Raw genomic sequence first — 68,791 nt, 5'->3', positions numbered from 1 at the left:
AGCTGGGTCTTCCCTGCACAGCTATGTGCACTTGCAAATGTGAAGTCTAGATAAATATTGCCCTCTCTTCAGTAGATAATCTAGCTTGAGCATCCAACGTGTCATGCTATGCCTACCTTCTTATCCTCGAATTTTTCAAAGGTGTAGGTTGAGAGACCTATACATAGATTGGTTGCGTTTAGTCCGTATTTCTCTTCTTTTCTTTTTATGGTTACAGTCTTAGACACAATGTTGTATGTGACCATACCATTACTATTTCAGTTGAAAATAACATATTAGTTAAACTGTCTGATCACATGAATATACCATTAAATAAAAACAGTTGGTCTCTATGTCTGCTAGCGCTGTGGATAGAAAAAAACTCTTTTATGGCAACCATTTTGTACGCCATCTTGGTTACAATTCATTTAGTAAGGGTTTTCAATAAAATGTGTGGTATGGAACATTTTTATAACCTAAAAGTCGAGGTTTAAAAAAAAAAATGGCATATTCCATCCAATAGATGCTCCCAAACCGGTGAATCTCAACATAGATGGCGGCCATTTTGAAAAATAGCCGCCATCTTGGATTTTCAGGTGGCCAGCGCCCTTTTCTAAGAGAGCGTAGTCTTAGGAATGTTTGTGCCAAATTTCATGCTTGTTTCACCATCTGAACGATTTTTACAGCAATCTGCTGCACTAAATAGACAGAAAGCAAGTGTCGCATAACAAGGGGATTGGGGTGAGGGGGAGCTAGTTAGGGGGCCTTGGGGGGTCGGGGAGAGCTGCTGGAGGTGTGGGTCAGGGTGGGTCAGGGTGCTGGGTGTTGTACAGGGCGGGGCGGGGTTTTTTTTTTTTTTTTACGTTGTTGCCTATTGCGCCGGTAGGCATCTTCCCGGTGGGGCCTGATGGTCGGCCCAAGGCTTCTTCCAGGTGGGGCCTGATGGTCGGCCCAGCCCGTTCTGGCGCAGGCGAGTGTTTTATAGTGGCGCCATCTTGCATTGGCTCATGCTGCCCCCCGGAACTCGTTCTTGATTCGCTTGGACGGCTTCCTCTAGAGTCCGGGTTGATGGGTGGTCTTCAGGACAGCATGTGGGTAGTTTTAAGCCACTCGGCGGTGACTGAAAAATCCGAGTAGTAGCGTGGGGATTCGAACCCGCGTCGTCCATCACGCGGTGAATGTGAGCCCAGTACGATACCACCTACGCCACCGCCTGGGGTGCATATTCTGAATCTCTGAAATGGTATGTGGTCCCCGAGTAAAAATGTTCGGCTGTAGCTTCGAAACTAACCACGGGTTGTTCTGGAAAATACTCTCATTGTGATTCGCATTCAAAACTACCCTAAATGACTCCCAACCTAACCTAACCTAACGCAAGCTTCCCTGTTCAAGAGTACCGCCACATACCAGTAGAGAGATAGGGAGAACGCGCTCAGGTTAGGTTAGGGAGGCTCACCGGGTATCTGGCTGAGGGACAAGGCCGAGGCAGGGCGAGGTACAGCCAGACGCGTTGCACAATGTTCCCACACACTGACCTCAATATACGACGGCGAAAACGAGTGTAAACAAGCTCTTAAAATACCTGGAGACGAGTTATGTATTTCAGCGAGAGGATAAATAAAAGCTTGTACTCTTAACCCCAAAATATATTACAGCCACGAGCATTGTAGACTTTTACTCGCACTTTTCAGCAGGACTTTTAAGATTACGGTGATTAAACATTTATTTAAACGTATCTTTAATACCCATTTCGGAAGCATATTGGGAGAAGAGTTATGTTTTTCACCGAGTGAATATATAAAAGCTTGTACTCTTAACCCCAAAATATATTACCGCCACGAACAATGAAGACTTTTCCTCGCAATTTTCAGGAAGACTTTATGATTGCAGTGATTAAGCATTTATTTAAACGTATCTTTATTACTCATTTCAGAAGCATCCACGCAATATGACTTGACCGAGCACTGAGTACACACAATCATCACTGTTTGGAGATATCATGTGCTCGATTATCATTACCATTCACAGTATTAAAAAGGAAAAGACTTCCAATTATTATCATTTCCTCCTGCGATTGTGTTCCTTCCTCGCCCTCCCTTTATCAGCGAATGTTTACACCATCACCATCAGGTAGTATCATGCGTCGAGTGGCTGCTGGAAAGTATTGGAGAAGGTAAACACAACCCTGAACACTCGATATTGTGTTGACATTAGACACTCCCACGATGAGTATATATAACTATCATTGTTTAGAGCTTGCGTGTGTTAACAGTTAATTTTCATCTCCTGTTATACTAGATTTACAAAGATGCGCCCACGAGGAGTATATCTGATTATCATTGTTGAAATCTTGCATGTGTTAACAACTATTTTTCATCTTCTAGTCATTTGAATCTACTGTGTAAGATGATTAAGCGTACTAGACTTGCCAAGACACGCCCACGCTGAGTGTATCTATTCATCACTGTTTATAGATATATTAACAACTAATTTTCATCTCCTAGTAACATGCATCTATGTACTATGTCAAGTGATGCAATATACCCTACTCGCAAAGACTCGCCCACACTGACTGTATCTAATTATCTTCGCTGAGAGGCGTGTGCGTACAGCTAATTTTCATTAAGTATTTTGCAACCATGTGTAAGGCGATACAGTGCACTTGACTTTCAGAGACACGCCCACGCTGGGTATAATTTAATTTTCGTTTTTAGGATATCATTTGTTTACAAGTAATTATCCTCTCTTAGTGTTTTGCGTCTGCAGGGTGAGGTGTTGTAGTATAGCGGTTTCTCTTCTATTCTTGTTCTTGTTTTTCTTCCTTTTCTTGTTTTCTTCTACTTATTTTCTTGTTTTCTTCGTCTTCTTGTACCTATTATAATTCTTCTTGGTCTAGTTTTTTCTTGTTTTTCTTCTCCGTGTTCTTGTTCTTCCAGTTCTCGCTCTTGTCCATCTTGTTCTTTCTATTGTTCTCCTCTTATTGTTCCTTGCTAAGACGCGCCCACACTTGAGTTTATCTAATCATTGCTATATATTGTTTGCAACTAACTCTCATCTAGTATTTAGTATCTTCTGTGTCAGGGGATGTAGTATAGTCGGCTTGCAAAGACAGACACGCCTAGACTAAGCATATCTTATCATTTTTAGATATATCATGTGTTAACAAATTTTCGTCTCTTAGTATTATGCATCTACGGGATAAAGTGTGGCAGTAGAGTTAACTTGCTGAGACACGCCCTTACTTACGTATTCCTAATCATTTCTAGAGATATTATTTGTTAACAACTAATTATCATCTAGTGTTTTGCATCTGTTGGGTAAAGTGATGTAGTATAGTCGACTTTTTATTCTTTTTTTTTTTTTTTCATTCTGCTTATGGCGCAAAGACCTGCAAGGACAGACACACCCACACTGAGCATTCCTAATCATCGTTCCTGGAGGTATCATTTGCTTAAGACTAATTATCATCTCAGTATTATGCGTCTACAGGGCAAGGTGATGCAGTAGAGATGACTTCGTAACAAACGCCCTCACTAAGTACTCCTAATTACCACTCTTTATAAATACCGTGTTCCTCCTGCTAATGACCATCCTCTGGTATCTAAGAATTTCTAGGGATATCACTTGCTTGCAACTAATTTTATCATCTCTTAGAATTATGCGTCTACAGAGGAGAGTATCAAGACACCTCTCCACCCTTATTTGACCTCTCTTTAGGCCTCTCGTTCTTGTTTTCCTTTCCCGGAGCTGCGTGTGCGAGCTTTTCTGTTGCTGTATTTGTATTTTTGTCCTTGACCTGCCTCCCTTGCTGTACAAAAAGTAATATAGCATAGTTGACGCGCCCTACAGCTAATTCCTCCTGATTATCACTGTTTATAAGTACCGTGTCCTTCCTCCCTAACGATCGTCCTGTAGTATCTTCCATCCATTGAGTGCAAGACGTATTGTTGCTCCAAGCGGGCGGGGGACATGCACGAGTCGGTACATGCGGGTTGTGTTGACATGGTTCGCGCCCTTGCTGAGCACATCTAATTATCATGGTTTAGAGCAGGGGTTCTTAACCTTTCTATGATCCCAGACCCCCACTGGATTGCTCAGTATGGTCACATACCCCTTCGCTTGACTGCTGAAATCATCATCACCTAACTCTGACTGCGCCTACAGCTCAACTATCATTCATGATATTAAAGACAGTGAAGAGTTGCAAGATGTTCGTGACAGGGTTGCCAAATATTTTAGGTGGTTTGATGTTTTCCCCCAGGCCCGTAATTTTGGCAGATTTTTTTGGGGGGGCGAGAGGACATCATAGGTTCATGAGGTGGGGGGGGCGAACGAGGCGAGCATGCGCAGGTGGTGGAAAAGTTTTGAAAAATAAGCAGTTTTAGGGGGATTTTGAGGCCGATATAGAAATTATTGTGGGGTTATAGCCCCCCCTCTAGCCCCCCAAGAAATTACGGCCCTGTCCCCATATTTAGAACCACACTTAATTGGTTTCCAAATATTATAATATCTATACTAGAAAAAAAGAAATGTATTATAACTGAGTGCTAATTAATTTTAGTCGCAAAATAACACAAATTATAAATACTGAATAGCAGTGCGAGTTATAATGTATTATTCTAACCATTATTAATAAATCAAATATATATTAATATTCAAAGATTGAGTCCCATACCCCCAGCATTTGGTTCCCATACCCCCGAGGGGTATGGATACCCCCGGTTAAGAAACCCTGGTTTAGAGGAACTGTGTTTGTGGGGGGGAGGGGGGGAGGGACTGTGTTTGTGGGGGGGAGGGGAGGGGTGAATATGTGTGTATGTGGTGGGGGATATGGGGTGAATGTTTGTGTGTGGGGGAGGGGGATGGATGTGTGTGCGGTGGGGGGAATGTGTGTGTGGAAGGGGAGGAGCTAAATGTGTGTGTGTGTGTGTGTGTGTGTGTGTGTGTGTGGAGGAGGAAATCAGAAAAGAGTTTGAACAAAGAGTGAAAAGGGAAAATGAGGAAAATAATGGAGGATGGGAACAATTGAAAAAAAATATCATGAAAGCAGGGAAAGAAGTGTGTGGCGAAACAAAAGGAATTGCAAGAAAGGAAAGAGAGACATGATGGTGGAATGGAATAGTGCAGCAGGCCATCAAGGAGGCATACAAGAAATGGCAGAAGACAAAGGAAGAGGAAGATGGAGAGGTGTTTAAAGAAAAGAAGAAAAGAAGAGGAAAGAGGCAAAGAGGAAAGCAACAGATGAGGGGGTGAGGGGAGAGAAGGAGAAATTAAAAAATTGATGTTTAAAATTGCAAAACAAAGAGAGAGAGAGAGAGAGAGAGAGAGAGAGAGAGAGAGAGAGAGAGAGAGAGAGAGAGAGAGAGAGAGAGAGAGAGAGAGAGAGAGAGAGAGAGAGAGAGAGAGAGAGAGAGAGAGAGAGAGAGATGTAGTTGGGGCAAAGTTTGTAAAAGATGAAGAGGGAACATCAGGGTGGAAAAAGAAGATATTGGAAAGATGGAGTAAATATTTCAGTGAACTGTTAAATGAGGAAAATGAATATACGATAAATGAAACTGAAAAAGTAGAAGGCCCACAAGAAAACATTATGGAAGAGGAAGTAAAAGAAGCACTTAAGGAAATGAAAATGGTATAGAGCAGCAGGACCCTCAGGGCTAACAGTAGATTTAGTAAAAGCAGCAGGAAAGGAAGGAGTGGTGGAGTTGACAGGAGTGTTAAACCATGGATTAAAAAAGGGAGAAATACCAGAAGACTGGAAAGGAAGCTACACTATACCCATTTTTAAAGGGAAAGGAGATGCTTTGAAATGTGGTAACTCTAGGGGGCTAAGGTTACTGGAGCATGGCAGGAAGGTGTATGAAAAAGTCCTGGAGAAGAGGCTGAGAAGGATGATAAGAACTGATAAATGTCAGTTTGGCTTTTGTCCTGGGAGGTCAACAACTGAAGCAATATATACTATGCAAGAGCTTCAGGAAAGGTTCATGGAGAAGAGGAGGAGATTGTATCATGTTTTTGTAGATCTAGAGAAGGCATTTGACAGAGTACCATGGGGAATTATAAGATGGGCATTGAGAAGACAAAGAGTACCACAAGGATTGGTTGAATCGGTGGTGGCACTACATGAAGGTACAAAATGAAGAATGAAAACAGTGGCGGGAACATCAGATGGGTTCGAAATTGGAGTGTGGGTTCAGCAGGGCTCTGCCCTTAGCCCGCTCCTGTTTATAACAGTGATGGAGGAGGCAACAAAGGAAGCAGGAGGAGAGGCACCATGGGAGCTGCTGTATGCAGATGACTTGGTAGTAAATGCAGAGACAGCAGAAGAAGTGGAAGAAAAGTTTAATAAATGGAAGGAAGGAATGGAGGAGAGAGGTTTGAATATTAATATGGAAAAAACAAAGTATATGGTGACTGGAAAAGAAGCAAGAGAGAAGATTAAATCAGGAAAACACTCAGGTGGATGCTGTGGGAAGGGAGTAGGGATAAATTTAGTCTTATGCTGCAGGCAGTGGTGCCACCTTAGATGCTCAGGCCTCAGAAGTGTAAGAGGAGTGCAGAATTTTACATGCCCAGCTTGTGTAAGGAGACAGCAAGGACAAGAAACTGAGAGGGATGAACTAGAGGTGAATGGAGGAGAGCTGGATGAGATAGTACATTTCTTGTTATTTGGGAGATGTTCTGGACTGTGAGGCAGGAGTGGAGAGGACAGTGAGCGAGCGAGCGTGGCGGCAGCGTGGTTAAAGTGGAGGGAGGTGACTAGTCTACTTGTGAATCGTAGCATCCCTCTAAAGAGCAGAGCAGGGGTGTACCAAGCGTGTACAGTCACCCCCCGCCGTTCGCGGTCTCACCCATCGCGGTTTCGCGTATTCGCGGTCAACTAATTGTGACCCCCCCCCGCTTATACGCGGCCCCAGTTTCGCGTATACGCGGATGCATTGACGCTAAATAGGAAGGCAGAGAGGAGGGAGGGAGGCAGAGAGGAGGGGGGAAGGGAGAGAGGAGGGAGGAAGGCAGAGAGGAGGGAGGGAGGGAGGCAGAGAGGAGGGGGGAAGGGAGAGAGGAGGGAGGAAGGCAGAGAGGAGGGAGGGAGGGAGGCAGAGAGGAGGGGGGAAGGGAGAGAGGAGGGAGGAAGGCAGAGAGGAGGGAGGGAGGGAGGCAGAGAGGAGGGGGGAAGGGAGAGAGGAGGGAGGCGGGGCAATGGACGTTAGGTTGCTCCTGAGTGACGTCACGGTTAGACTGTGACGTCATGCTTTCCTATTGGCCAGCAGCTCACTCAGGGACGACTGCTATTGGTCGAGATTTTCTCATAGCAACATTATCCTAAAAAAAAAAATTCACGCGCCGCCACACTGCAGTGTTGCCAGATTGGGCTACTTATCGCAAATTGGGCTACTTTTGGGTCTTCTGTGCTACTAAATTTTGACCCCAGGGTGAGTGTTGATTACATATTGTTGTCTAACAAGGTCTTGTCTCATTTCAGTCATTAAAAAGAACGAAAAAAACATGTTTTATATGACGTGTCAGAGGTGACTTCCCCAAATGCATATTTTCCCATAGGGTTATAGTCCCGCCGTTCGCGGTTTCGCGCATCGCGCCGAAGTCCGGGAACGAAATACCCGCGAACGGCGGGGGATGACTGTATTACAGTGGTTCCCAACCTTCTTTTCAGGCGACCCCAATCATGCACCTCCAGACATGACTGCGACCCCACTAGTTTAGTTGTATATGTGTTATTATAATGGAATAACACCATGTTTGATATTTTGAGGTTTTGGCGACCCCAAGAAAATCGCTTAGCGACCCCACTTGGGGTCGCGACCCCAGAGTTGGGAAAGGGGTGTGTATTAGATCAGTGATGTTGTATGGAGCAGAAACATGGGCTCTAACTAGAAACTTGATAGAGGTATTGAGAGCAAATGATCGCAGAAGGCTGAGGTATATGGCGGGCATCAGGTGGCAAGACAGGGTGTCCAGTGCAGAGGTAGCTAACAGATGTGGAGTACAGGACCTGGAAACAGTGCTCAGAAGGGAAAGACTCCGATGGTTTGGACATGTGAAGAGAGCAGGGGAGGATACAGTGCTGGGCATTTTGGAGATATTGGAGGTAGAAGGAAGGAGACCAGTTGGTAGACCTAGGAAAACGTGGAGAAGTGTATACAGGAAGACTTGGCATTGATGGGATTGGATGAGCATAGGGCAGAAAACAGAGTGGAATGGAGGAGAGTCATAAAGTGTCCAGCCGCTCAGGAAGTGAAAACGGACGCTAAACAAAATGATGATGATGATGACTTATAAATGAATGCCCTTGCTGATTGATTACAAGTGAATTAAAATGAGTTTTTGCCCTGTGAGTAAATCCTCAATTAATGGAGCATTATTTTTGTCTCAGCACAATCATAACAACACAGAGAATGGCGAGGCCCACAGGTTGCTGCCCCACTCTTTACAAACAAAATGGTGCTGGCACCAATCATACATTCAATTCAACAGACTTTTAGCATCGATCTACACTCCTTGCCCTTCCATTAGTCCACTTAAGTGAGGAATTACTGTACAAATAAACTGTCAGGTGTTCAGTCTGCCCTTTGCCCTATTATAGATACAGAGCTGTATGTACGGCTTCACATAATTTCTCTGTGGCCTGCACTGCAGCCACCTGGCAATCACCTTCATCCGGGGAAAGTTGACTCTTCAGAGTCCAAGGCAGCTGGCTACTGGTGGGGACTTGTGGCCTGGCTCATGATGACATGATCACTGTTTAGGACAGAATCAGGCCAACAAACTTCCCTTGTGTCTAGCTGCCTGGAGGCAGTGGTGGGCACCGCTAACCGGAAAGTTAGATTCGCTGACTGGTAATGCACTAACTAAAAGTTAGCTTCGCTTACACCAAACCGCTAAACTGATAAAGAAATTAGTGGAAGCTAACGCTGACCTCTACCCGCTAACTTTTTTTATATGGATTTAGCTCCGGTTTAGTATTTTGGCTCTAAAACCCTTAAAAACAGACCTAGTGACCTGAATCTTCAAAATGTTGTAGCTTAGACATAGAGCTTTCTAGAAAGGTATAGCATGCATGGTCCTCTTGGGGTGGCACATGACGCACCAGAAGTGCAAGACATTGGGGTTCGCCATATCTCTTGATTTAAGGACAAAGTACTTCTCCAGGTGGGGCCACGGCTTCCAGATCTTCTGGGACTCCTGGCCGTCAGCTTGAGTGTCCTCCGCCTCACCCACAGCTGCTGACGGCCCCCTAACAGGGCCAGCATCCTCAGGCGGAACAAAAACGTCCTCACTCCGGTCACCTTCCATGACTTTGATATCAAACGATAAACAAGGCGACAATAATGAACGCAACTGCAGTGACAACGTTGCAGCTGAACTGAACAAAGAGCCCAAAGAGCAACAACAAAAAGAGAAGAGAAAGAAGCCTCCAGTTTTTCCTAAATCCGTATATTTTACCCAAAAATTCCAGCAAATTTACGCACATTTTACTTTTTTCCATAACTGTCACTTTTATTTATATTATTTTAAGTTTATTTCTTGTCAGGTGGAAAATATTAAATTCTTGTTATTAAATCCCAAGTTCAATGAGTTGGAAATGGAAGATGCATTACCCTAAAATACCCAAAAGTTTCCCTAATAATTGTCCAATTACCCAACTTTAAGGCATAGTTTACCAAAAAGTGGAAGCACTAGAATTGTTGCGCTACGTGGCTCAACTGGTGCTGTGTCTGCCCACAACGGACAAAACAAACCTGTATGAACTTTTTAGTGGACTTTAAGTTAGCGGAGGAGGAACTAAATGTAGCAGAAGCTAATTGGTCCACTAGCTGCTTCCAAAGTTAGTGAAAATGCTAATCAGCTAACAAAAAAGTAACAAAAAAGTTAGCTTCGCTAATTACCAGTTAGTGGAACCGTGCCCACCACTGCCTGGAGGAAATGAGAAAGAGAGAAAGATTTACAAGGAAGATAGCATCATAGATTAGGGAACAAAGGTTCAGAATATTCTAGTAACAAATAAAGATAATAAATAGAAGGTCACATCAACATGCAAATAAATGATAACAAAGAGACAACCAAAGTAACAGTGTGTCAAGCCAGGAACCACATGAGCCACAGCAAACCACGAACCAGGCAGAGAACCAGGCACACATGAAGTGAGTGGCTGGGATGGGGCACCTCAACACCAGACACAGGGGCAGAGAACCAGGAAGAGATGAAGTGAGTGGCTGGGATGGGGCACCTCAACACCAGACACAGGGGCAGAGAACCAGGAAGAGATGAAGTGAGTGGCTGGGATGGGGCACCTCAACACCAGACACAGGGGCAGAGAACCAGGAAGAGATGAAGTGAGTGGCTGGGATGGGGCACCTCAGCACCAGACACAGGGGAGGAAAGCTTCAGGGAAACACTTTTCCTGCACTGGATTACTAATGACTTACAACAACGATGATGATGATGATGATAATGAATACTCAAAAAACTTTCTAGTCTGCCATAGCAAGTTTGTACAAAGGCTTGAAAACACAGGAAGGAAAACTGGGATGCTCTGGAGACCAATCCCCCAGTCATTACTACTATCTAATATCATTATCAGCTATTGTTATTATTATTATTATCAGCCAGTACTAGTCCACTGCACAAAAAGCCTTTCGGAGCAAGCTTCAGTTCTCTCTCCCTGATGCTAGTGTTTTCCATCCTGCTCTGCTGACGGTTCTAATGTCATCGCTACACTTGGTTCCCTGTCTGCCCTGGCTTCTATGACTCCTAGTTCTCCATATCTCTCTCCGTCTGGTCTTGTGTGATCCATCCTGCCCTGGCTAAGGTTCTTATTTCATCCCTCCACCTTGGCTGCTGTCTGCCCTGGCTTCTATGACTCCTAGTTCTCCATATCTCCCTCCGTCTGGTCTTGTGTGATCCATCCTGCCCTGGCTAAGGTAATAATTTCACGTCCATCTCATTATATATCACTCAGGGTTCTACTTCAGCACATGGTTTCCCACCTCTGTCTGTCCATCAGTGTAGCTCACCTCACTCCAGGCAAGATTCTATTTCACCTCTCCAGCCAATTTTTGTGTGGCCTGACCATTCAATTCCTACACTTGCTGGGTCGCCATTCTATTGAGAGCACAGATGAAGCACTGCCGCCATCAGCCTCACCTAACAGCCTCACCACACCCCAAGTAGCTCTTCACTTGCCTTCACTTGCTGGGCCACTGGTTATACTAATGCAAGGTCTGCCATTACGAAGAGAGCGTTTTAGCTAGTTTGTCCACATCATTCCAACTAATATGCAATACTAACAGGAAAAAACTAAGTAAGGAAAATGAAACCCAGCAAAAGTCTCCATTTGCTCCCTTCCCTGCATGACCCTTGCATACCTCCTCCTCCCATCTCAACACACAACAAAAAGCACACCCCCATATCAAATACATCCCTTAATGTGTAACAGCTGATACCTTGGTCTGGGCAGGAATATCACAGAAGTGAAGTTGTCTGGGTGGCCGAGGCGTTCGCTGAGCCACTGCAACGCTGTGTCCTCCATGCCCTGCGTCACCAAGCCATCGCCTGCACATCACAGCAACCGTCAGGGTCCGTCCACACGGTCAAACACTGTCTGTCGGAAAGACACTGTGTTACCATATCATAAGGCGAAGCAGGATGACGTCATAGGCGTTGAAATGAGGGAAGTTGATATGGCAACAAACAGTGGTACCAGTTGAAGTTGTGTACCATAGTTTCTACTCCGTTCACCAGGCAAAGACCGGCAGACAATGTTCAAAGTTGATGTCCGCTGGCAACCCACGGGTATCTAAGTCAGTGTTAGTATGGGCTCGAGAGACAGGTGACAGACGTACGGCCAGCCATGTTGACAGGGCAGGTGAGATCTAATCAACTGACAGCCTCAGTTCATCCGGTTAACAAGTAACTTTGTTCATCCTGTGCCTGGCAGTATCGTACACTTCCAAGCCTCTGTCCCACCAGGCAGTGTCCGATACTACGAACATGGGCAGTGTCTGGTACACCTCTTGGTGCTCGCTTCTGACGTCATCAGCGAGCCTTTCCGCTTTCCATTGTTAACTGGTAGCAGCGTTTGTCCGACGGACATTGTTCGACCGTGTGGACGCACCCTTACAAGGCGTTCTGCACTGGTACCACTATGAGCCAGACATGGCCACCAACACACTGAGGTCCCTGCCATGATACTTAGGTCCTTATTTTTAACGTCTCGGCCTCCCATTATGACTGTTAACCAAGGCCACAGAGGAGATGAACCGGGTGTTCATGTGGCTGTTTTTCCCGTCCAAGGTGCAGAAGTTGTGTAACACTGTCTCCAGGATCACAGAACACTCCATGAAAATTTCAGCAACTGCTACAAGAGGCTTTTCAAATGGAAACTGAGTCACTGATATGTTTAAAAATAGGGACTTTATTCCCTCAGCCACCCCCCCTTCCTGGTGTGACTGATCCCTGCCTCAGGTTATTTCTGTTGTGTTGATGAAGGTGACCCAGTGCATCAATACTACAGCAAGTGTTAGAAATTGGAGCTGATGCTGATGTTGGCCTGGAGGGTGAGGGAGGCTGTGGGGCTTATTGGGCATGTCAGCCGTGATGGTAGGGGCTGAGGCTACTTGTAGTGTAGACTGTTTCTCCTGCTGACATTGGTGAGTTGAAGGCAAGAAGCAACACACACCTCTTGTTAGCTCATCAGGCATTGTTCTGTCCCTGCCCTCCCCTTACTTTACTGTCTCCTAGTGTTCATACTCCATGGAGGGGACTCAGGGTCTACAGTGGGGCCCTGGCTCTAGTGATATTAAGAGGCTGAAAAATGTCCAACCATTTCAAATGGTCCGTTTGGGCGGTAGATTCCTGGGTCCTCTCCTCCCCTCTGCTCTGCCACACAGCCCCAACACCTGTTTTTCCCTCTCCTATGTTACCTGTAGCTAACACATGAGAGGGAAAAACAGGTGTTGGGAGTGAGCGGCAGAGCAGAGGGGAGGAAAGGACCCAAGAAATCCGCCGTCCAAACAGACTATTTGAAATGGTTGGACCAAAGTTTGGGTGAAAATTTTGAATAAAAAATAAAAACAGACAAGAACTCATTGGAAAATGCCTTTTTGTGCTCTGTCTCATGTGCTTTAAACAACCCAACCTACATTTATAGATGAACATAACCACCAATAAGGAAAGCAACGAAAAAGCTCTGACTGTGTGTGCTCTCTATTGAATACAGATGTTGGGAGTGTGTTTGCTCACTGAAAGCCCAGACCTCTGCCACCGTGACCACTGCCACCCCCACCACCACACCCAGCGAGACACACGGCAGCCCTGCCTCGGGTTGGCCTGTCGTTGTGCAGACGGGGAGCAGTGTTTGTACATAAGGCAGACGATGTAGTTATGTGGGTGGCCAGTGACACCCTTGCAGCACCATCTACAAATGTTTCCTTTGACTGTGATTGTTGTTTTCAGTAAAGGGTCGCCTATAAGAGCTGCTGAGGGAACACTGTGATGGGGCTGCTGTGTGGAACGCTGTGTTTGGTGCGCCCAGCTGATCCAGTGTCAGTGTGTTTCACCTCCACGCCCACGGGGAGCTGTGTGACTCACCAGTGGACGGAATGCACCACTGCAGCGGTCAAGTCCTCTGGTCTAGCAGGGTGCTGCAGGGGCAATGTCACACACCAGCACTCAGTTGGCCTGAGCCGCATAGCTCCCCATGAGTGGGGCAGCTCAAGCGGGACACTGGATCACCTGAGAGCCACAAAGCTTCATTATGAGGTCACCAGGGCTTACCAGTAGGGGTCATCCTGGGTCACAATGTGCAGGATGTCCAGCTTGTTGAAGGGCAGCCCGGCTTCCTTGCAGGGAATGTGCTTGGTGTCCTCCTTGGGGTCATAGTGGAAGTAGGCGTGCACCCTCACCTTGCTCTCCCTGAGGTGCACCGAGCTGCTGGCCGGGAGCAGCCTGAAGGTCATGGTGCCCTCCGCCTGCACCTGGAAGGGGACAGGAGGTGGGTTGGTTACTTGTGGGCTCAGAAAAATAAATAATGATATTAATAATTGTAATGATAGCTTTATTTCATCCAGAGCAAGTATACAGGAAAAGCAAGGCAAAAGAGAGAATAAAATTTGACCAACAGTTTTCTCTCTCTCTCTCTCTCTCTCTCTCTCTCTCTCTCTCTCTCTCTCTCTCTCTCTCTCTCTCTCTCTCTCTCTCTCTCTCTCTCTCTCTCTCTCTCTCTCTCTCTAAATAATAAACACTTCTATTGTTACCGGCATCTTTCCTACACAGCGGAAAAACGCTGTAGTTACCCCCCTATATAAAGCTGGCGACGTGAGTAATGCCGGTAATTATCGCCCAATATCCCTATTACCTATCTTCTCTAAAGTTATAGAAAAAATAGTTGCAAACCAATTAACTAAATACCTTGAAAATAACAAACACTTGTCCGACACTCAACATGGCTTTCGCCCCCACCTCTCAACCAGCACTGCACTCACGGCCGTCACCGATAAACTATACGACAATATGGACACCAAGCAATTATCGCTGCTTACACTTTGTGACCTATCAAAAGCATTTGATAGTGTTAGCCATAAGATTCTCCTCCATAAACTCTCAAATGTTAAAGTAGACACATTTTGGTTCAAAGACTACTTATCGAACAGAACACAGACAGTACGCCTACAAAACCATCTCTCCACAAAGGCAAACCTACAATATGGCGTTCCACAAGGCTCCATTTTAGGGCCTATATTATTTACACTCTATGTAAACGATATGCATGAATACTTCGACGACTGCACACTGATACAATATGCAGACGACACACAGTTTCTCCACAGTGGGCCACTGAAGGATATAAATCTACTAGTGAAAAAAGTTGAAACCACCCTAAGCAAAGCCATGGTGTACTTTAAAAAAAATGGTCTAATGTTAAACACCCAGAAAACCCAATGTATATTTATAGGAAGCAGACAACTAATACCAAGAATACCTGATAACACAACCATTCTCTTCCAGGATAGTAAGATCGAACCCTCAAACAATGTAAAGAATTTAGGATTGTATATAAACCAATATTTAGTGTTTGATCACCATATAACCGAAATCAGTAAGAAAATCCTAGGAACACTTATGTATGCAAATAGAATAAAACAATGTTTTGATAAACCCACAAGGCAGCTTATGGTAGAATCACTAGTATTAAGTATACTAAACTATTGTAATACTATATGGGGGACAACTAACAATACGCTGCTAACTAAAGTACAGAAACTACAGAACTTCGCTGCCAAAATCGTAGAAGGGAAGGCCCAGAAATATGATCATGTAACTCCGATAATTAAGGAACTCAATTGGCTCAATGTTTCACAACAAATAACTTTTGACACAGCAGTGAATATATATAAACATCTACGCGGTCACTACCCTGAATATCTAATGCCTCTCCCCTCTGTAAACAGCATCACCAACAGCACAACACGCCAGCAGGGTAATCTGTATGTACCAAGAACACACACAGACACAGGAGCCAGACAACTTTCTGTACACGGGCCTACACTTTGGAACTCCCTGCCAACACATATAAGCACTGCCCACACCTTGCATAAATTCAAATATATTCTGAAAGAGTTCTTACTTAATCGAAACCGAAACAACTGATGAATAACTAATTATTTCATTGCAATAACCTATGTACTTTTTATGTATTTGGATGTAAGAATAACCACTTCTAGCGGAAATAAACTTATTATTATTATTATTATTATTATTACTCTCTCTCTCTCTCTTCATCCTTCCTTCCCTCCCTCCCCCCTTCCCTTCCCTTCCCTTCCCTCTCCCTCCCTCCCTCACCAGTATCTTGTGGACATCCGCCGGTGTCTTGCCCTCCACATTGAAGGTGTTGACCCCCTGCACCTCGTCGGCAGCATGGATGAGGCCGGAAATACAGACGAAGGGAGGCTGTTCCAGAGTTTACCAGCGAAAGGGATGAAAGAATGAAGATGCTGGTTGACTCTTGCATTAGGGATCTGGATAGTATAGGACTGAGCAAGAGTTGAGAGAGGAGGAGGTATGCAGGTGAAGGAGACAAGTAAGACACACACCCAGCCACTACATCTACACACAAATTCCACAAAACCAGTCTTTCTACTCCCCACAATAGGCTCTGCTCCCTTTCCCTCCTGTGCCCTGTGGCAAGCACTGGGCAAACAGCAACAAGGGTCAGGGAACTCAACACAGACTGAGGCACAGAAATACAGTGTCTTACATAATGATTCTTAAACTGGGTGCCCATGACTTCCATCTCGACCAAAGAAAAAATAAATAAAAAGAAGGAAATGCCAATCTTTTCAAGTGCACTGCCTCAGATGACTGTTGTGAGGTGCTGGCTGTCTCTTTAAAACACTGAATCATCCTGTACTCGCCTAGAATATTTATTACATCAGAATACTGAGAAGCTAACCTAACCTAACCTAACAAAGCCCCAAACAGTTACTATAGGTCTTGCCTCAGAAAATTCATACATGCTTCCTTACTAATGAGACTCTCTACAACAAAGTGAGGTCATCCTTAACGTGTCAGGCTCCCACCATGACTGTTTCCCAAGGCCACAGAAAAGACTAACCGGGTGTTCATTGGTGTTTTCCCCGCTCAAGATGCAAAAGCCATGTAAAGCCATCACCAGGATCACAAACCACTCCATCAAAGTCCCAGCAGCAACTTCTATGACAAGAGACTTTTGAAACAGGGTAAGTGAAGGGCAAATACATTTAAGATACAGACAGATAAGATACAGACAGAGAGACAAGATTCCTACCATTGGCTCATTGCTCTTCACCCACTGCACAATCTTGACTGTCTCCTCATCCTCATTAACCTCGGCGGGTGTTTCGGGCAGTGCATTGTGAAGTCCTTGGCGGCAATGCTGGCGTGTGCCTGGAGAACTCCCTGCTGGATGAAGGAATGAAGATGCTGCTGCTCAACTCTTGCATAAGGGATCAGGATAGTATAGGGATGAGCAGGAGTAAAAATACAGACAAAGGGAGGCTATTGCTGTTTCAGAGTTTACCAGTGGAAGGGATAAAAGAATGAAGATGCTGGTAAACTCTTGTATAAGGAATTTGGACAGTACAGGGATGAAATAATGAAGATGCTGTTTGACTCTTGCATAAGGGATTTGGATAGAATAGGGATGAAAGAATGAAGATGGTGGTTAACCCTTGCATAAGGGATCTGGATAGCATAGGAATGAGCAAGAGTAGAGTCATGGCAGTGAGGGGGACTTCAGGATGGCAAATATCAAGCTTGATGTACAAACAAACCTAAAATTAAGACACAGAACTGAGGAGAAAATATACGGTTCCCCCCCAAGCCACGACCAACCTGGAGGTGTGGCGACTACAGGATGGCAATAGCTTGCTGGCGTCCGGTGAGGGTGTGGTGCGGTTGTGTGTCTCCCTCATGATAGGAATTCCGATCTCCTCCACACTGGACATCAGAGCCTGGCATGTCTTGCACATGCGGTTGATCTGAGAGGAGGAGGAAGAGGAGGAAGAAGGTTTAGTGTTGACTTCGGCAAAACCTAGTGACCTTATTTGTTATTGGGGGAGCTTTGGGGGTCTTGGCAAACCTGGCGTGTTCTCATTTTTTATTGATTTTTAAGGTTAGGGGCAAGACAGAGCTAGTTTGTTGATTGTGACTTTGAAAACATTGTTCTAGACCCATCATCATCATCATCATTTCATGGACGCCTGCTCCTAGGAGCTCCCACCAGGGGATGGCCACAGCAGAAGAGCTTCCAACTTTCTCTATCCAGACACTCCCTCCTTGCCTGCTCAAAGTTTCCCAAAGATCTTTCCCCCCTCTCCCTAACGTACTCTTGCACCCTATCCCTCCATTTCACTGGAGGTCGTCCTCTAGCATTCCCTCCCTCTATCTCACTCACATACACCCTTCTGGTCATCTTACTCTCCTCCATTCGCTCCATGTGGCCAAACCACTTTAAAGTCTGTTGCTTCACTTCTTCCACCACTCCACACTTCTTCCCTTCACCCCTGTGACACATTCCAAAACGCTCGTACACACTTTCATTACTCATTCCATCCATTCTACTCACACCACAAGCACTCCTCAAATAACTCATTTCCACTGCCTGCACTCTAGACCTCTGAGTTTCATTCCAGGCCCACGTTTCACTTGCATATGTGAGGGTTGGTACTATTATTGTATTTCTCAATTCCTTCTATACCTTCATGCTCACACTTCTGCCATTCATGATTCATCCCAAAGACCCTACCACCCTTCTTCCTTGCAATGCCCTTTCTCTTGTCTCTCCCTCCATACCACCATGCTTACACATAACTGATCCAAGGTACTTAAACTCATTGACCTCCTCCATTTCTTCACCATTCAAAATTATTTTGCATTCTTTTTCACATTCAATTCCCACTCTATATGGGCATACAAAATCTACAACCTCACTTCTACTTCACTCACAAACCATCACTTTACTTTTGTTGACATTTACTTTCAGCTTTCTCCTGTTACACTGACGGAACACCTTCCTCTGCAGGGACAGGGGCAGGCTGCTGTTACAGTGACCCAGGCAGTGTTTGCTGTGTACAAACACACACCCCTTAGAGAAGTTTAGTAGTACATATTTATGTTTGCACTATTAAACAATTACACAGGTGTCATTTCTGTCTTTTATTTACACATCATTACTCCAGGAGCATCAAGTGGGAAAGGTGAGCTATACTTTAAGACATAGAAGGAAGAAATTGGTACTGGCAAAAAATAATAATGAGGAATGCAACCTTTGAAAGAGTAGACACACACAGCAACCAGTGTGCTCCCTTGGTGGAGGTTGACGGCTAGCTATGAACACACCGGTCTGGGTTATAATGACGACCCACCCAGCTGTTCATCCTTCCTTTTGGGTTGGCCTATAAAAGGGAGCCTGGGCAAGGCAGCTGTGGTGACCCAGATACTGTAGTGGCCATGTCCTGGGGCTGAAGGGTCCTTGCCCGCTGCTGGCTCAAGGGCCAGAGGGATGGAGATGAGCACCACAGCCAGGCACACTTGTAACATGTGCCCCAAACTTTACCTAATTACTGCAAACCAGGCCTACAAAATGAATAAGAAATCAGGAGAGAAATGGAGTGGAACAATTTTGGTAAACATTGTATTATTATGACTATAAACCTGCCCCTCTCCCTGAGGAGAAGGGTGCAGTCTGTGCATATTCCCAGCCCTAAAATGTGCTTCATAAACTCTGCACCTCACACAAGATCCAGAGAGAAGGTAAGAAATGTGCCAAGCTGAATGGAGAAGAATGCCAGGCACAACATGGGGAGACAGGCCTTGAGTGTCCTGGACCAGGGAACAGACAAAGGTTAAAGGTGTCCTGGTGCCTATGAAAGGTGAGGCTTGGACTTGTGCACTTCATCTCATGCACCTCACAGCAGCTGAGGAACCAAAGCACCCAGCCAGCGTGTAAGTCAGGGCAGACAGAGAAGCAGGACGTGAAATTAGAAGCTTTGTGGGGCAGGATGAAGTGTATTAACATCAGACACAGAGACAAATGGACTTTGTTTTCATTAAAGGAAGCAACTCCAGGGGGAAAAAAACACTAATCTCTGCTCCAATAAAATAAAGTATAGAGGAGCTGCCAAAAAGAGTTGTGAAAGACCTTCATCCTATAGCAGAGAAATAATGGGCTGTATAACTCAACATTTTGGCACCCAAGCACACATACTTGGCAAGGCTTTCATAGGCATTTTGGGCATTTCCAAGGACAGTTTTATGACCCTGGTGGTAGTTTGACCCTTCTTCTGTACCATGAACCTAAAAGAGCACTCATGAGAACCCAATTTATCTCCTGTTTGGCCTTTGAAAACAGTTGATGTGATGGACGAAAGCGTTTGATATACCGACCAATATACGACAATGACGATGACGTGTGTACTGATGCAAAATTGAGTATATATAAGAGTGAGGAGACCTTAGTGAAGCCACAGTGAAGCCTGCCATTCCAGAGTCCCATCCAGAGGTGTTTGTGGTCCCTGGCCTGCAGGCTGGTGGTGGTGACCTGCCCGCGGTGCTTCAGGCCGCCGGCTTCCTTCAGGGAGGACGTGAAGAGTGACTCAACAACCTCTGCAATAAGAACAGTCTCACCATTACCGGCATTTGTTGGGCTCGGATAACTTGAACAACTTTGTGGAGTGTGGACAGCCTCAGGATGTTTGTACATGTTTGTGCTGACTTTTGTAGTGACATGAAGAGGGGCTCAACAGCCTGTCTTAAGGATAAATAACTACAGCATTACTTGTTTGGCAGACTCAGAAGAGCTGGACAAAATCAAGGCATCCTGACAGTCAAAACATATATTTACACCTCCCTCCCTTCCCTATCACCCCCTTGTTCATCGCCGACACTTTTTATCATTCTTTTCACCCTTTCGTTTAAAGCCCTTCCCTCCACCTTCCCTGGCACACTGAGTCACCTTATTCCCCGTGACTGCCACAACCATCCCTTCTTCCTTCCCGTTTGTTCAGTGGCACAATGACGGCCCTCCTCCAGTGTTCCGGCACCTCACCCTGCTCACAAGCTTGGCCATGTGAGGCGTTGGTGTAAAAGTTGTGACAAACCAATCAAAGCGGTAGTACTGTTTTTGGCGGCATCTGGCACCTGAATTCTTGCTGCATTGTGTGGTGAAGCAAGTTTCAGAAAAAGCAGCCTTAAACCAGGTGATTCATAGGCCTAAAGTTGTGTGACTTCTCCGTTGAAGTCCCCAATTTATCTCGACTTCTTTCAGAAAGCTTTTTGTTCTCTAAATAGTTTGTTGATGTCACTCTACCAAAATAGTCATATACTCTGTCTACTTTCCCTACTGTTCCTTAACTGTCTATTTTGTATCGTCTGTCCAGCATGCATTCCCTCCCTTCCTCTTCCACACACCTTGTGTCCCACTACGTCCCAGGCTGCCCTTGACACTGAACTCTTCTCAACCCGTCTGCTGTAATTGCCTTCACTGTTGTCCTGGTAACATACAGTACCAGGTCTTTCTCTGCCTCTGTGGTGGATAGTGGAGCATTTCCCATGTGGTATTGGTGTGCTGGATATCCCTTCACTGTTGTCCTGGTAACATACAGTACCAGGTCTTTCTCTGCCTCTGTGGTGGATAGTGGAGCATTTCCCATGTGGTATTGGTGTGCTGGATATCCCTTCACTGTTATCCTGGTAACATACAGTACCAGGTCTTTCTCTGCCTCTGTGGTGGATAGTGGAGCATTTCCCATGTGGTATTGGTGTACTGGATATCCCTTCACTGTTATCCTGGTAACATACAGTACCAGGTCTTTCTCTGCCTCTGTGGTGGATAGTGGAGCATTTCCCATGTGGTATTGGTGTGCTGGATATCCCTTCACTGTTGTCCTGGTAACATACAGTCCCAGGTCTTTCTCTGCCTCTGTGGTGGATAGTGGAGCATTTCCCATGTGGTATTGGTGTGCTGGATATCCCTTCACTGTTATCCTGGTAACATACAGTCCCAGGTCTGTCTCTGCCTCTGTGGTGGATAGTGGAGCATTTCCCATGTGGTATTGGTGTACTAGATATCCCTTCACTGTTGTCCTGGTAACATACAGTCCCAGGTCTTTCTCTGCCTCTGTGGTGGATAGTGGAGCATTTCCCATGTGGTATTGGTGTGCTGGATTTCCCCTCCCAAGGTGCAGGACTTTACATTTTTCTTCACTGCATTGTAGCCGCCACTTTTTGCTCCCGTCCTGTAGCTTGGTGAGGTGTTCTGGCAGGAAATCTGCAGCCAAGGGGTTAAGACTCTCACATCCTCACTCACTCCAGCACTGTGTTTCACTCCTACTCTTGCTCTGCCAAATACTTCCCTCACCTTCCTTCTGTACCTCTGCTTGTACCAGTCTCTCACTTGACACTTCCTTCCTCACATTAGATCTCTTCCTATTCCCTTAAATTCCCACTCGTCTCTCATCCTTACATTTCCTAATACCAGACTGTTGTGCCTGTCTTCCAATCACTGCTTCACAATTCCCACGTTCAGTTTCCCAGATATTTTGTGTGTACTTTATTTTGCCCTGGCAGGAGAGGCAAGATTTCAACCAATATCAGACACAGCTTCTATCTTACACCCCTGTTGGTCGGAGAATTAGTCCAAGAAATCACAGTGACACTGCATACTAAATCACGGTGAATGGTCTGAGAGGTGGGATGAGTCTTGGCTGTGTGAAGTGTTGCAGTGAGGAGGGGAAGACTGAGGTGGTCTGGACAGGAGAGAATGGGTGAGGGTGAGCGACACAGTAGATTATGGGTGGTGTTGGTGGAGGCAGACCAAAGAAGACACAGGATGATACAGTACAGAAAGACCTACAGATCCTGGGTACACTGAGGTGCTTTGGCTGTATGGATGGAGAGGAGGAGTGAAGGGTGAGGGAGGCAGCAGGTGATGGGTAGTGTTGGTGGAGGCAGACCAAAGAAGACACAGGATGATACAGTGCAGAAAGACCTACAGATCCTGGGTACACTGAGGTGCTTTGGCTGTATGGATGGAGAGGAGTGAAGGGTGTCAGGGTGAGGGTGAGGGAGGCAGCAGGTGATGGGTAGTGTTGGTGGAGGAAGATCACAGAAGACACAGGATGATACAGTACAGAAAGACCTACATACCCTTGGTACACTGAGGTGCTTTGGCTGTATGGATGGAGAGGAGTGAAGGGTGTCAGGGTGAGGGTGAGGGAGGCAGCAGGTGATGGGTAGTGTTGGTGGAGGAAGATCACAGAAGACACAGGATGATACAGTACAGAAAGACCTACATACCCTTGGTTACTGAGGTGCTTTGGCTGTATGGATGGAGAGGAGGAGTGAAGGGTGAGGGAGGCAGCAGGTGATGGGTAGTGTTGGTGGAGGCAGACCAAAGAAGACACAGGATGATACAGTACAGAAAGACCTACATATCCTTGGTTACTGAGGTGCTTTGGCTGTATGGATGGAGAGGAGTGAAGGGTGAGGGAGGCAGCAGGTGATGGGTAGTGTTGGTGGAGGAAGATCACAGAAGACACAGGATGATACAGTACAGAAAGACCTACATACCCTTGGTACACTGAGGTGCTTTGGCTGTATGGATGGAGAGGAGTGAAGGGTGTCAGGGTGAGGGTGAGGGAGGCAGCAGGTGATGGGTAGTGTTGGTGGAGGAAGATCACAGAAGACACAGGATGATACAGTACAGAAAGACCTACATACCCTTGGTACACTGAGGTGCTTTGGCTGTATGGATGGAGAGGAGTGAAGGGTGTCAGGGTGAGGGTGAGGGAGGCAGCAGGTGATGGGTAGTGTTGGTGGAGGAAGATCACAGAAGACACAGGATGATACAGTACAGAAAGACCTACATACCCTTGGTTACTGAGGTGCTTTGGCTGTATGGATGGAGAGGAGTGAAGGGTGTCAGGGTGAGGGTGAGAGAGGCCGTACAGTTTATCCTCATCTTACGCAGAGGGGGCTTCGTGGTGCAGTGGTTAGCACACTCGGCTCACAACTGAGAGCCCGGGTTCGATTCCCGGGCAGAGTGGAAACATTTGGGCAGCTTTTCCGATACCCTACGCCCCTGTCCACCCAACAGTGAATGGGTACCAGGTATTAATCTGGGGTTGTGTCCCGTCTCCTGGGATCTGTTCCCTTCTCCTATAATTCCTTCCCCCTCCTGTCTCTCTTCGGCATATGACCACAGATGTTGCGCCGACTAAACAAAACTTTTCATCTTACGCAGTTTATTGTAACAGGAAATTCGTCTAACCCGGGCATGATTCCACGGTAGGGAACTCTAACTCAACCACAGAAAAATTACTGTAATGCTTGATGTCTCTCGCTCTCAGCCACTAACTAATCAGCACCCGCTCCTCCTTGCCTCAGGCCGCCCCCTCCCCACCCTGCCGCCCCTCCCTGCTACTCCCAGGCCCATTTTGTGGCACACACAGCATAGAGGCTGCTGCTGCTGCCCGAACCCTGCCGGAGGTGGTGGTGTGACGCTGGAGGAGGGAGGGAGCTTGTGAGGGGATGACATTTCTGTTAACACCATTATGAAACAAGACAGGGAGGAAGAGGAAAGAAAACAAGAGGAGGAGGAGGAGGAGGAGGAGGAGGAGGAGGGGGAGGTGGAGGCCAAGACTATGCTTCCTGCATCCCATTCTGAGTCATGTGGAGTGCCAGAAGGTGTTGATCACAGCCAACAACGCTTCCCAATGAGGTGGTGAGGCAGCTGGAAGAAGCAGTCTCAGTCTACACTTGCATGGACACAGACCAAGGAAACCAAGGCAGACAGGCACCTGCCACTTTGCACATTAACCCCTTGACTGGGGATTTCCTACCAGAAGACCTCACCAAGATACAGAAATGGAGCAAAAAGTGGCTGCTACAATTCAATGAAGAAAAATGTAAAGTCCTGCACCTTGGGAGGGGATATCCAGCATACCAATACCACATGGGAAACACTCCACTATCCACCACAGAGCCAGAGAAAGACCTGGGTGTGTTACCAGGCTAACAGTGAAGGTAAAATCCGTGACAATCGCAGTGGACAGGTTAAGAGAAACATCCTGCAGCGGCAAGAAGAGGAGGCAATGCAGAACACTAGTAAGTTAATGAGATGTGTTGTGAGTTCCCTCAACTTGGAAGGTTTTTAGCCAGTCTCCCTCCCCTCAGGCTTGGTGTGTGCACACTTCTCTCTTGAGGTCAATAAAGTGTTGTTTTTCTCAAATTCCACTGTGCTCACATTATATTTTTCTAACTTAGTGAACGGCAGCAGGGTGTATTTTCTAATTTCTATGTGGCTACGTAAGGGCACTCACGAGTGAAGGGGAGAAAAAGAGGGGATTTAGGGAAGGGGCCAAAGAAAAAGTTTCCTCTAGTCCCTGCAACACAAACTTTCTCTAACAAGTTGGAGGCACAGATACAAAAACCTACATTAGACGAGGATACACTGCAGTTGAGGTGGAGGGTAACTAAGGCAGACATGATGACACAGTGCAGAATGGCCTACAGACCCTGGGCCTGACCAGAGGGCCTGCTGAAGCCTGAACAGTGCCTGCAGGCAGAGTGAGGCTGGCTGGACACACTCAGAGACTTGGAAAGGACTCTACTTTCTCTGAGAATGATGATGATGGTGATTTTTTTACGGCAGTGGAAGCCACAAAAATGAGACAGAAGACTATCAAGCACTGCTCCAGCTGAAGGAAGTCAGTACAGGAGGACAAAAAGAGAGGGTCAGTTTCAATTGGAGAGGCATCTTGATACTCTTGATGCTGACGATGATGGTTATGATGATGATGACGATGATGGTGATGATGATGATGATGTAGATGATGGTGAAGATGATGATGATGATGATGACGATGATGATGATGACAATGATCTGTCTACCTAGGAAAAAGCAAGCTGTCGGGCTGCACATATACCCACCTTGAGGGGCAGTGATGAGATGCTGTTCTGGGAAGTGTGAGAAGTGTGCCGGGAGGTTCCAGGGCAGCAAGGCGACCCTGCAAGGGAGGTCAAGCAGCATGCCCCCCAGGTAATGCCTGCAACAACACACAGGGTCACTGCCTCACACTCACATCAAATATCAGTACATTCAGTTCTGTACAAGAGGAGGGAGAAGGTCTGCTTGCAGGATATGAACCAATGAATGACTTGGTGGAATCAGGTGACACAGACCTATTACTGGAAAGGGTAGGTGAAGATGACACAGACCTATTACTGGAAAGGGTAGGTGAAGATGACACAGACCTATTACTGGAAAGGGTAGGTGAAGATGACACAGACCTATTACTGGAAAGGGTAGGTGAAGATGACACAGACCTATTACTGGAAAGGGTAGGTGAAGATGACACAGACCTGTTACTGGAAAGGGTAGGTGAAGATGACACAGACCTATTACTGGAAAGGGTAGGTGAAGATGACACAGACCTATTACTGGAAAGGGTAGGTGAAGATGACACAGACCTGTTACTGGAAAGGGTAGGTGAAGATGACACAGACCTATTACTGGAAAGGGTAGGTGAAGATGACACAGACCTATTACTGGAAAGGGTAGGTGAAGATGACACAGACCCATTACTGGAAAGGGTAGGTGAAGATGACACAGACCTATTACTGGAAAGGGTAGGTGAAGATGACACAGACCCATTACTGGAAAGGGTAGGTGAAGATGACACAGACCCATTACTGGAAAGGGTAGGTGAAGATGACACAGACCTATTACTGGAAAGGGTAGGTGAAGATGACACAGACCTATTACTGGAAAGGGTAGGTGAAGATGACACAGACCTATTACTGGAAAGGGTAGGTGAAGGCACAGACCTATTACTGGAAAGGGTAGGTGAAGATGACACAGACCTATTACTGGAAAGGGTAGGTGAAGATGACACAGACCTATTACTGGAAAGGGTAGGTGAAGATGACACAGACCTATTACTGGAAAGGGTAGGTGAAGATGACACAGACCCATTACTGGAAAGGGTAGGTGAAGATGACACAGACCTATTACTGGAAAGGGTAGGTGAAGGCACAGACCTATTACTGGAAAGGGTAGGTGAAGATGACACAGACCTATTACTGGAAAGGGTAGGTGAAGATGACACAGACCTATTACTGGAAAGGGTAGGTGAAGATGACACAGACCTATTACTGGAAAGGGTAGGTGAAGGCACAGACCTATTACTGGAAAGGGTAGGTGAAGGCACAGACCTATTACTGGAAAGGGTAGGTGAAGGCACAGAGTCAGGAAGTCACAGGAAGGAGGCGGCAAAGAGTGTGAGGAAGCTTAAGGAAAAACTGAACAAATACAGACATGGAGACAATAATTAAATAAGACAATAAGATACTAATTCCCTGCAAGGTACAGCCACTACAGTCTGAATGTATCTGTAAGCAATGGCACATTACCCAACACAGTTATTATTATTATTATTATTATTCACCGATGCCAGAGCCTGATAATAGGCCTTCCCCAGCCCTGAAGACTCCCCTACACCCGTACACCCTCATACCACCCCCTCCCCCAGCCAACTACCCTGTGTGTGTGTGTGTGTGTGTGTGTGTGTGTGTGTGTGTGTGTATGGCAATGTTGTCACATGTGGTGCAGGCTCCTTCATTACCTCCACAGCCCCCTACACCCGTACACCCTTGTACCACCCCCTCCCCCAGCCAACTACCCTGTGTGTGTGTATGGCAATGTTGTCACATGTGGTGCAGGCTCCTTCATTACCTCCACAGCCTGCTGCACCTTCCCTGGATGTGGCAACATTAAGGTAATGCTTCCCTACAAACCTAAGGCCAGGCCCTGCCCTCCCTCACAGCTCTGCTCTGCTGGCTGGGACAGACACACGCTGATAGGCCTGGAAAACCTTGCTGAGTCACCCTAAGATGGGCCAGGACACCTCCCATCCACCATCCACCCATGCAATGGCAGGAAACAATGCGGGAAATAAATTGGTAAAGTTTACCCCCACACACAACGCCCCATTGGCCGGCACAAGTATGAGCACACTTTCCCCACACAACACTGTGCGGCTTAATCTACAGACTCCCCTCAACATTTTTCATCTATTCTTTCCTTTTGGCTAATGTGCAGACCACTGATGTAGCCAGACACACTCAGCACGTAGATCTGATGCGCTTTGTCCATTTTTTTCCTTGGAAAGTACATTTCCTAATTTCTAAGGTAGCGTGTGTCCCGCCACATAAGATGCACCGGAGTATAAGACACACCTATAATTTAGCAAGATATATTAAGAAAAGTAAAGTCTGTGTGTGTCTGGAGGTGGTGATGTGACGCTGGAGGAGGGGATGGAGCTTGTGAGGTCACAGATGACATTTCTATCAACACCATTTTGCAACAAGACAGGGAGGAAGAGGAAAGAAAACAACAGGAGGAGGAGGGCAAGACCCACAGCATGCTTAGTTATTTCATAGTTCAAAGAGTTAAGAATAACATCTAATTTAAGTGAACATTTTTTAAATAAACTTTGTACCATTCCTATATGTAGATTTCTACCCACCCGCAAAGTTTGTCCGGGATTCTGGACATCGCTACTACAGGCACGTGAGGCTAAAAACGCTTCTATTTGAGGGTAAGAATACTTAGTGTTGCAGAAAAATATTGGCAGTAGTTGAGGAAGTCTTTCTCTCACCCACAAATCCCTTCCTCGCGTGACCCTTGCCTGCAGGGAGGGACGCTGCCTCCTGAACGTGGTAAGCTGTTCGACCTACTAATACACTTGTCACAGGCTACGGTGCTACCACACCACCAAGGCTCCATCAACGCCAAGGCACCTCGTTTCCTTTCTGTTACTTGCTTGCAGTAAACTTTAGACGATGGAGAAAATTAGTGCAAAGTAATGACGGGGAGGTGGGAGGGGACACTGATTCCATTACTCGCCCTGCTGCTCTCTTGTGTCAACACACACACACACACACACACACACACACATAACCCAAGATCGGTAGAGTAATTGAGTCGGATCAGGACGCTAGTATTCTCCAAGGTGAACTCAACAGATTATATGACTGAGCGGATAAATGGCAGATGGAGTTCAATGTAGGGAAGTGCAGTATTCTGAGTGTAGGTAGGAACAACCCCTCACACAACTATTGCTTAAATGACACTCTCATAAGTAGGTCTGGGTGCGAGAGGGATTTAGGGGTCTTAGTGAGCTCTGATCTCCGTCCAAGGGCACAATGCATTCAAGCTAGAAATCGAGCTAATAGGGTACTGGGATTTATTTCAAGGAGCGTAAGCAACAGAAGCCCCGAAGTCTTCCTCAAACTATATTTAGCATTAGTTAGACCTCATCTTGACTATGCGGTTCAGTTCTGGTCACCTTACTATAGAATGGATATCAAAATGTTAGAATCGGTGCAGAGGAGGATGACTAAGATGATTCAGGGGTTGAGAAACTTGCCATACGAGGAAAGACTCAAACAGTTAAACTTGCATTCTCTAGAAAGGCGAAGGGTGCGTGGAGACATGATCGAGGTTTATAAATGGATGAAGGGCTTTAATAAGGGAGACATTCATAAGGTTTTGTTGGTAAGAGAACCGGGTAGGACACGAAGTAACGGGTTTAAACTGGATAAATTCAGATTCAACAGGGACATAGGCAAAAATTGGTTTACTAACAGGGTGGTGGATGAGTGGAATAGGCTTAGCAGTCATGTGGTGAGTGCCAATACAATTGTCACATTCAAAAATAGACTAGATAAATTCATGGACAGCGATATTAGGTGGGGTTAGATACACGGGAGCTTAGGGTCAAAGGAGCTGCCTCGTACAGGCCTACCGGCCTCTTGCAGACTCCTGCGTTCTTATGTTCTTATGTAACCCAGCCCCGTGACCCCTCCCCCAACCCCCTTTCCATATCGCACCCCTTTCTCACCCCCATCCCTAGACAACCCAACCCCATACCCTCCCAACCCCCTTCGATGCTTCTTAGCAATCCCACAAGTATTACTAATAAAGTTATATGTCTGGTCGCGGAGCAAAAGGATCCCGATGTTATCGCAATAAGTGAGACCTAGTTTTCAATCAATAAACCATCATTCATGTACGAACTTAGTAACTATGATTTGTTTCACAAACACCGAGGCAGCCGTGGTGGCGGCGTGTGTGTGTACGTAAGACAACCCATGAATGCTGTACAAGCACCAATCGCTTTTCCTCCACAGTTAGAGTGTTTATGGGTGCCTTTGAAAAGTGTTAGGAGAATAGGACAAATATTATTGAGTGTATTATACTACCCACCAGATTCCCCTGTCCATGACGGACTGACTAACCGTGTGGTGTCTAGTGTTGATTTATTCCGTTCAACGCACACTGATTGCAAGGTGGTTATTGCTGGTGATTTTAATGGTCTTGATAAGAACAGAGTGTGTGATGCTCTCCATATACAAAACCTAGTGACGCAGCCGACCCATGAAAACTCAGTGATAGACTTGATTTTAACAGACATGCACTCAGATTATTGTTCTCCCGAATATCTGCACCTATTGGTCTTAGTAGACATAAATGTGTTTTGGTAAGACCTACGGCACTACCACCTCCCCCACAACATCTCACCCTCCAATACAGACCGTTCAAGGATTCATCCGTGAGGAGCTTCGGATTCTGGATCACGGCAGTGGACTGGTCGTTCTTACAAATAATGCCAACCGTGGAACAACAAGAAAATACACTGTTCACCGTCCTGAAGCACCAGTATGAAACACATTTCCCCTTAAATCTTGGCGCAAACGAGATAATGACAAACCGTGGATGACCCCAGAAATACAACGTCTGATAAACAAAAAGCGCCGTGCGTACAACCAACGTCACACAGAGTGATATCGTGAATATAATTCTGCTTCAAAAAGGAAAATCAAACAAGCAAAGGTTGAATATTTTTGAGTCAGTGCAAAATGAAAGTGGTCTTAATAAATGTATCACAATGTTAACTGAACCTAAACGCATACCAGTGAATCTTTCGGCTTTTAACCTTGATGACCATCGACATATTGCAAATATGATTAACGAACACTTCGCTGCCATATGTACAAACTACCCACCCATCGGCCCAGGTGTAGTACCGGCCCACCAGCCATCGCTTCCTCTGCCTCGTTATTCTAAACTACACATATATAAAGACTTAAAGAAAATAAAAACAAAGAAAGACACTCCCCCGGTGAACTCCCGTTAAAACTAATAAAGGAGTTTGCGTATGAACTGTGTCAACCTTTGGAGATCATGTACAACAGCTGCTTACCATCTTGCCCTACACGATGGAAGAGCTCGACAGTGACAGGACTCCCCAAAGCTCCAAATGTTACCAGCCTTGGACAACTACGGCCTGTGTCACTCACAGACACACTCGGAAAGACGTTGGAGGGCCACGTAGCAAACCTGGTTCTTGCAGACATTCTACACAAAGTCAACCACCAGCAGTTTGGAAACTTGAAGGGGCGCTCCACCACGCTGTACATGGTGTACCTCTTGGACGCCATACTTAAAGGCTTGGAGCAAAGAGACACTGTAGCCCAACTGTGTCTCACTGACTTCAAGAAAGCATTTGATAACGTGGATCACAGTGTAGCAGTGACCCACCTACACCACCTCGGATGCAGAACTTCACTGCTGCCGTTCATAACATCCTTCCTTACTGACAGACAGCAGTGCACAAGATATTACGGCGAGACATCTGAGTGGCTGCCAACAACCTGCGGAGTGCCCCAGGGAACATGCATTGGACCAGTCATTTTCCAGCAGTTATCAACAGTCTTCTGCTTCAGTCATCGCGTAAAGCCAAGTTTGTTGATGACGTCACTGTGTACGCAGTGACCAAAGCAACCGACCTGCAAAATAACCCAGTCCAAGAACAAATCACCACAGCTCACCTTCTGTGTGAGGAGTTTAAACTAATACCAAACCCAAGCAAATGTGAGATCATCAATATCAGCTTCCTCAAGAGGGACGTGGCGTTCCCAACTGTTCATCTCTGTGACAACGAAATACTGCAGGTCAGTTCAGCTGAAGTGGTAGGGCTTGTCATCACCTCAAGTCTAAATTGGCAAGACCACGTGGACCACATGTTCACTCAGGCGTCCAGAAGACTTTTTATACTGTTCCGAGCAAGGTCCTTCGGAGCAACAGAGGACCAGCTAATTTCCCTGTACTGTCAGAGGACCCGACCCGTGCTGGAGTACGCATGTCCAGTATGGCATCCAGCCCTCACTGCCGCACAACGAACTGCTCTGGAATCCGTCCAAAAGAGAGTGTGTCGCATCATCCTTGGCCACTACTATCGCAGCTACACCGGCACGCTGGCAAGGTTTGGACTGCCCAGGCTGGATGAAAGGAGAGAGCAGCTCACCCTCGGGTTTGGGAAGAAGCTGTTGAAATCGGCGCACTCACACCTGCTTCCACAGCGAACAGCAACTCGTCGCCAGAGCAGACACAGCAGCAGGATGCCACCCGTCAGGTGCAGGACAGAGCGGTACAGAAACTCCACAATTCCTCGTGTAGTACGGAGGTTGAACAAAAATATGTAAAGCGCCCTCTCATAATCAGTGCACACATTGGTAGACCTTTTTTACATTGATAGACCTTTTTTTAAGGTTTTTACTTTTTTAATTTTTTGTTTAAAAGTTTTACTTTTTACTTTTTTATTCTTCAATATTATTTTCTTTAAACTTATTTCTCTTTGTTTCTTAACTGCATCAACAAAATCTCAGGACGCAAACGGTAATTAAAACTGATTCATTGTCATTGTAAGCCAAGACCTTTTCAGAAACATGAAATATCTCACGATTCTTTGTAATCTGCTCTTGGTGAATAAAATTATTATTATTATTATTATTATTATTATTATTATTATTATTATTATTATTACTATTACTATTATTATCATTATTATTATTACACTAGGATGTAGCTGGGCAATAAATGTAGTCTACTGTGCAATTCCAAGGAATTGTGAAGATAATTCATCAGTGATTATTGTTCAATAACACTGAGTTTAATTCAATATTGAAATGCTTATTGTTGATGAAAAAATAATACAATAAAATACTAAGGCTATTTAAACATATTTCATTTTGCCTGAGGGTCAAAATAGGTTAAGAGAATATTAACTGTATAAAAATGTCTTCACCATATATAATGACATTGGTACCCAAGGAAATGAAGACTGTGCAGCCTTATCCATTAGGCTGTTAGATAAAGAGGGACTTGTAGCTCTACCTGGAGGAGTCTCTGGCTGAAGAGCCGTCACATGAGCAAGTAGTACCTAGCCCAGCACTCTCAAACACTAACTTTACCCGCATGTTAAAATCTCTGAAATAATAATGGAAACTGGTATCAGAGTGATGCTTAGTAAATATATCTAAAAAAAGAAAGTTTTAACCATTAGAGTGAGTTGGGTGTGATTCTGGAGTTTTACCAAGATGAATGGCATATCGGAAGTAACATCAATTCTTTTTATCCAAAATCTTGTAACACGTCCAGTCCGTGAGACTGCCATTTATGAGACTGTGAAATATCCATTATGAGTCTCAAGCCCTGTGGGAGAGATCACACCCAATAATATTGGACATATGGGCGACAGCTTCCCTCATCAGCAACCATGTCTGGACCTCTGGTGACAGTGAGGTGAACGATTGTTTCAGTCCTTGTAGCATTATCTCTCACAATAATCCCCATAGACAGTACACAGGGAGGGCAGTTATTATAGCAAAACACACACACTGCATATCTGGCATCAACCTGACCAACAAGATGGTTTCCTCCCGAGAAGACTGACTTTGTTGGCACAACTCTATCTTCTCAGCAGACTTGCAGGGAATTTATAAACTTTGTTTCCCCTCTCCGGCCTGTTACTACAGCAGCAAGCCTGGTGGAAAGGCATTGCTACATTAAAAAGCAGCCGTGTCAACTCCATAAATAGGAAAAAACTATGTCTCTGATGCCTCAGTTCAAAGTTGGCGCCGTGCTCGAGGGGTTGGTTGGCTGGTTGGTTGGTTTGGGCACAGCCCGGCACAGGGTCAGCAGACCATTCGTGCCTAGTGCTCGAGGGGCCAATAAAGGCGCCCAGCAGCCTCATACACAGGGCCACCTATGTACTCTCTCTGTCAAGGAACTCTAGCCTACCTTGAGGGTTAGTGGATGAGGTCCTGTTCTGGGAAGTGTGCCGTGAGGTTCCGGGTCAGGGGAGGTCAAGCAGCACGCCCACCGGGTAATGCCTGCACAAAATACAAAGGGTCACTTCCTTACACTCACATAAAATATCAATACATTCACTTCTGTAAAAGGGGAGAGAGAAGGTCTGACTGCAGGATGTGAACCAATGAGTGACTTGCAGGAGTCAGGTGATAAAGACCTATTACTGACAAGGGAAGGGAAGGCAGAGCTAGGAGGTCACAGGAAAACATGAGGAAGGGAACATGTCGTCATGATACTAAGGACTACAGCTTTCCAAGGAGAAACATAAACACTGGGAATGACTTAAGAGAAAAGGTGATGGAGGCAAAGAGCTTGTGGAAACTTAAGAAACCAGGACAAATATGGATATGGAGACAATAAATAAACAAATACAATAAGGTACCAAGTCCCTGCAAGGTGCAGCCACTCCAATCTCAGTTTAACCATAACCCACAGCACATTACCTGACAGTTATCATTATTATTCATTTATTTTTTATTTATTATTTTTTTTTATGTGCCAGCCTATAGCAGCGGCAGGCTTTCCTGTGGGGCCTGGATGGTGGTTTGATTGGACCTCATTACTGGAGTGCCCATGAAGGTTTTGGGGCCGACTCTGATGAATGTGGTGCTCTGAGGATGACCATCTGGAAGCACTGCCACCAGTGCTGGAAACCACAGAAAAAATATAAATAAATAAATAAATAAATAACCTTAACTTACGTAGCAACCTAAAATAAAATAAATACTAACTAATCTAACCAGACCTAAATATACCTTGGTAACAAACTGCCCCTTGAATATTAGAGTATATTTCATAACAACCTAAATATTCTTGATAAAAAACTGCCCCTTGAATATTAGAGTATATTTCATAACAACCTAAATATTCTTGATAAAAAACTGCCCCTTGAATAGATTACTGTACATTCTATAAGCTCACTAAGTAAACCTTGATAAAAAAAGCCCCATAAAAGATTACTGTACATTCTATAACCTCACTAAGTCAACCTTGATAAAAAACAGGCCCAACAAAACACCTTGATAAAAAAAGCCCCATAAAAGATTACTGTACATTCTATAACCTCACTAAGTCAACCTTGATAAAAAACAGGCCCAACAAAACACCTTGATAAAAAAAAGCCCCATAAAAGATTACTGTACATTCTATAACCTCACTAAGTAAACCTTGATAAAAAAAGCCCCATAAAAGATTACTGTACATTCTATAACCTCACTAAGTAAACCTTGATAAAAAAAAGCCCCATAAAAGATTACTGTACATTCTATAACCTCACTAAGTAAACCTTGATAAAAAAAAGCCCCATAAAAGATTACTGTACATTCTATAACCTCACTAAGTAAACCTTGATAAAAACATCCAAAAAATATACATTGATAATAAAACAGTATATACAACGCCTAAATATACCTTGATAAAAAACAACCCATAAAGTATTGAGTACATTCTATAACCTCACCTAAATATACCTTGATAAAAAACAACCCATAAAGTATTGAGTACATTCTATAACCTCACCTAAATATACCTTGATAAAAAACAACCCATAAAGTATTGAGTACATTCTATAACCTCACCTAAATATACCTTGATAATAAAACAGCCCCAAAATGTTACAGTACATCAGCTAAACATACCTTGGTAACAAAAACAAGCAATAAAGCATTAGAGTACATTCTATAGGCTCAGCTAACCTGGAGCACAGCATAATTACTGCTCAGGGAACAACACACCCGGCACAGCATCACCAGCTGGGGCGCCTCGTGGGTGAACACTGCCATGGACAACACATCATCATTGCCCAGGGGGAGGCCGGCAGGTACCGCCCCCCTCCCTTGTTGTGCATTCATTCCTGCCATTGTGTCTTTATCGTTTCTTGGTACTGCCTCCACATGTATTACTAGTTGTATAATCACACTCTGTCCTGCCTGGGGGTTGGGATGGCATGTTCCTCCCTTCTCCTTTGTTGTTTCCCTGCAACAATAAACTATCAATCAATCATTACCTTATATTAATTAGTAAAACTACAGAAGTACACCCACCGGGCCGACGTCCACCTGAGACAACAACAAACAATGCAGCAACAAGCTAGCAATGTATTAATCATGAACAACTAATTAATCTAACCTGACTTAACCTAACCTAACATAACTTACCTCGATACAGTATATCCCATGCAAGATAATATTTATTTCTTTATCATTACACTAACCTAACCTAAGCTGGCTCTACCTAACCTAAACCTGGCCCATGCCTCAATACAGCATATCCCCCCAAGATAATATTTATTTCTTTATCATTAAACTAGCCTAACCTAAGCTGGCTCTACCTAACCTAAACCTTGCCCATGCCTCAATACAGCATATCCCCCCAAGATAATATTTATTTCTTTATCATTAAACTAACCTAGCCTAAGCTGGCTCTACCTAACCTAAACCTGGCCCATGCCTCAATACAGCATATCCCCCCAAGATAATATTTATTTCTCTATCATAAACAGTTAAACTAACCAAACATAGCCTGGTCTGTGCTCTGCTGCCAAAATTCAGTAAGAGGAAATATATACCTCAATATATCCCCCAGACAATATTTATTTACCGTGGACAATCAAGCAATCTAACCTGACCGAATCCTAACATAGCCTGGCCTGTGCTCTGTTGCCAAAATTCAATAAGAGGAAATAAATACCTCAATATATGCTCCCAGACAATATTTATTTATTTATCATGGACAATCAAGCAATCTAAAATGACCGAATCCAAGTAAACCTAACCTAACATAGCCTGGCCTGTGCTCTGTTGCCAAAATTCAATAAGAGGAAATAAATATCTCAATATATGCTCCCAGACAATATTTATTTTTTATTTAGGACAATCAAGCAATCTAACCTAACCGAATCCAACTACAACTAACCTAACATAGCCTGGCCTGTGCTCGACACATGCCCCCTCAGACCATATTTCACAGTATTAATATATAACGAACAAGTGACTTCCAGCAGAGAGAAGCGCGGCCGTGTGTTGAGTGTGCACGAGGCAGCTGCTTCACACTGCACAGAGGTGTCCCTTGCAGCGAGACGGCTCAACTCATGGAATATTACCACAATTTTGAATAATATTTCATTTATGGCAATTATTTTGAGAGAATTTAATACTGACACTGTTGCCTTTAGATCTCTGAGTGCAGTTCCTAGGGGGAGCAAAAACCATAGCAGTGTAGGGCAGGGACAGAAGGGGAGGGAGGCAAGGGAGCATGGGAGGCGTCTGGGATGCCTAAATGTTAGGGGACGGGGAGTAGGGAGGTTAGAGGACATGGCTAAGGAATTGAGGGAGTGGGACTTCCATGTGGTGGGGGTTGCCGAGACCCAGCTGAGGGAAAGACTAGAAGTCAGGTCAGGGGACTACAATTTTATAGCCGAGGGAAGGAGTAGAAACCCAAGGAAAGGTGGGGGAGTAGGTTTATTTATAAAACGGGACTCGGGCTTAACTTTTGAGGAACTAGATGTGGGTAACAGCGAGGCAAGCGAGGATATTCTAGCAGTGAGAATAGGGTACAGGGACAAGGGTAGGTTGGAGCACCTAATCATAGTAGTGTGCTACATGACAGTGGAAGGGACGGGTGCAAGGGTAGAGAAGGAAAGGAAGTATGAGAGGGAAGGGAGGGTAATAGCAGAAAATAGGCAGGAGCAAGTAATTGCCATGGGAGACATGAATGGACATATTGGTATTCTAGGAGAGGAGATAAACAGAAATGGGACTTTGTTATTAGAGTTTGTGGAGGAGCATGACTCAGAAATATTAAATTTAACCATAGCGGAGGGAAGGGTAGCCTGGGCAGAAAGGGGAAGGGAGTCAGCTATAGATTATATCCTTGTAAACGAGAAGGCTAGGAGGATGGTTAGGGATATGTGGATAGACGAGGAGAGGCTCATATATATAGTAAGTGACCACAATATGATGGTCTTAAATTGTTAGCCAGGGCCAGAGGGAGGAGGGGGAAACAGGAATAAAGATTGCCGCTGGAACATGAGAGGGGGTGACTGGGAGGCCTTCAGAAGAGACCTAACATGTGTAGAATGGGGAGCGGATGGTAGTGTGGATGAAACGAATGACAGGATGTGGAGGACAGTAAATGAGACAGCCAAGAGGAGGTTAGGAATACCAGAGATAGGAAGAGGTAGGAAACAGGGAAAGAGGTGGTGGAACGAAGACGTTGAAAAGGCAAGGAAAGAGAGAAAGGAGCTGAATAAGAGAACCAGGAAATTGAGGAAGGAAATAAACGGTGATGCAGGTAGAGTAGAATATGAAAACACGTGGCAGCAGTATAGCAAAGGGAGGTAAAGCGACTCATTAGGAAGGCGAGGGCAGAGACTGAGAGGGAGACAGTAGAGGAGCTCAGGGAGAAGGGAGAGAAGGGGGGAAGAGATTGGTATGCCTTCCTGAGGGGGGAGGGAAATAGGTAACAGCCCAACATAGAAAAAATAGTAGTGGGAAACAGAGTACTGAAAGGGAAGAAGAAATAAAAAAGGAAATCAGAAACTTCTGGGAGGAGATAGCGGGGGTGACTGAGCCTGCAGAGTTAGGGGAGGTGCACTTGGAATCTAGCAGGAAAATATTTGAGGATATGGGGGACTGCTTCAGTAGGGAAGAGATCAGGGAATATGTAAAGACACTCAAGGCTAGGAAAGCAACAGGGAGGGATGGGATTCCTAATGAATTCTATAAAAGGAGGGCCAGGTGTAATAGAGGGGCTGTATAGGCTGTTTAGAAAGATTTGGTTAGAGGGAAAAGTACCGGGAAAGTGGAACGAAGGTAGGGTGACTCTGCTACACAGAGGGGGCACAAGAGTAGGAAAGAGTTAAAAAACTACAGGCCCACAGCTGTCACAGACACAATAGGAAAGATTTTCAGTGGTCTACTTAGTGATAGGATGAGTAAATGCTGTGAAAGAAACAAGGTAATGGGGGAGGAACAGAATGGTTTTGGTAAGGACAGAAGGGGGAGGACAACATGTTTGTAGTTAACAAGGTATACCTTGCTTTCCTTGACATAGAAAAAGCGTATGATAGGGTAAATAGGGGTTTGTTAAGTCGACTGTTGACTAGAATAGGAGTGAGTGAGAGGGTAGTAGGGATAATAGATAGTATGTATGAGAACACACGGGCAGTATACAACCTAGGGGATATAGAGACAGGGTGGGTCAACAGTCATAGAGGGGTTAGGCAAGGGTGTGTGCTGCCCCCGCTACTGTTTGGGCTGTACACAGAGGAGCTGGCAGAGTGGTTGAGGGCATCGGGGTATGGGATAAGGGTGGGGAGTGAACGGCTAGGATGTCTCATGCATGCAGATAACAATGTGGTCATGAGTGAGGATAGTGAGGAATTACAACAAATGTTGGATGTAGTAGCACAGTATGGGAGGGACTTTGATATGAAGTTTAGTAGTGAGAAGAGTCAGGTAGTAGTAGTAAATGCTGAGGCTACGGACGAGGGAAGGACCTGGGCGCTAGGAGGGATGAACACAGGCCGTACAAGTTCATACAAGTACCTAGGGATCATAGTTGACGAGAATGGAACAGATAGGACCAAACAGAATAGAATTTCTAGGGCAAATCAGTGGGTAGGAAGGCTAGGAAGTGTAGCTAGATGTAGAGCTAACAGGTATGAGGTAGTTAGGGGGATATGGAAGGGCATGGCAGTACCAGGCCTCATGTATGGCCTGGAATGCATGAGGTGGACAGTCAAAGAGCTAGATAAGCTGGAGGTAGTACAGAACAGAGTAGGCAGGCTGGCTCTGGGTGCCAACAGGTATGCGGCGGTAGATGCAGTGCGAGGGGAAGTAGGCTGGAGCACCTTTGAGGAAAGAATAGGTAAAGCAGTTTTAGGGTACAAAGTCAGGCTAAGAAAGATGAGTGAGAATAGGTGGGCATGCAAGGTATATGAGTGGGCGGGACAGGGGACGAAGTGGAGCAAGTCTAGCATACGCTGGGACAAGAGATGTGGGCTGGAGGGCTTCACACTCTCGGAGATGACGCTAGGGGGGGAGGTGAAGGAAGTGAAGCGTACAGTGAATGACAGAGTTCAGGAGAGGGGCAAGATAGACTGGAGCCAAAGGGTGGGGGCAAAGAGTTCTCTAGAATGCTACAAGTTGAAGGCCAAACCCAAGTGTGAAGCCTTCTTCGATGGTAGCCGGGGTGTGTGTTGCTCTTCAAGGCCAGGACTAAATCCTTAGAGGTGAATAATAGGACATATGGGTGGGCAAATGGGGGAAGCAAGGTATGCCGTATGTGTGAAGGGGGGGGTTGACGAGGCAGTAGAACATATGCTACTAGAGTGTCCTAGGTATGATAGGGTTAGGCAGAGTTTGGTAGAAATAATAACACAGGAATTAGAAACAGCAGTATGGAATAGGATGCTAGAGGGGAATGTAGGAAGAGTGATAGAATTCTCGTTAGGTCTGAGTACGCTGCAGACAATGACCAGAAGAACAATAGAAGGGGCTAAGGAATTCCTAGAGAGAGCCTTTGCAGAGCGCACCGGATAGGGTGGACTCCTGTAGATGTCCCCATCTGTGCCTCTACGGGCTCTTTCAGATGGTTATATTTTATTTTTGGATTTTCAGGGTGTTGGCCCTGAGGGAGTAGGCCGTTATGAAGGCTGTAGTTGGATCCGAAAGGGACAACTACCTCCCGAACCAAGACCAAGACCAGGGCAGCAAATAATAACTTTTGGGAAATTAAAGAAAATTCAATAGTTATGTTAGAAGTTAATGAACACAGCCTGACACACTGCATTTTGGGCAGGGGGTGAAGCAAGTTAGGACAGAAACAGTCAGGGGGACTATTGAGGAGAGGGCAGCCTAATAATGTTGAGACACCGACTGCTTGTTTCTGAACAAAATACAATTCTCTTCATTGTTTTTTCTCTCCACAAATCACTAAATAAAATCATTAAATCCCACGCTGGGTATTTCCGTCAGCCGACACCGCTTGCCCAACTAGTTCAAACCAACCTAACCTAATTCAACCTTACATAACCTACCTAGCGGGGGGCGTCACCCCCTTACTATTTTCCGGAGGTCATTTGTTATTGTACTGCATTCAGGGATGACAAAAGAATCCATGTTGTATTAACTTTGCTAGAGGTGGCTGCCCTCACTTCAACATTATCCATAGTTGGGTTTGATCAGGTTAGATTTGTTAAGGTTATTAGTTTAGGATAAATATGAAATATGCTTCACCACTGTTATCACTGGCAGCGGAGTGACCAAAGGTAATCTACACAGTCCCAATAACTTCCTAAATATTAATCTGGCAGGGAATTACACACACCAGACGTCACAGGCCAGTGTTGAGAAGGCACGGCAAGGCTCAGAGTATTCACCTATTTTGAGTGACCCATAACAAAATCATAGCAAGTATTGTTAGGCCTGGCCATGGGGGCACCGGGTGTAATACTAGACAAACATCCCATCTGTAGCCCTTGCACCACCCCCGTGAAACACCCTAAAGACAGTGGTCATGTTCTTAAGCACTTCATCGTTCAAGTGCACACATTTGACAAGGCTTTCACAGGAGTTGTGGGAGTCTTCAAGGGTAGCTTCATGACCCTGGTGGTGGTGTGACCCTTCCTCTGTTCCATGAACCTACAATAACACTCATTAGAATCTGATTTATCTCCTTGTTGGCCTTTGGGAAGAGTTGAGGGGTGGAAACGTCTGACACTGCCAACCAGACTGGGCCTTGGGGGCACCGGGTGTAATACTAGACAAACACCCCCACCCATCTGTGGCCTTGTGTAAGAAGTCATTAGAATTGAGCCTCTTTTGTCTATTTGTGAGACCTTGGATTGAAGGTGAGGTTGGTATCATAAGACACTTTTGGTTCTCACATCAGCTGTTTCTAAAGGTCTAAGAGGGTGTCAGGCGTGCTCTAATGAGTGTTTCTTCAGGTTTACGGTGCAGAAGGGTCACACCACCACCAGGGTCAAGCCTGGATATGCCCACAACTCCTAGGAAAGCCTTGCCTGACAGGAGAAGGAGAAGAAAGAAGAAGGTAAAAGGTAAACAGTCCCCAAGGCAGTGCTGAGAACAAGCCTCCCTCCCTCCCTCCCTCCCCGGCCTGCCAACAATGACAGTATCACACACCCGTGGAGACTAACACGTGATAAAGACAGGATAAGCCATTGACACAGGCACGAAGGAGAGGAGGAGGAAAGGAGAAGGTAATAGCCAGTCTCCAAGGTAACGCTGAGAACCAGGCCGCCCCCTCCCTGCCTGCCCGGACAGTATCACAGAACTTGTGCCCTCTAGTAATATCCCTTGTTGGTGCCAGGTGAATAGATCTGTGGTGATATAGCTGACATACCATTGAAGATCTTCCAACATTTAATAATATCTGCCCCAATAGTCTTCTCACAGAGTAAAGATCTAAAGTTTTAAGTCGCTGATCATAAGACATAGTCTCACAACCCATGTGATAAGCTTAGTCCATCGACACTGAACTGATTCTAGAAGAGATAAGTCAGTAATATAACCTGTGTTCCATACTGGGGATGCAAATTCAAAAGTGGCTCCTTCCTACATGTGTAATGAATAGTTTAACCATAAAGGAAGGTGAGCGATACAAGGTTGACTTAAGAAAGGAATATGACAAACCAGCAGCCTTTGACCTACAGATTGGATATGGTGATGGAATCTTAATGACGGATCAGTGGTTATGCCAAGATCTACTGCAGCAAAACTGAAACTTAGGGGATTGCCTTTAACAGTATAAAATGAATACAGGCCCAAATCATAAGACTGACGGAGGTCGGTGCCAAAGCTCATGAGTTTAGTTTTGTCAGTATTAATCTTTAAGTCCCAAGATTCTGCAACTTTAATTAAAGAATCAATATCTCTTTGGACAATACTAATGCCCTCCAACACTGTATTAAGGTTTGAGGTTTATCAGAAGATAAAGTTTAAGATCATCAGCATAATTTTATGTTTGATACTAAAGTATTGGAGATGTGATTTATGTAAATAAGAAAGAGAGTAGAGACCTAACCACAGAAACCCTGTGCACCGCTAATTACTGAAATGAAGAACTGATTCTGTCGACGTAACAACTCGTTCGTCAAGCGTGCCTACAAGGATAGAAGTTCATCTTGGTGAGCTGATCCTCCACAGACTTGCCAAAGGAAAACGCAAAGGTCTGCCTTTTGGAGTTCCAATGATTTTTCCGAACCCACCAACCATGTAACTGACTGTTATTTCTGCTAAAAACAGCAACGGTGTTGGGAAGAAAAACCGACATAAGATTACGTATCCGAACATTCTCAGCTATTCGGCCTGTTCTGCATTCTGGCTTGCATTCATTGGACGATAAAGACATTGGACATGATACAAGAGGCAAGACAGTTAGTGACAGTGAATTGTCAGAAAAGTGTTCACAATCGGAGGACTGTTCTTCAGACACTGAACCTTTCCCCGTCCCCAAGCCTCTTCCCAGGCTGAACTGAATGATTTAGTGCGGGATTTAGGTCTTTCAAAGAAAGCAGCAGAGCTTTGGCATCAAGATTACAAGGCAGAAATCTTGTTGATCACTCTGTTAAAGTATCATATTTCAGAAAGCGTGACCAGCTTTTGTGACCTTCTTTTCAAAAAGACAGACAGTTTGTTTACTGCCATGACATCCCAGGGCTTCTCAAAGAACTGGGTGTACCTTTATTATAGTCCTGCTGAATGGAGACTCTTTAGACAGTTCAAAACGCAGTTTAAAGTGTGTTCTTTACATAATGGCAATGTTTATGGAGCAGTACCTGTCGGTCACTCAGTGCATTTGCGGGAAGACTATGATGATATGAGAATGGTCATGGACTTATTAAAGTATCATGAGCACAATTGATAATTTGTGTAGACTTAAAGATGGTCATATTCGTGACACCCTTGAAGCAGGCATGCCAGAATATCATTCATACAAGACCCAATTGTAAACAGAGATAAGATCATCTTTCCTCCTCTTCACATCAAATTAGGGTTTGATGAAACAATTTGTCAAGGCACTGGAAACCGAAGGTGAATAACACATCATCACAGCTTTACCAGGGTCATCATTTGAGAAGATCAAAGCAGGCGTGTTTGATGGCCCACAGATTCGAACCCTAATTCGTGATGATCAGTTTGTTGCTAAGATGACCGCTTTAGAAAGGGCAGCATGGTTATCCTTTGTGGCAGTCGTTCATAACTTCCTTGGAAACAATAAGGCGGAGAACTACAGTGAACTTGTGAACAGAATGCTCCTCGCTTTTCGTGATCTCGGGTGCAACATGAGCATCAAGCTTCATTTTTTGAACAGCCACCTTGATCAGTTCCCTGACAACCTGGGGGCTGTGAGTGACGAACAAGGAGAACGATTCCACCAAGACCTAAAGATCATGGAAGAACGCTACCAAGGGCGCTGGGATGAAAGTATGATGGCTGACTACTGCTGGAGCATTAAACGAAATTGCCCAGATGAAGTGTGCAAACGCAAAAGTTACAAACGCAAATTCCTGCCTGAATAAAATACACAAAGAAATTGATAAGCTTCCATCAGCTGTGGTGATGTTCTGAAGGATGCTAATCTAACTTTGGGATAGATGTTCTGTTAATGTTCTGTTTCTTTTGCCTTAATAAATGTACAGAAATGGCTTTCATACTGTTTTAAGATTCAAGTGAACAAAATAATTGTGGCTGATATTGCAATTTCCTATAATAACAGAGGAAGAGACAAAGAAGAATGAAAATTGAAAAGAGAAGAAGACAGACGAGGTGAGAGGAGAAGGAGGAGGTGGAGGAAGCGAGAGAGAAGAATGGAGGAGGAAGAAGAAGAGCACGCCTATTCAATGCAGTGCCTCCCAGCATAAGGAACCTGACTGCAGTAGCACCTGACACCTTCAAGTACCACCTGGACAAGTGGCTGTCAACAGTACCTGACCAGCCACCAGCGCCAGGTTATTGGTAAAGATAAACAGGTTATTGCGTGATAATAGATAGACAGACGGGCTATTTCGCAAGAATTGGTGATGTATAGACAGATATATACACAGGTTATTGCATAATAGATAATCGACAGACACATAGATTGATAAATAGGTTATTGCACAGGAATAGATAGAGAGATATAGACAGACAGATAAATACACAGGAAATAGACAATTGAGATAGATACAGACGTTATTGCACAGTGGCAGACAGACTGATAGACAGACAGGTAAATGTACAAGAATAGACGATAGAGATACAGAGGTTATTGCGCAAGGCGTAGATATGTAGATAGATACACGAATGGACAATACAGATAGATAGAGGTTATTGCACAGGGACAGATAGACAGAGAAGAATAGACAATAGAGATAGATACAGAGGTTATTGCACAGGGACAGATAGACAGAGAAGAATAGACAATAGAGATAGATACAGAGGTTATTGCACAGGGACAGATAGACAGATAACAGACAAGAATAGGTACTGTACTGATAGATAGAGAGGTTGTGTGTGCAGAGTGTGTGTAGATAGACAGATAGATAGATAGATAAATAGACAGGTCAATACACGGCTAGAGAGATACATGGATAGACTCAAGAGCCTTAGAAACACTGCTATATTATGTTTAATTAAATTTCCTCCAGTAGTAGTAGTAGTAGTAGTGACACGACTCGACTGGTAAAGGCTAGCTCTTTACGCTGGTCATGAGTTCGATCAGCGCCGACAAAGCTTCCTTGTCTAGATCATTTCTCGTGTGTTCGTTTGCGCAGTGGTCGTGAATGTTAGTAAAGAAAATTCAGGCATTTCAGTAATAAACAGTAGTAAATAGTAAATTAGCATATACCCAGATAGAGAAGTATATAATTGAACCAAAAAGACATGTAGCTAGGAGAAGGAGGAGAGATGGAGAGGAAAAAAAGAGAAATAGAAAGAAAACGAGATGAAACGGAGGAGGAGGAGAACAATAAGAAGATAGAGGGGAGATGGAGATAAAAAGAAAGATGAAACGAGGAGGATGTAGGAGGAGGAAACAATAAAGAAGAAGATAGAGGAGAGATGGAATAAAAGAAAAGATGAAACAAGGAGGAGGAGGAGGAGAATTGGGAGAGGGGCAGAATGAAGAGAATAGATAAATAAGCTAGACAGACAGATGAGATTTTCAAAGGTTATTGCATGCTAACATAATAAACCAATAGATACTGAGGAGTTATTGCAGGATAGATATATGAATGGGCGAGATATAGATAAATAGACAAACGGATAAACAGATATAGAGCAAATAGATGAATAGACAGATAGACAGACAGACAGACGGGCAAATACGTACACAAGAAATGGTCAATAGAAAAGAGGTCATTGCACAGGTGGTAGTTAGACAGATGAAGACATACAGATAGGTAAATAGATACATACTTATGGGCCTCGTATATTGGCAGAAACACTCTATGTTAATTTTCCTCACCTTGATAAAATGCTCTCCCCCTCCACTCTACCTCAGGTCTCAAGGTCAAAAGGTCAACCCCAAAACGCTAGCGATGTAATTTTGGAATGTTAAGTTTCCATTATCGCGTATTGAGGCGACAGGAGTTATCTTGAGGAATTTGGTTTATAGTACCTACAGCACCTAGGATCCATATAGGCCTCAACGAGGTGGCTGTACGCCCGATGCGGCCAGGTGCCATTCATTCTGCCTGGTTGATTGAGAGAATGTGAGTGCTGTCAAGTGTATATTTCTCCTTTTTCAGGCCATGGCGGACTCCTGGTGTGGTTTATGTTTATCTTCCTGGTACAATAGGCTTAATTATGTAATATTCCCCGCACTGTGCAGGTATATACGCCCTCGTAGAGCCTGTGAAAAGGGTTACTGTGTTGAAAAGTGTTGCCGTTTGGCCAGAGTCGACTTGCATATTTTGGGTACGAATCGTGTGTTGCGACGTGAGGGTGCCATGTGAGGATATATTTAACCCTATTTTGAGCCATAGCAGTTATTGCAGTGTTGTTCCTGCATATCAAAGTGGTTAGTTATCTTGTTCAGTCTGTTGTTAAGCACATTGAGGATAGCAAAGCCCAGTACAAGCCTGTATATGTGATGGGAGGTGTTGCCGTGGGCCCAAAGTCTTGTTGAATAATTTTCTTGGGTGCCCGCGTGAGGTGCCATAAGCCGATATATTTAATCCTGCTTTAACAATACCGATCATTGTGTTGTTGTTCTTCAGTATTGCGGTGGTCAAATATCTTCACTAGTACACTGTTAGCCACGCTTCGTGATAACAAAGCACAGTATAAGCCTGTATACATGGTAGGAGGTGTTGCCGTCTCCCAAGTTGACCATTTTTTCCTTATGTGTGTATGAGCATTTGACGCTTCAGTATGTCTTTCTATGCTAAACAAAGCCTAGGTATTACAACAGACGTGTTTTGTGCCAGTGTGGGAGCCCTTGAAGCCGTCTATCATTGAGTTAAGTGACCTAGTTTGGGGTCATTGAGGTCATTAGCTGATGGCAGTCGCTATCAGATTTAAGTATTCAGTGTCTTTCTTCTTTCTTTGCTAAATAAAGCCTAGGTATTGTAATGGACGAGTTTTGTACTAGTTTAGGAGCCCCTGAAGCTGTCTATCACTGTGTTACGTGGTGCGAGTTACGGGTCATTGGGGCCGCCAGCTGACGGTCGATCGAGTAGCTGTCATATTATTTCTCCACGTTCTGAGGCTTTACCGGCCATGCTGGTGTTGATAATGTTTGTTTTAGTGATGAGATATGTTAATCAACGTTCTGTTTCATACTGTGTGTTCTGTTTATCATACAGTTATTGCCTCTTTGAGCTTAATTTTGGAAGTATGGAAACTGTAGGGTGTTGCCATTCTTCAATACCGGATACATTTCTCCATATGTTAAGGCTGTACCGGTCCTTATTATGTTGTGTAGGGTTGTTTTAGTGCTGAGATATGTTCAGTAACCTTCTATTTATCGTGTCATTCAACCTCATAGTGTCTGAACCCTCACAGTGTCATTCAACCTCACAGTGTCTGTCAACCTCACAGTGTCTCAGCCAAACCGTGTCATTCAACCTCACAGTGTCTGTCAACCTCACAGTGTCTGTCAACCTCACAGTGTCTGTCAAACCGTGTCATTTAACCTCACAGTGTCTGTCAACCTCACAGTGTCTCAACCTCACAGTGTCTCAGCCTCTGTCAGCCTCAGTGTCTGTCAACCTCACAGTGTGTCTCAGCCAAACCAACCTCACAGTGTCTGTCAGCCTCCACAAGTGTCTCAGCCAAACCGTGTCTCAACCTTACAGTATCTGTCAACCTCGTGTCCTCACAGAGCGTCTGTCAACCTCACAGTGTCTGAACCCTCACAGTGTCATTCAACCTCACAGTGTCTCAACCTCACAGTGTCTGTCAACCTCACTGTGTCAACCTCACAGGTCTGTCAACCTTAGCGTCTGTCAACCTCGTCAACCTTGGTGTCTGTCAACCTCACAGTGTCTCAACCTCATAGTGTCTATTGTCATCAGCTAACTGTGTCAACCTCACAGGGGTCTGTCAACCTAGTGTCTGTCATCCTCACAGTGTCATTCAACCTTACAGTGTGTCAGGAGAAGGGTAGGAGGGAGGGGTGGGGTAGGGGAAGCCAGGGCGGACCATCGCTGTTTAAGACACTTGAGGGAGGGGTGTGTTGGGGTCATGTGGGGTTGTAGGGGTTGGAGGGCTTATATATGTGGTTGTGGTGGGTTGTGGAGGGTTACGTGGGGTTGTGGGGGAGTTGTGTGGTTTGAAAGTGGGTTATAATAGGTTAGGAAATTTCACAGCATGACACCCCGCTCTAGCATGAAAATTGCTCTGGTCTCGTTAGTAAAATACAACCATAACAATGTGCGTATGTGGGTTTTATTGGGGTTATGTAGGGATTTTAGGGGCTATGTGTGGTTTGCCGAGGGGCTATGAGGGGTTGGGAATGGTTACAGTGGCGACTCCTGGCAACTATAGGGTGCCATTTCTATGCCCTCATAGTCACTCTATTAGCTTATGTCAAAATTATAAGGATCCTCTGAAAAGTATAAACATGCCCCGCTATGTGCTGCCCTTTTGGCAAGCATGCGCTGTATAAAGGTATTATGTCATCGCTATGAGGTAACCACGTCTACTATTTCTAAAGGTCTAATAGGAGCTTATTCAGGTTCTGTTGACTGTTTTCTTTGGTTCAGAGTAAAGAAGAAAGGTTAATCTATCACCAGGGTTGTTAAGCTACTCTTGAAACGCCACAACGCCCACGAAAGCCTTGTCAAATGGGAGTAGTTGGGAGACGTAAGGTTCAGGTACAGGTCACTGGGTCCATGCGAGGAGAACACGGTATACATTCTATTTCAAAGAGTTAAATAACGCCCCTGGAAACAACGCTCACGAAAGCCTTGCCAAATGTGCATACGTGGGTGCCAACGGGTTCAGGAAGAGCCACAAAGACGTCGCGGGTGACCACGTCGACTATTTCTAAATGCTAAAAATGAGCCTAATCGCGTTCTCATGACTGTGTTCTCAGGTTCATGGTAAGGAAGAAAGGTTAAACTATCACCAGGGTTATCAAACTACGCCTGGAAACGCCTACAATGCCCACGAAAGCCTTGTCAAATGGGCGTACATGGCCGGCAGGTCCTTGGGTACGAACGAGAATACACAGGGACGGTGGAGGTGACCAGGTCGACTATTTCTAAAGCTCAAATAGGAGGTCAATCGGGTTTGCATGAGTGTTTTTGAACATTCAGGGTAAAGAAGAAAGGTTAAATCACCACCAGGGTCATCAAACTACCCATGGAAACGCCCACAACGCTCATGAAAAGCCTTGTCAAATGTGCTTATGTGGGGGTCGAGCTCGACATGACAGAAAGACGGCGGGCCGCGGGGCGAACATATCCACTATTTCCAAAGGCTAAAAATGAGTCTAATCGCACTCTATGGACTGTTTTCTTAGGCTCATGGTAACGAAGAAAGGTTAGTCTTCCACCAGGGTCATTAAGTTACCCCAGGACACGCCCACAACGCCCACGAATGCCTTGTCAATAGGGCGTTCTTGAGCTCCGACAGGTTAGCCAGAGGTCACGGAGTACGCTGTGAGGTGGCTGGTGACCGGTTCATCTATTTCCCTTGTGGGCGGTTTTGTGGAATTTCTGCTGCGTTTTATTCGTTTTGGGCGTGATAGAGCTGTTTCCTTAAACATAGGGAAGCTGTGTGCCTAAGAGAGCAAGTAATTGGTCTTCCCGTAGCCATAGAATAAATAGGTTGAGTAATACATGAATGGGTGACGCAACCTTGCAAGATGCCCCGCCCACCCGCCTCTCTGCAGGGCTCAGACGCCTCCGCCTCACAAAATAACTATTTTCAAAGGCCAAAAGTAGATTAAGGGTTATCATGACTGTTTCCTTAGTCTCAGGATGAAGAAGAAGGGTTAGACTACAACCAGACTCATTAACTACCCCTGGAAGCGCCCACAACGCCCACGAAAGCCTTGTCGGATATGTTTCCTCAGACGCCTCCGCCCCTCACATTAACTATTCTCAAAGGCCAGAAAAGAGGTCAATCGGGGTCTATTGAGTATTTTTTAAAGTTTACAGTAAAGTGGAAAGGTCAAACTACCACCAAGGTCATAAAACTACCCCTGGTAACGCCCACAACGCCCGCGAAAGCCTTGTCAAATATGTATTCGCACATCACCTATTTATAAAGGCCTAATAACATCTTTTTCCTTATTTTCCCTCCATGAATCATAATAATAACATCAATAATAGTTAAAAATAATTATAACATTGCGTATAGTAATCCCGTAGACTCTGCGTACAGAACCATCGGCGGCTCAGTCCGCATCAGTTCCTGCGCGGCGTCCCTGATGGTGCTCGTGTGACCCGTGATATTAAATCCTTTTTATCGTTTTCCGACAAATTACGCAGTGCCAGCGAACCACAGTGCCAGGGAAGAAAGAAGAGGTGCCAGAGATTATACAGTGTCAATACCAGCCCCTGGAAAAGCTTACATCATGCGGAAAATTGGGTGAGAAGTGGAGGGGAGGGAAAGTGCCACCTTGGGGAAATTTCAACCTTGTATTTGTACATTTTTTAGGCGAATTACGTGTTCCCGGAATGTTGTGGTGCCATAGAAAGGAAGAAGTGGTGCCAGTGGTTATACTGTGGCATTTATAACCCCCTGGAAGGCTGAAATAAGATTGAAATAAGAAAAAAAATAAGGGAAAAGTGAAAATGGCGGGGTGTCATGTCTGTCTTCAGCACCATATATATTTTTTTTTCATTTTTAAAGTAAATTGCGTTTCCTCAAAGTGCCGCAGTGCCATACAAAGAAAGAGGAGGTGGCATAGATCATACAGTGCCAATCTTAACGCGTGGGAATGCTAAAATAAGGTTGAAAAAAGAGAAAAGCGGAGGGTGGAGGGCAAGACAGCGGGGAAGTCGTGTGTTGAAAAGGAAAATTAACGAAAAAGAAAGAAAATGATAGCAAGGAAAAAGACAAGGGGAAGAGCGTGCGGAAATGCTTAGAAAATAATGAAGTAAGATTCGTGTGAAAATTAGTGAGAAATAGCCTAGAAAATAATAGTAAGGTAAAGTCATGTTAAAATTGGTTAGAAAATGCTTAGAAATAATGGAAAAAAAAGGTCAAAAATATAAAGTGATACTGGAAAATGCACAATATATATATGATACTCAAATAATGAGAAAAAGCTTGGATATTAATAATAAGGAAACATTAGTTAAAAATAATGTGAAAGTAAGAAAATGCCTAGAAAATTCGAAAAAAATAAAATAAGGTAAAATAATGTGAAAGTGTGTTAGGAAATCCTTAGAAAATTATAATAAATTAAATTAAGGAAACATTAGTTAAAAATAATGTGAAAGTAAGAAAATGCCTAGAAAATTAGAAAAAAGTAAAAAGGTAAAATAATGTGAAAGGCAAAATGTGAAAATTTGTTTCGAAATGCTTAGAAAATTAAAATAAGGAAAAATGAGGTAAAATAATGTGCAAATAAGTTAGAAACATCTTAGAAAATAATAATTATAACAATAATAATGATGATGAAAATAATAATAATAGATAATGGTGATAGTGAAAGTGTCTGTGCATGTGTGTGCGCGTGCGGTTATATATCGTTAATATTTTGTCACGAATTTAATTATATAGGTATATGTTGCAAGAACAGGAAGAAGAAAAAAAAGAACTACATCTACATCATGGGTTAGGTGAGTGTTATTATTATTATTATTATTATTATTATTATTATTATTATTATTATTATTATTTTTCTCAATCCTCTACTTCCTCTTTTCTTCTTTTTCTATTTCTTCCTCTTTTTTTCTCTTCCTCTCCCTCTTTTTACTTTTTGACCTACTTTTTTCTTCTTGCTATTCTTGTCCTTTTCTTTTACTTTTTTCTATTGTTATTATTATTATTATTATTATTATTATTATTATTATTATTATTATTATTATTATTATTATAATTAGATGATGATGGTGTGTCCTTTTCAGCTGACTGAGAAGGGGAGAAGGGGGGACAGCTGACTCTCTCTCTCTCTCTCTCTCTCTCTCTCTCTCTCTCTCTCTCTCTCTCTCTCTCTCTCTCTCTCTCTTCTCTCTCTCTCTCTCTCTCTCTCTCTCTCTCTCTCTCTCTCTCTCTCTCTCTCTCTCTCTCTCTCTCTCTCTCTCTCTCTCTCTCTCTCTCTCTCTCTCTCTCTCTCTCTCTCTCTCTCTCTCTCTCTCTCCTTTCCTTCTCTTTTCATTCGCCTTCTTTTCATTCTATATTTTATAATTTCTTCTATTTCATTCTTTCTTCCTTTACTTCCTTGTTTTCTTTCAGAGAGAGAGATAGAGAGAGGAGGAAGGAGGAAGAGGGAGTGTGTGGGGGATGTTCGTCCTCTTCCGCCTCTAGTCGGTTACTACTCCTCCTCCTCCTCCTCCATTCTTCCCCATCCTTCTTCCTCCTTCCTCCTTCATTCATTCTCTATAATTTCAATCCAAAGCTGGATGTTGCGCCTACATGCGCAACGACATCACTTGCTGTCGTGCCCACAACCGTGATTCTTCAGAATTTTCTACCATCTGGCTAAGACTTCATTGTCATTCTATTACTAAATACATCTGTGCAGTTTATCTCTCACTAACTCTACAAACTATGTAAAATTATTTGACTATTTGAACTCTAAAAGTGGAGCACATCTTGACCCACTCTCCCTTCGCTGAAATCTCCATCCTAGGAGATTTCAATATTCCTACCAGCTTTGGCTTTCATCCTCTTTCACTGACCAGCCTGGCGAACAAGCCTACAACTTTGCTATCCTCAACGATCTAGAGCAGTTGGTCCAGCACCCTACATGTATTCCCGACCGTCTTGGAGACCGGCCCAACATTCTAGACCCCTTCCTTACCTCAAACCCTTCTGCTTATTCTTTCAAACTGTTTTCCGTTGGGCTCCTCCGATCACAATCTTATTTCTGCATCCTGTCCTATCGCTCCTGTACACCTCTGGACCCACGAAGAGGCGATGCTTCTCGCATTCTGCTTCAGCTCGGTGGGACGATCTGAGGATATACTTTTCCGATTCCCCGTGGAATGATTATTGCTTCCAGATAGAGACCCTCTGTGTGTGCTCAGCGCATCACAGAGGTGATTATCTCTGGAATGGAGGCATACATTCCTCGTTCTTTCTCTACTCCTCACGCTAAAAGCCTTGGTTTAATCACGCTTGTTCTCGTGCTGTCAATGATAGAGAGGCAGCTCACAAAATGCTGAGCCTTCAAACTAATGCTAATTATGAACTTTACATTTCTGCCCGGAATCGTGCCAAATCTATTCTCCGACTAACTAAAAACTCTTTCATTAATAGAAAATGCCAAAACCTTGCTTTCCCTAACTCTTCCCGTGACTTCTAGTATCTAGCCAAAAACATCTCCTCCAACTTCACTTCTTCATCTTTCCCTCCACTCCTCAGTCCTGACGGCAACACTGCCGTCTCATCTATCTCTAAGGCTGAACTCTTCTCTAAAAACTCCACTCTGGACGATTCTGGGCATATTCCTCCTACTCATCCCCCGTCTGACTCTTTTATGCCTTTTATAAAGAGTCTTCAAAATGATGTTTTCTATCCCCTATTCTTTGACAACACTCAGCTATCACCTTCCTCAACACTAAACATCCTCGGTCTATCCGTAACTCAAAATCTCAACTGGAAACTTCATATCTCATCTCTTACTAAATCAGCTTCCTCGAGGCTGGGCGTTCAGTACCGTCTCCGCCAGTTCTCCCCCGCACAGTTGCTGTCCATATACAGGGGCCTTGTCCGCCCTCGTATGGAGTATGCATCTCATGTGTGTGTGTGTGTGTGGGGGGGGGGGGGGGTTCCACTCACACAGCTCTCCTTGACAGAGTGGAATCAAAGGCTCTTCGTCTCATCAGCTCTCCTCCTCATACTGATAGTCTTCTACCTCTCAAATTCCGCCGCCATGTTGCCTCTCTATCTTCTATCGATATTTTCAAGCTCACTGCTCTTCTGAACTTGCTAACTGCATGCCTCCCCTCCTCCCGCGGCCCCGCTGCACACGACTTTCTACTCATGCTCATCCCTATACTGTCCAAACCACTTATGCAAGAGTTAACCAGCATCTTCAATCTTTCATCCCTCACGCTGGTAAACTCCGGAACAATCTTCCTTCATCTGTATTTCCTCCTGCCTACGACTTGAACTCTTTCAAGAGGAGGGTATCAGGACACCTCTCCTCCCGAAATTGACCTCTGATTTTGGACACTTATTTAACCTCTGTTCGGGAGCAGTGAGTAGCGGGCCTTTTTTTGTTTTTGTTTTCTTTGCGCCCTTGCGCTGTCTCCTGGGCTGTCAAAAAAAAAAAAAAAAAGACAGTAGTGTAAACAGGGTGATTGCGGAAACTGTGGCCGCCCTCAGTGACCCGTAGGAAGTCGGGAGGTTTATCCAGTCTCCCCTTGATAAGGTGGAGGTCCGTGAAAATCAAGTAGAATTTTACCAACTTGCCGGTGTTGTGGGAGTGATAGACTGCCCATTTGAAAATAATGGCACAAGGAAAACAAGTGGTTTATGTGAACAGAAAAAAAACACATAGCTTGAACATACAATTAGTGTTTGATGCCTTTGTTATTGATTAAAATGTGAAATATTTGAGTTAAGGAAAACGAAACATGGTAAAAAAACTTTTATTTGCAGCAGAAAGGTACACATGCAAATGAAAAGATGACATTAAAATTGCATTAAATGTAATTTAAAATATGATTTATAATTATTGTTGCTTTAAAATCAAGTTAGAAACAAATTACTCTTGCCGGTTATTCGTATTGAGATAATGGTGGTAAGAAAGCTTGTTAGTGACGTCTGCCAGTGTGAGGGAGGAGGAACGAAAGGTCGAGGCGACTACATCGCTTACATCTTGACTTATGAGTGAAGTAAAACGAGGTTACTTGGTTTCTGTTTACAAAGTTCCAAGGGAAAACAACTTTATTGTGAATTAGTGTATACTTTTGTGGAGTATATTGTGTTTACTGGGTGAATTGGTGACCAATCTGTTGCTATTTGTCTTGCTTGAAGATATTCATCATTGGATTCAAAGCTATGGTATTAATGTGCAATAGTCGTCATAACAAAATACGTAGTAATTAATTATATATGTCAACCTAATTGTTTTCATGAGATCATGGTATGACCACTGAAAAACATACCTTTTTTATCTTGTCTCCATTACAAATTCAGTATATAATTACTCATATATTAAATAAAGTAGTGGAATCTAGTTTTCAGCATCTTTTATTATGCCAATATTCTAAGCACTCAGCTTGCAAACACGCTTAGGTTTATGTTTCAGTTTGGGTCGAACTTATGTGAACACTTTACCAAGTGACCTAAGATTACTCAATGCTACCATAGAAATACACAACATCTTTGATTGTGAGTGCATCAGAGAGCACTGGAGAGCAGCATGAGTCTAATTAGGAGCTAATGAATATCCTGCCCGCATCACAGACTGCATAAAATGCAAATATGATCAGTGCCTAAAGGTGTTATAAGCTAATGATGGTATATATATATATATATATATATATATATATATATATATATATATATATATATATATATATATATATATATATATATATATATATATATATATATATATATATATATATATATATATATATATATATATATATATATATATATATATATATATATATATATATATATATATATATATATATATATATATATATATATATATATATGCACTAATATGGCTGATTAATGATTAATTTACCGATTATCAATAGGATACTGATTAATCGCCGATTTATTATAAAATGATTTATATTTATTTACTAATTACTTATAACTGGTAAATGTGTTAAAAGACCACAAAGTTAAAGACATGTTTAACCCTTTGTTACCGACATAACGTAACACGCCCAACTGAGAACAAAACAAATACGTAATTTGTTACTTATAATTAGCCTTGCTTGTGGAATTGGAAACATCCTGATTTAGAATTTTTTGATTTTCTCTGTTCTTGTTTCCTTCCGTTCTGCTAGTAGAAACAGAAAATGTGTGAGTTTATAGTACTCTCAAGATCTCTACTAATTTACTACTACTAATTTACTTGTTTTTATGGTGAAGGGATGTATGTTACCATCGTAATTACATTACAATTTAAAAGTGTTTAACGTCGCAAGTGCTGATAAAATCCTCGTCTGGTCAGTTTCATTTCATGACATATTACAATAACTAACTTACTTATATACGGCAGGCTGGTGAAGGACATTACTTCAGTTACTGTGCTACACAAGTTGAAATAGGTATATAATATCTTTTGGCTAATATATAAATATGTTGTTTTTTTTTTTTTTCTAGTTTTTGAAAGTCATAAAAAAGTTCTTATATCATAATTTCATATATATATATATCAATTTGAATATAATATTGCATAGGACAGGTGCTTGTTAAATGCTGTGGAAAGGTATTAGAGTTTTGGTATTTGGTACATCCAACATCCTTATATTAACATTAATAGTATTGGCGTATGTACACTGTACTAAGAGAGAAAAAAAAAAAATTGTTTCTGATTAATCGGTCAAAAGACCGATTACCGATTAATCGGCAAAGTGGCCGATTAGGCCGATTACCGATTACTTACCGATTAATCGGTGCAACCCTAATATATTATATAAAACTCTGCCCTAATGTCCCTCCCACTTTTGAAATCCAAATGACGCCCCTGATTGTAACAACGTATCTTGTTACACCCACGACTGGGTGCCGGTGCAAATCTTCTCATTTAACACCGAGAAATTAATCAAGGCACTAGGGAACTCGGAAAAATCCAGGTTAGAGTGCTGGCCGTGGGGATTGAACCAATGACCTTCGACGTACAAAGCCATGTCTGTCAGTCGAGCCAATAAAGGTAAAGGTATAGTTGGGGGATACGCTGTAGCAGCGCGTAGCCTCGGTGCTCATCTCCGTAGCATTGGCCCTTGAGCCTGTGGTGGGAGGGGGCCCATTACCCCGGGACACAGGGCCAGTTTGACATCCGGGTTACCACAGTTTCCCCAGGTTTCCCCAGGTAGTCATTTATCAACCAGCCCGAGAGGGAGGATGATCAGCTGGGTGAGCTGCACGCCGACTGCCGGGCTGGGATTTGAACCAGGCCCCGCGTAGAAGAAGGCATGCTGACCACTAGACCACGGAGGCGTATTGGAGCTCAATCTCAAGTGAACCCACTCACAATGGCACACAATTTTTTCTGGTAAATTTTGTGCTTTGAATGAATTGCTAACCATGTCTGTCGAAAAGCAGCAGAGATTATTTTTCACCCCTTCCGCCCTAACCTTCTCAGTAATAATAATAAAAAAAGTGACAAAATCATAGCCTTGAGGCAGTAATATTCAGCCCCAGCATAAAAAAATTATACTGCTGCCCTGTGAAAGGCATCTCTTAACTCCGATGAAGTAGGTGGTGACTGTGGTGGAGCAGCTTCATTGTCATCCCTTGCAGTGGCTGGTGTCATTGGACCAGCAGATGATGAAACAGTGGCTGGTGTCATTTGGCCAGCAGATGATGAAGCAGTCCAGCAGATGATGAAGATGATGAAGCAGTGGCTGGTGTAGCAGATGATGAAGCAGTGGCTGGTGTCATAGGGCCAGCAGATGATGAAGCAGTGGCAGGTGTCATTGGGCCAGCAGATGATGAAGCAGTGGCTGGTTTCATAGGGCTAGCAGATGTTGAGGCAGTGACTGTTGCCGGAGCAGCTGATGGTATCTTTTCCACAAGTAATGAACAATGTGCTGGGATGGTCTCTAGCAATACAGCAGCGGGGCTGAAAAAAAGCGTCATATATTAGTCATGATTAATGCATGTAACTTAACCCCTTAACTGCGGATTTCCAGCAAGAAAACGTCACCAAACTACATAAATGGAACAAATAGTGGCTGCTACAATTCATTGAAGAAAATGTAGTCCTACACCTTGGGAGGGGATATCCAGCATACCAATACCACATGGGAAACACTCCGCTATCCACCGCAGAGGCAGAGAAAGACCTGGGACTATTATGTAACCAGGCTAGCAGTGGAAGCCAAATCCATGCCAATCGTAGCGGATGGGTTAAATAGGTACGTAGTTGAAGAAAAAGGGTCTTAATGGTGAAATGTTACTTATTAACAGAAATATTCTACTATTTGTTATTGGTTGTAAAATAATTGACTGATAAAGTGTGTATCTACAAAGAATATGAATTTAAGAGTGATTAATATATTGTTTTAATGAGAATATAAACGTTTTTGCCAAAAACATACAGGCCAGTCAATATTTCACTGCTGCTTGACTGCTGCTGCTGCTGTCCTATCCCTAACACATCATCAACTGTGTCAGTGCTGAGTGGCTCTGGTACCCCTTCAAATACATGAGACGAGCAGCCTATGATGTCATACACCAGTTTATCTACCACAGTTAATGTCATAGTTATATAGGCAGGCGCCTGCGTATCTGTGGCGCCACACGTGTGGGGCACTCAGGTGCTGGGAGAAATGTCATTGTCATGAAGGGGCAGGGGTAAACCAGTGTATGCTGTGAGGCCTTGGTGTGGAAGTTCCCTGTCTGAACTGTGCAGCTAATCCCCCATACAGTGAGGGCCTTTTTTACTCCCTCAGGGGTTGTGCAGCTGAGAGAGTGGTGTACATGAGTGTGAATGTGTGAGTGAGTGTGTGCCTGTCTTGGCTACCACCCTTCATTGGGGGAAGATAGCCAAGGTATTTAGATAGATTGATAGTCATTGACAGATGAACATTAAAAAAATTTCTGTATCAAATAATTATGCAGTTCACTGCTATGAACTTATTAACTTTAAGCTGAAATAAAGGCGTTGTGGCCAGTATAGCTGCATTCTGTGAGCACATAAAAAACTAACTAATACAAGTTTTACATATCAAGACATAACAACTAAAAAAATTACCAGTCTGCCGCTGCTCATTCTTGCACTTGGCAATGCGAGGCTTTGATTTTTGTTGTACGTTGTACCAACGCCTCTCACAGTCATCCTGCGTACGGGGTCCACTCCCAGGGAAGGCACTGTCAGGGTATAAATGTGAAGCAAGTTTCTTAATCGTTTCACTATGGCATGCTGTTTATTTCCCATACCTTCTCCAATAACATGTAATACATGCTGTGATGGAAAGCTAAATCAGTACCGGTATTTTATTTACATGCATCATAAGACATTAACTTTTTAGTTGTTATGAACATGGCCAAAAATACTACTTTTCATTACCTACTTTTCTAAAATGCTTTTCTCTAAGTAGGATGATATTACACAATACAGCTATACAAAAAAATTCAAAGCATTAATCTTAATTTCATTCTTTTGAGTACTTCTAACCTAACATTATATCACCAGAAACTGTTTGACCAATGCTATTAAAATAATATTGTAATCTTACTTTACCATTCTCATCAAATCTACCTATTCCGATATAGTCTTAACATAAAATACTTGTAAAAGTGTTGAGAGTCTGGCATGCCCAACCCCCCCCCAAAAAAAAATCTAAAAAAAGAATAAATAAAATAACAGGTAAATATGACGACTTATACTAATCCCCTTTCCACCCTAACAAACTTGGGGACCTACCATGTTAAGTTAGGACGTGGTAAATGGGACAGGTGTAGCAGGTGTTGTTTTAGTTATTTTAGTTTGTTGAGGGATTGTGGGTTTCATCAGAAATTGTCATGATGATGCTATTCACGTGGAGCAGTAGGAAAAAGTATGTTCTGTTTGGAAACTCTGTGGTTGCGTTTGTATACAAAAATACCCATTTGACGAGGTTAGGTGAGTTTGCAAGTTACTTGAATCATGAACATGTGAATATGTAACAAAAAAAAAAAAAAAAAAAGCATTAACCTTAATTTCATTATCTTGAGTACATTCCAATCTAACATTATATCACCATAATCTGTTTGACCAATGCTATAAATATACTATTTTAATCTTACTTTACCATTCTCACGAAACCTACCTATTCCCATATAGTCTTGACATAAAGTACTTGTAAAAATGTCCATAGTCTGGCATGCCTAGCATCCCCCCCCCAAAAAAAAAAAAAAAAAATAATAAACAAATGAAAATAAATTAAGAATAAAAAAAAGGTCAAATATGCCTTAACTATCTATACCAACCCCCTCTTCCCCCCCAACAAACTTGGCATGTTAAGTTAGGATGTGTTCGGTAGGACGGGGCAGGTTTGGCATGGTTAGGTTTAACTATGTTAGGTTGTTGAGGGAGAGGGGGTTGTGGCAGAAATGGTCATAATGAAACTATTCAGATACAGAATGAAAAGGTATGTTCTGTTTGGAAGGTCAGTGGTTGTGTTATTATGCAAAAAATACCCACTTGATTTGGTTAGGTTAGTTTGTAAGCTAACTGAAGCATGACTATGTGATTACCAACCTTGTTACAGCTTCTGCCACTTCAGTCCACGCTCTCTTCTTATCCTCAGGGGTGATGCTCTTCCCATAACACCCTCTGATTATACGTATTTTTTCATGAATTTGATGTAAGAAGACCGTTTCATCTGGCGACCAATTAAACTTACTCCTTTTCTGCGCTGGTTCTCCGGCCCGTAGATCATTGGGGCAGATGACGTGGTTATGGTGCGGTAATTTCAGCAGAGCAAGTTGTGACGCAGGAGGGGAGATATGTCGGATGTTTACGTTTTGCACGGAGGCGTCCTTAGCAACGAGCCCGCCATAAAGAAGATAATAGTAGCCAGGATTTGCTAATACTTACACTCAAAGTTGACGAGGATAGCTGTTACTCTTAATAAATTGAGACTATTAACTTTGATAGTAACTTTAAGAGTAAAAGTTAATAGCCCTCGAGGATACGGGCCCAGGAGTCTTGGGAATGGAGAGGATGTGTCGCACTCGGCTCCCTTTCCGCAACAGGCGGTAGCTGAGAGCGAGAAGACGTTCAAAGCAGACGTTTAACGTATATTAGTATTACGATTATGAATGTGTGTGTGTGTGTGTGTGTGTGTGTGTGTGTGTGTGTGTGTGTAGTTGAGAGCTCAGTGGCACCGAGTGACCGAGCTATTTCCCCTTTGGTTTTGTTTTGAGTTAATGGTAGGATATAAGATGTGCTCTGGTGAAAAAAGTAAGGTGTTAATGATGGGTTCATAAAATTGTGTGTAGATTGCGAATTCAAACTGTCAACTGAAAGCGAGGGAGGGGTGTTTGTAGCGGGAGACAGGAAGAAGAGGAATACGAGATTGGGATGGCTCTGGCAGAGAGAGAGAGAGAGAGCACGAAAGTCGTAAGTGTGCCTCCTCTCCTTGCCTCTCAAATTTACTTGATTTTAGGTGTAAGGTGCGGTCAAAGTGATTGGAGGACTATATAAGTGACTATATAAGTGAACTTGTCTGGTGACAGTGGTGAGTATGTAATAAGATTCTGTATTATGTCGGGGAGAGTGGCAGGCGACGCGAGACGCGTATGGGACCTGTAAGGTCGACCTTTGCCGCTATAATAATTGAGTGGCTGCGTGCGACAAGGGGCCAAGCGCCAACCACCGTCAAATTGAGTTAATAGTGTACTTAGCTCTATAATTTTCCCTTCTTCTTAGAAACAACAGTAATATGATCGTAGCTCTGCTGTGCGTGCAGCAAACGTTGATTAATCGTAGTAGTGTGTAGCTCATCAACCATGTCATTGCCATCACCGTCTCATTCAGTAAATATCACACGTTTGCAGAGGCAGTTGCTGATAATCGTGGTTAATTCTAACACAAAACATTAGTATACACTACTTATTGTTACCCCAAAATTATCATCATATACATGAAAGTTTCTTTAACTGGCCAACACTTCACTGCCGGCAAACATGGCGCGAGGCGGTTATTGTGGGGGTGGGGAGGGAGCCCTGGCAGGGCGGAGGAGTGGGAGGAGGACGGGACGAAGCACCAACTCGTCGTGTGTCGGGCACTCATCAATTTGTTTTGTTTGTTTAGTTTTCTTCAATTTTAAATGTGTTGTAGTTGGGAATATGCATTAGGGTTTTCGTTTGTTAATGATGAATGCAGCGGCGCTAGAAAAAAAGTGTCACCCGTCCTTCCAGTGCAAATTATCAATGAATATTAGAAGAAGAAGAAGAAGAAGAAGAACATAAGAACATAAGAACGCAGGAGTCTGCAAGAGGCCGGTAGGCCTGTACGAGGCAGCTCCTTTGACCCTAAGCTCCCGTGTATCTAACCCCACCTAATATCGCTGTCCATGAATTTATCTAGTCTATTTTTGAATGTGACAATTGTATTGGCACTCACCACATGACTGCTAAGCCTATTCCACTCATCCACCACCCTATTAGTAAACCAATTTCTGCCTATGTCCCTGTTGAATCTGAATTTATCCAGTTTAAACCCGTTACTTCGTGTCCTACCCGGTTCTCTTACCAACAAAACCTTATGAATGTCTCCCTTATTAAAGCCCTTCATCCATTTATAAACCTCGATCATGTCTCCACGCACCCTTCGCCTTTCTAGAGAATGCAAGTTTAACTGTTTGAGTCTTTCCTCGTATGGCAAGTTTCTCAACCCCTGAATCATCTTAGTCATCCTCCTCTGCACCGATTCTAACATTTTGATATCCATTCTATAGTAGGGTGACCAGAACTGAACCGCATAGTCAAGATGAGGTCTAACTAATGCTAAATAAAGTTTGAGGAAGACTTCGGGGCTTCTGTTGCTTACGCTCCTTGAAATAAATCCGAGTACCCTATTAGCTCGATTTCTAGCTTGAATGCATTGTGCCCTTGGACGGAGATCAGAGTTCATTAAAACCCCTAAATTCCTCTCGCACCCTGACCTGCTTATGAGAGTGTCATTTAAGCAATAGTTATGTGAGGGGTTGTTCCTACCTACACTCAAAATACTGCACTTCCCTACATTGAACTCCATCTGATATTTATCCATGATCATATAATCTGTTGAGTTTACCTTGGAGAATACTAGCGTCCAGATCCGACTCAATTACTCTACCGATCTTGGTATCATCTGCAAATTTACTAACATCACTACTAATTCCTGTTTCTAAGTCATTGATATAAATAATAAACAGAAGAGGACCTAATACCGAACCTTGTGGGACCCCTCGTAACACATCCCCAGTCAGATCTTTTACCATTGATTTGCACTCTTTGCTTCCTATTGCTAAGCCACGCCTTGACCCAGTTCAAACTTTACCCTCTACTCCGTGAGCCTGTAATTTAAGCAACAGTCGTTGGTGAGGAACTTTGTCAAACCTTTACTAAAATCAAGATAGATTACATCATAATTTTCATCTCTGTCAACCGCCTCAAATACGTTATTGTAGAAGGACAAGAGATTGGTGAGGCATGACCTACCTTTTGTGAACCCATGCTGCGAGTCGTGAATTAAGCTATGTTTCTCTAAATGCTCCCGAATGTTCCTGGCTATTATGGACTCCAGCATCTTCCCTATAACCGATGTTAAGCTAATTGGGCGATAGTTTGAAGCAACTGACCTGTCCCCCTTTTAAAATCGGCGTCATTAGCTACTTTCCATAGGCTCGGCACATAGCCAGTATTTACCGACATCTTAAAGATGTCGGTTAGTGGGTCACTGATTATATCACCTAGCTCCTTTAATACCCTCGGAAATATCCCGTCAGGACCTGGCGAGAGAGAGAGAGAGAGAGAGAGAGAGAGAGAGAGAGAGAGAGAGAGAGAGAGGCAAGGTTACGTAGGTGAAGGAAGTCATGGTGGGAGGGAGGGAGGGGAGGACGAGAGGGTACAATGGGCGTGTCATAATAGGGCTGCATGTGACAAATACCTATGTATTACGCTAATACTCAATGTATTAATTATAAATTGTCACTGGCAGACTACATTCAACATCGTCACATTCAATTTTATCACATGCTAATATTCATTGATGACCACTCATTCCGAGAAAGCACAAATTCAGCCGAAGACCTTCCATTTCGGGCACGGACACCACCATGCTACTTTTGCGTCAGCCTAGACTTAATAAAAAGTCACGACCTTGACATCAGGTGCTCAGGGGCATTCAATCTACTACATCATCCAGTGTGTCAAGTGTCAACGTCTCAACTCCATTCTACGGCCAGTCTTGAGTTAGTGTGTCTGCCAACCTAACACGCTCATGGTGTCAATCAGCTTCAAATATCTATCAGCTCACTGTATCAAACTCATATTCTGTCAACCTCACAGTTTGTTAATTTCACGGTGTCAGTCAACCTCACATTGTCAACCTCATTGTGTCAATCAACCTCACAGTGTCTCAAACTTCACAGTGTCTGTCAACTTCATAATGTCAATCAACCTCACTTTGTCAACCTCAAAGCATCTTTCGACCTCACAGTGCCAATCAACCTTATAGTGGGTGTCTACTTCACAGTGCCAATCAACCTTACAGTGTCAACTTTAGTCTGTCAACCTCACAACGCCAATCAACCATACAGTGTCTTCCGACCTAACAGTGTCAATCAATCTTAGTGTCTTTTTACCTCACAGTGCTAATCAACCTTACAGTGTCCTTCGACCTTACAGTGTCTGTCAACCTCAGAGTGTCTTTCAACCTCACAGTATCTACAACTTCAGTGTTAACCTCATAGTAGGTTTCAGCCTGACAGTGTCAACATCAAAGCGTCTCTCACCTCAGTATCAACCTCACAGTGTCTGTCATCCACAAGGTATCATTCAGCCTCACAATTTGTCAACCTCACAGTGTCTGTCCACAAGTATCATTCAGCCTCACAGTTTGTCAACCTCACAGTGTCTCTCAACCTCAGAGTGAGTCAATCTCACAGTGTATATCAACCTCCACAGTGTCTGTCAACCTCAGTATCTGTCAACCTCAAAGTTTCAACCTCATATTGTCAACCGCAGTGTATCTGAACCCCACTGTGTCATTCAACGTAACACTGTCAACCTCAGATTATCAACCTCACTGTGCCTGTCAACCTCACATTTATCAAACCCTTTGTGTGTCTCAACCCCTAACAGTGTTAATCAGATCGTCAACCTCACTGTGTCTGTTAGCCTCAGTTTATGTCAACATCAGTGACGTTGAACCTCAGTGTCAATCTCATTGTCTGTCAACATCACAGTGTCATTCAGGGTCAGTGCCTATCAACTTCAGAGTGTCATTCAACCTCACAGTGTCTTAACCTCACTGTGTCAACCTCTGAGGGTCTCTCAATCTCAGTGTCTGTCAACCTCACAGTGTCTGTCAACCTCACAGTTTCATTCAACCACACAGTGTGTCAACCTTACTGTTTGTCAACCTGACAGTGTCTCTCAACCTCACTTTGTCTATCAACCTCACACACTGTGATCAATCTCACAGTGCCAATGAACCTCACAGTTTTTCAACTTTACAGTCCCAATCAACCTCACAGTGTCTCGACTTTTCAGTATTAACCTCACAGTGCCAACCATTCTCACAATGTCAATCTTACAGTGCCAATCAATCTCGGTGTCAATCTCCCAGTGTCTGTCAACATTACAGTGCCAATTAGCCTCACAGTCCGTCTGTCAACCACACAGTGCACGGCTGTCAACCTCACAGTCCGTCAATCAACATCACAGTCTATCTGCCAGTTTCACAGTAAATAGTGTACTATAAGGATGACCATCAAGAGAAACTTTTACGACGTGTATTTTTATGGTTGTTTGAAAAATACTTCACTTGTGAGGACACAACGAAAGCACTGCCAAAGAGTTTGAAATGTGGTGTTTGACCAGTAAGATTTATGACAATAGTAGGACTTATTGGGTATAATGATTTATTTTTTTATATTAGTAAAATTCATGAAAATGTGGTAATGGTAATTACCTAAGCATTCTAAAGGACTAGGAGAGAGAGAGAGACACACAGTAGAATGAAAATGAGTAGGTTACAATATAGTGAAATGAAAACAAATAAAAAAATAAATGAATAATGTGATAATGGTAAGTGCCTATGCATTCTGAGAGAGAGAGAGAGAGAGAGAGAGACGAGTGGGGAAGAAGTGTAGTGGAAGGTAACACAAGGAGGAGGCTGTCGTACGCCTGGCAGCGTTACGTCGTCGTCCCTACCGCGGATAGGGTGGCGCCTGCGGGGAGGACTAAAATTATTGTCATTCAATGAACATACGTACAGTGTTAATCTTTTACTTAAGAGTCTAAGACCTGTCCTAAATGAACTATTAAGAGATGCTGTCTATCAATTGATTGTTTTCCAAGGTAGTAATTACTGGGCCACGTAATGCTTTCAAAATCCGAAAATTGTTCCTGCTTAACACTGCATTATTCATCATTATATAACTCTTTTGTTATTCAACATTACGAAATCAATGTATATCAAGTAAAAGCCAAGAAAATGTAGTCTCTAACGGAGTATAACATAGTTGCATATACTCTGTCTAGGACACGAGACAGGTAAAGTAAAGCGATGGTGACCGACCGACGCACGCCGTGTCATTACCTTTACATGCAGTTTTCTCGTTTGTTTACTTTGGCGCTTGGCCCCTTGTCGCAGGCAGCGCCTCATATAACCACCTTTAATGACCGTTTTGTGGCTTGACAGTGGACAGGGTAGAGTGGCTGAGTGACTATTGTATGCTCAGCACTTGAACAATGGAGCTGCTGAGTTGAATAAGAGCAGGTGATCTATATTGAGAAACATTCGTTGACGACGTAGGCTCACGTGGCCGTAGTCTATTATATTATCCGTATAATATTTTCTGACCACAGATTCCAAATTTCTAAAAATTATGATTGATAGACTTCATTTTCTGTTTATGTAATACTTTTTTTCTATAGCGTGTGTCATTTCTTGAATTCACGCAGGCTTGGGATTGTGTCTTTCCATTCTTTACATATTTCCTCCTGGTCACAAAACGCCAGAAAACGCTTCACGTACGTACTTTATGTGGTGTAGGAAAGTCATTACTGACTCGGCTGATGCCGGATAATTCAGTTAATCAGGTAGGTAAATAATGAAATAATGATTAAGAATAATTACTGCAAGATACGTTAGGTGAAGAATCAGCAGCCAGTCTAATCTATAGCAATAAGTGACCCAGGTTTTCTCATGAGTTTGGAAGTGCTCACCTCAGTTCTAAGTGTCACTAAACCCTTGCCAGAAAAGCTGCAGGGGTCACAACAAGAACTGATGGGTGCTCATGGAAGTGTAGCTACACAGAGCTGCATAGATGCATTTCAGTTCTATCGTGATGGAAATAAGTTCAACCAACTTTTTGCCCAAGCTGAGGAAAGGTACGGAGATATCATCCAGAAGCCTTGAACAATCAGTGGTCATCATAAACATAATAAAGGCTAACCCTTCAACAGCAACTCCATAGGAGTACTATCGAAAACTATTTTCTCCCATTTTCGGACACTGCTATAGCACAACTTAGGAAAGGTTTGCATTTAAACACATTAGAGTTTTTGTTGGGAAATCTTGTTCCTCTTTTCAGTTGATAATGGCTTTGGTAAACTGAAGGCAGTTGAATTTTATGGAAATTTCTTGATGGAGATGCCGATCTCGTTGAAGATGACTATCTACGGGGGCAGAGTTATTGGGAGCGTCGTGAATCTCATGAGAGGTCAAAGCAAGTTCTTGAGACATTAGCATGTGCCAAAAAATTGGGCACACGTCCAAAATTTTCCACCCTATTGCAAATTTTTCAACCCGACCTGTTAGCACTTTCACCAATGAGCGATTATTAAGTGCCCTTAAATTGCTTAAAACATACCTTAGGAACGCAGTGAGTGACAGTCGTTTAAATGGACTGGCCTTACTCTGTCCATTGTGACACAAATCTTGATCATGAAGTCCTTGATGAATTTGCACGTAAGAACAGACGCCTAAATTTGAGAGGTAAACCAGTTACAATGTATTGTTGTTGACAGTAACGAATCTAATTCATCTAGTCAATTTTTATTTTGTATTCATAGAATACCTGACCCAGTTTCCATGTATCTTGTAAAAATATGTATTACAGCAGCAGCCTGTATAAACGAAGATTATACATGTTATATGAATATAACATTTTTTTCCTTGTGATATATTACTTTTTTATCAGAACATTTAGTTCTAGAGTAAGTACTGTTGTTTCGAGGGTAAATTTTTGCAGTCCAAATTACAAAAATGAACAAGATTTTAAAAGTAATGTTCGCTCAAGTAACATAAAATTAGTACTTCTAAGATTATTTAAATCTCCCAGATTTATGTTGTACTTGTATGCTGCCAATAAACTTCTAAAATGTACAATGTATGTATATGTATGTATCAATACATGTATGTATAAAAAATAACAAATTTACCCTTGCTATCTAACGAAATCCTTTTAATAATACTGGACGCAGAAAATTATATATATATATATATATATATATATATATATATATATATATATATATATATATATATATATATATATATATATATATATATATA

General features: G+C 43.6%; 1 protein-coding gene and 2 long non-coding RNA genes across 3 annotated transcripts; all 3 read right to left on the bottom strand.

Annotated features, from left to right (window-relative positions):
* Nucleotides 1-11,444: 11,444 nt before the first annotated feature.
* Nucleotides 11,445-15,891, bottom strand: LOC126994498 (uncharacterized). The gene is made up of 3 exons (XR_007749212.1): nucleotides 15,835-15,891; nucleotides 13,771-13,970; nucleotides 11,445-11,596 (listed from the first exon to the last, which is right to left on the bottom strand). It is a non-coding gene; the product is annotated as an uncharacterized LOC126994498 (long non-coding RNA).
* A 962-nt stretch (nucleotides 15,892-16,853) lies between these two features.
* LOC126994499 (autophagy protein 5-like) lies at nucleotides 16,854-35,756 on the bottom strand. Its single transcript, XM_050853815.1, has 7 exons — nucleotides 35,443-35,756; nucleotides 34,304-34,394; nucleotides 33,677-33,768; nucleotides 25,462-25,577; nucleotides 19,985-20,136; nucleotides 17,365-17,510; nucleotides 16,854-16,932 (listed from the first exon to the last, which is right to left on the bottom strand). The coding sequence occupies exons 4-7, from the start codon at nucleotides 25,559-25,561 to the stop codon at nucleotides 16,854-16,856; spliced, it is 477 nt and encodes a 158-aa protein (XP_050709772.1). The 5' UTR covers nucleotides 25,562-25,577; nucleotides 33,677-33,768; nucleotides 34,304-34,394; nucleotides 35,443-35,756.
* Nucleotides 35,757-58,036: 22,280 nt separating this feature from the next.
* LOC126994500 (uncharacterized) lies at nucleotides 58,037-61,210 on the bottom strand. The gene is made up of 3 exons (XR_007749214.1): nucleotides 60,758-61,210; nucleotides 59,270-59,385; nucleotides 58,037-58,135 (listed from the first exon to the last, which is right to left on the bottom strand). It is a non-coding gene; the product is annotated as an uncharacterized LOC126994500 (long non-coding RNA).
* Between the last annotated feature and the right edge of the window lie 7,581 nt (nucleotides 61,211-68,791).

Source organism: Eriocheir sinensis, unplaced genomic scaffold (assembly GCF_024679095.1).
Source record: "Eriocheir sinensis breed Jianghai 21 unplaced genomic scaffold, ASM2467909v1 Scaffold806, whole genome shotgun sequence".
In the NCBI taxonomy this organism is placed as follows: Eukaryota; Metazoa; Arthropoda; class Malacostraca; order Decapoda; family Varunidae; genus Eriocheir; species Eriocheir sinensis.
Note: the sequence above shows the minus strand (reverse complement) of the source record. Positions and strands in the feature narration are given on the sequence as shown.

Coding starts and splice junctions, on each gene's coding strand:
- LOC126994499 (XM_050853815.1), bottom strand. CDS start 25,561: ATGCTGCTTGACCTCCCTTGCAGGGTCGCCTTGCTGCCCTGGAACCTC. Junction 20,137..25,461: donor TCTCATCACTGCCCCTCAAG/GTGGGTATATGT, acceptor TTCTTATTGCAG/AGGTTGTTGAGTCACTCTTC. Junction 17,511..19,984: donor TTCACTGTGGCTTCACTAAG/GTCTCCTCACTC, acceptor TCCTCCTCTCAG/ATCAACCGCATGTGCAAGAC.